Source organism: Sminthopsis crassicaudata, chromosome 2, assembly GCF_048593235.1.
Source record: "Sminthopsis crassicaudata isolate SCR6 chromosome 2, ASM4859323v1, whole genome shotgun sequence".
Classification (NCBI taxonomy): domain Eukaryota; kingdom Metazoa; phylum Chordata; class Mammalia; order Dasyuromorphia; family Dasyuridae; genus Sminthopsis; species Sminthopsis crassicaudata.
In genome coordinates, this window is record NC_133618.1 from 141,786,726 (window position 1) to 141,858,814 (window position 72,089).

Genomic DNA, 72,089 nt, shown 5'->3' on the forward strand with positions numbered 1-72,089 from the left:
GAGCCACATCAAACATTTAGAAGATTGTGGAAAATGAGGAAGGTATCGTAAGAGTCAAGAAAGATCCCAAGTAGGAAGAGAACAGACTCTGCCAATAAGAGGCCAATCAACTTGACTTCAATTCCTAAGAAATTTTGGGAACAGATCAATAAAGAGTAAAAATTCAGGAGATAACAATTACAAAGAGCAACATGGCTTCATGAAAAATAGGCTATGAGAAGCTAACCTTATTTCTTTTCTATTCTAGAGAGATTCTACTGAACTTACAGGGTGGGGGGCACTTGTTCTACTCTCTGTCTGTGTCTAGCCAATGCAATTTGTACCAGATTCAGTTTTAAGGAAATCTAGACTTCGCTTATAAGAATTATATTTCTCATGCTCATAAGCTGGTTTACAAATCACCACCACAAGATGATGCTAATTATAATAATAGTGTTGGCTTGTCGATCTAAGAGGTTCTCAAAATAAATAGGAAAAAAAAAGTACCCAATGCAAAAATGTGAAATATGTATAGGATAGGTAATTTATTATTACAAGGAAATAACTGATAAGCAAAAAAATAAAGAAAGAAATTACATGATACATCAACAGAGTAGTCTTTGATAATATAATTTATAATTACAATTGATTGATGACATTTAAACTTCATCAGAGTATAAAGTATTTTTATATTATTGCTAAGTAGAACATTTACATTTCATCTCAGTAAGTACTGTCTAATCAAACAGTTAAAAGTTGGTCTTCTTTATGGTTCTGGATCTCTCAAATGTGAACATTCTCCCTGCCAGGATATTGCAGCACTTAACTTTCACGATCCTCAGGACTGTCAGATCTTTTGGAATTCTTTTGGAATTGGCTACCAGTACTAGACACTTTCACCATGGTATACCTAATAGAAGGAAAGAACAAACACAAAAAGTTAAAGGCAGATCAGAGCACCCACACAAGTTTGCCTATTGAGTTCACACATCATGTGTAGGAATATTGGAGTAGAGGAGTATTCATTCTCCAGCCCTGATTAGAATCACATAAATACCTTGTATAAAGAGCTAAATTAGCTCTCTCTGTCTCTCTGTCTTTTTTTCTCTCCCTCCCCTCTCCCTATTATTCTCTCTTACACACACACACACACACACACACACACACACACACACACACACACCTTTTAATTTTATTTTTGCAAGCATTTGTTTGTCTGACTGTCCTACTATCTCCCACTCATATCACCTGAACAATAAAAAAGAAAAGGAAAAAAATCCCTCAAACAAAAAAGCATATGCAGTGCAACATTGCCTCACTGGCCCTTAGCACCATAATTCATTTTCAATTCTCTAAATGCACACTTTGACATTGTATTAAACAGAGTTCTAAAGTCTTTCAAAGTTATTTTCCTTTCTTTTTAATGTTTTCCTACTTTTGCTCTCTTCTCTCTACATCAGTTCAAAGAAAACTTCCCAGTTTCCTATGAAACTCTCCATTTCATTATTCCTTAGGGTATGATAATATTCCATTACATTCATCTATCCTAGGCAACTACATGGCACAGTGGATAGAGTCCTTGGAGTGTATTTTGCATATGTGTCCATTCCTCAATCTGTGAAAGTTCTTTGGAGTCCATGGAAGCCCAAATATTGTCCCTTTGAGTGCTTTCCCTAGTGCCCTATAGTGAACAACCTCAAAACAGGTGTAATTCTTTATTTTTAAGCTTTTAAATGGCATTTTAATGTTTGTGAAACACTTTACAATGCTATCTTATTTTGATGTTCACAACAATCCTAAGAGATAAATGCTATTATGATCCTATTTTCCGGTTAGGGAAATGGAAATAGACAGGTTAAGGAGGATCACACAATTGGCTTTAAATTTGTCTTCCTTGTTCAAGGTCTAGTGCTCTATCCACTGAACCATCTAGCAGTTCTAGTGTTGTAGTTTTCATTATGATTGTTTTTTTAAATAGTATTTCATTTCCTCCAATTACATACCAACCCAATTTTAGTATTCATTTTAAAAAGATTTTGCATTCCAAATTTTTCTCCCTCCATTTTTTCCTAAAATGGAAGATAATCTGATATAGGTTTTATACATGCTATCATGTAAAACATTTCCATAGTTGTGAATGAAAAAAGCAGATCAAAATAAAAAAAACAAAAAAAGAATAAAGTAAGTTTAAAAAGTATGCTTTGATCCTCATTCAGAATCTGTGAATTCTTTATCTGGATGTGGATAGCATTTTCCTTCCTGAGTGCTTTGTACTTTTTTTGGATCATTATGTTGCTGAGAAGATCTGAGTCATTCATAGTTGATCATTATACAATGTTGCTGATATTATGTATACTGTTTTCCAGGTTTTGATCATTTTACTTTGCTTCAGTTCTTACAAGTCCTTACAAATCTTTTCAAGTTTTTGTTTTGTTTTTATGAAATCTGCCTGTTCATCATTTCTTATTGCACAATAGTATTCCATTACATTCTTATATCACAACGTTTAATCAATTCTCCAATTGATTGGCATCCTCTTAATTTATAATATTTTACCACAATGGAAAAAGCTGCTATAATTTTTTGCACAAATGAGTCTTTTTCCCTTCTCTAATGAACTCTTTGGGATACAGCCCTAGTAGTGGTATTGCTGGATCAAAGAATATGATAGTTTGGTAGTTCTTTGGGTATAGCTCGGAATTGTTGTCCAGAAATTTGGATCATTTCACAATTCTATTGAATAGTGTATTAGTCCCCCAATTTTCCCATATTCTCTCCAACATTTATCATTTTCCATTTTGTCATATTAGCTGCTCTGCTAGGTATGAAATGAGGCTTCAGAGTTGTTTTAGTTTACATTTCTCTAACCAAAGTGATATAAAGCACTTCTTCACATACCTATAGATAGCTTTAATTTCCTCATCTGAAAACTGCTTGTTCATATCCCTTGACCATTTATCAATTGTAGAATGACTTGTATTCCTATAAATTTCACTTCATATATTTGAATTTAAATATATAGAGTTTTCTATTTGAGAAATGAGACCTTTAACAGAGACACTTTATGTCAAGATTGTTTTCCATCTTTATGTTTTCTTTCTAATATTAGTTGCTTTGTTTTTTTTTTCTGTTTTTTTCTTTTTTTGCAAAAGCTTTTGTTTTTTTAATTACTACAATCAAAATTCTCCATTTGACATTTCCTAATGCTATCTATTTCTTGTTTGGCAATGAATCTGTAACTTACTTGACTTTAACTTTAAAAATTTGGATGCTATTCAGAAAGAGAATTATGGGGAATGAATATGGATCACAACGTAGTATTTTCACCTTTTTGTTGTTTGCTTTTGCATTTTTTTCATTTTTGATCTGATTTTTCTTTTATAGCATGATTAATGTGGAAATATGTTTAGAAGAATTGCACATGTTTAACCTATATTGGATTAATTGCTATCTAGGAAAGGAAGAAAAAATTGAAACATAAAATTTTATAAAGATGAATGTTGAAAACTATCTCTGCACAATTTTGAAAATAAAAACTATTATTATAATTGGATGGATGACAATACTCCCTAAACTAACCTATTTATTTAGTGCTATGTCAATCAAACTCCCAAGGAACTATTTTACTGACCTAGAAAAAATATCACAAAATTCATCTAAAAGAACAAAAGGTCAAGAATTTCAAAGGAATTAATGGAGAGAAAAGCAAATAAAGGTGCCTAGCTATACTAGATCTAAAACTATATTATAAAGCAATGGTCACCAAAACCATTTAGTATTGACTAAGAAATAGAGAAGTTAATCAGTGGAATAGGTTAGGTTCACAGAACAAAACAGCCAATTACTTGTTAGTATTTGATAAACCCAAAGGCCCCACCTTTCAGGATAAGAATTCACTATTTGACAAAAATGCTGGGAAAATTGGATACAGAAAGTAGGCATAACCTACTAACACCATATACCATGATAAGATTGAGATGGGTTCATGATCTAGACATAAAGAATGGTACTACAAACAAATTGAAAGAACATATGATATTTTACCTCTCAGATTTGTGAAGGAGGAAGGAATTTGTGATCAAAGAAGAACTGAGATTATTATTGATCATAAAAAAGATAATTTCGATTACATTAAGTTTAAAAGTTTTTGTACAAAAAAAAATAATGCAGACAAGATTAGAAGGGAAGCAATAAACTGGGAAATCAATTTTACATCTAAAGGATCTGATAAAGGCCTCATTTCTAAAATATATAAAGAATTGACTCAAATTTATAATAGTTCAAGCCATTCTCCAAGTGCTAAATGGTCAAAGGATATGGACGGATAATTTTCAGATAAAGAAATTGAAACTATTTGTAGCCACATAAAAAGGTGCTCTAAATCACTATTAATCAGAGAAATACAAATTAAGACAACTCTGAGATACCACTACACACCTGTGTGATTGGCTAAGATGACAGAAAAAAGATAATGATGAATGTTGGAGGAGATGTGGGAAAACTGGGACACTGATACCATTGTTGGTGGAACTGTGAATACATCCAGCCATTCTGGAGAGCAATTTCGAACTATGCTCAAAAAGTTATGGGGGGGGGGGGGGGGCCGAGCCAAGATGGCGGAGAAGAAACACACGACTCAGTGAACGTCCTCACTCCCTCACAACCAATTAGATAAATTAAGTCTCAAAATTAGCTCAGGACTGATAGATACCACAAGGACTGGAAGCACGACTTACCAGCTGAAGAGAATCTGGAGTTTCAACAGGAAAGGTCAGTTCTCAGGGGAGGAATAAGAAAGACCAGCACAGACGGTGGGGTAGGGGCACACTGCGCCCATTGCGCTGGGAGGGGCTCTGGGATCAGAGAAGCCACTGAGGTAAAGGAATCTGGCACAGGCTGTTAGCTCTTCTCTGCTAATTATTTAGCAGTTCAGAAGAGAAAGCCAAAATATTTTAAAACTCAGATTAGATTTTCCCCGGACCCTGGGGGTGACTCAGGCACAGATCTCGGCACCAGGGGGTGTGGCCTCAGCTCCCTCCTGAGAATAGTTAAGAGACTGACAAGTGGGTGGATACGGCCCAAGGCAACACACACTGCCTAGCTTAGCTGGAGGGAGTGGAACTCAGCTCCAGGAAGTCCCAGAGAAGCGGAACCTTTGAACTAGGGACCGCGGTTTCTGGCAGACACTTCCAGTTTGAGCGCAGGGGCTTCTTACGTCACCTGCTGCAGACACCCACTCCCCACCCGGACACATAGGCTGGGCTTCTTGCTGTCTTCACTATTCTACGCCCTCGAAGCACAGTAGTGCTAATCACCTCTGAGGCACTCCCAGGGAGAGGGTGGGGAACTCTCTCCCAGAGCTCTCTCTTAGCTCAGGCTCAGGAGCCGCTGCATCCATCCAGTCTGGGAGGAAGCTGGTAAAGAAGTAAATAATTTCCTACCCCAGAGACAGACCCCAAAAGATTTTTTTTAAGTATGAGCAAAAAAGCTAGAAAAACCATAGATTCCTTCTATACAGAGAAAGAGCGGGTGTCCAACCCCGAGGAAGTTGACAGCAGAGAATCAGATAACAACCTAAAGGGGAACGATTCCTGCCCCCCATCACATAACTCTCTCCTAGAAGAAGCTCTTAAAAAATTGAGGGAGATCGAAGAAAAATGGGGAAAAGAAAGGGAAGTTATGATAGAGAATAACAATGTCCTGAAATTGGAGTTGGAAAAAATAAAGAATTCACAGGAGATGCAGGGAAACAAAATTAGTGAATTAGAAAAGGTTAAAAAAACACAGGAAAGTAGGATTTCTGAATTGGAAAAGATAAAAAAGTCTCAAGAAAATAGAATTTCTGAATTGGAAAAAGAAAATAATTCTCAAAAAAAAAATTAGGGAAATGGAAAAAAACTCAATAGAGCAAAATAATTCATTTAAAAACGAAATTGGGCATTTACAAAAAGAACTAAAAACTGTGAAAGAAGAAAATAACTCCTTAAAAGTCAGGATGGAACAAATAGAAATGAATGATTCACAGAGAACCCAAGAATCAGTCAAACAAAACAAAAAAAATGAGAAGCTGGAGAACAACGTCAAATACTTACTGGGAAAATCTATAGACCTGGAAAATAGATCTAGGAGAGATAATCTGTGGATTATTGGACTTCCAGAAAACTATGACCAAAAAAAGAGCCTAGATTCTATTTTACAGGAAATTATCAAAGAGAACTGTCCAGAGATAATAGAAACAGAAGGGAAAGTAGATGTGGAAAGAATTCATCGAACTCCTTCTGAAATAGACCCTAAAAAAAGAACACCACGGAATATTGTGGCTAAGCTGCAGAATTACCACACAAAGGAGAAAATCCTGCAAGCAGCTAGAAAAAAACAATTTAAATACCAAGGTGCCACAATAAGGGTCACCCAAGATCTGGCTGCCTCCACATTAAAAGATAGAAGGGCCTGGAACCCGATATTCCGAAAGGCAAAAGATCAAGGACTGCAACCAAGAATGAACTACCCAGCTAAGTTTAGCATCTTTTTCCATGGAAGAAGATGGTCATTCAATGAAACAGAGGAATTCTATATGTTTCTAAGAAAAAAACCAGACTTAAACAAAAAATTTGAAGTACATCCACAAGACTGAAGAGAAACAGAAAAAGGTACACAGAACCCTTGAGAACTGTAACTCTGTTGTGGGTATATAAAAAATACTCAAGGATAATTTGATTTTACTGATATAAAAGAAAAAAAGGGGGGTGTGGTAAAGGGAAGGAGGTCGGTTCAGAAAAAGGGGAAGGAGTGATAAAAAGAGGGAAACTACATCCCAGGAAGAGACATAGAAAATACACCATATCTGAGGGAACTTAGTGAGGGGGAGAATCATTGTGTGAATCTTACTCTCATCAGAAGAGGCTCAAAGAGTAAATAATTAACATATTTGTTTTTCAGAGAATTTTCTCTCACCTCATTAAAAGGGGGGAGAGGAAAAGGGGAAAGGAAAAGGAGAATAAGTGAAGGGACTTGGAGGGAGGGGGGAGGGATCCTAAAAAAAAAAAAAAAAAAAAGAGGGAGGGTTGCGCGTCACAAGGGGGGTCTGTAAATTAAATATCGGGGAGGGGGATCAGGGGGGTCAAGGGAAAAAAGTATAATCTGGGGATAATACGATGGCAGGAAATACAGAATTAGTAATTTTAACTGTAAATGTAAATGGGATGAACGATCCCATCAAACGGAGACGGATAGCAGATTGGATCAAAAAGCAGAACCCTACAATATGTTGTCTACAGGAAACACACTTAAAGCAGGGAGATACATACAGAGTAAAGGTAAAAGGTTGGAACAGAGCTTATTATGCTTCAGGTAAAGCCAAAAAAGCAGGGGTAGCTATCCTTATCTCAGATCAAGCAAAAGCAGAAGTAGATCTCGTTAAAAAAGATAAGGAAGGAAACTATATCCTGCTGAAAGGTAGCATAAATAATGAAGCCATATCAATACTAAACATATATGCACCAAGTGGTATAGCATCTAACTTTCTAAAGGAAAAGTTAAGAGAACTGCAAGAAGAAATAGACAGTAAAACTATAATAGTGGGAGATCTCAACCTTGCACTCTCAGATTTAGACAAATCAAACCACAAAACAAACAAGAAAGAAATTAAAAAAGTAAATAGAACATTAGAAAAACTAGGTATGATAGACCTTTGGAGAAAACTGAATGGCAATAGGAAGGAATATACTTTCTTCTCAGCAGTTCATGGATCCTATACAAAAATTGACCATATATTAGGACATAAAGATCTCAAAATTAAATGTAGGAAGGCAGAAATAATAAATGCCTTCTTCTCAGATCACAATGCAATAAAAGCTACATTCAGTAAAAAGTTAGGGGTAAATAGACCAAAAAGTAATTGGAAACTGAATAATCTCATCTTAAAGAATGACTGGGTGAAAGAGCAAATTATAGAAACAATTAACAATTTCACCCAAGATAATGATAATGATGAGACATCATATCAAAATCTTTGGGATGCAGCTAAAGCAGTAATAAGGGGAAATTTTATATCTTTAGAGGCTTATTTGAAGAAAATTGAGAAAGAGAAGATTAACGAATTGGGCTTACAACTTAAAAGGCTAGAAAAAGACCAAATTATAAACCCCCAACCAAAAATTAAACTCGAAATACAAAAATTAAAAGGAGAAATCAATAAAATTGAAAGTAAAAAAACTATTGAATTAATAAATAAAACCAAGAGTTGGTTTTATGAAAAAGCCAATAAAATAGATAAACCTTTGGTAAATTTGATCAAAAAAAAAGAAAGAGGAAAATCAAATTGATAGTCTTACAAATGAAAAGGGGGATCTTTCCACCAATGAAGAGGAAATTAGAGAAATAATAAGGAGTTACTTTGCCCAACTTTATGCCAATAAATTTGATAACTTAAGTGAAATGGATGACTTTCTCCAAAAATATAGGCTCCCTAGATTAACAGAGGAGGAGATAAATTGCTTAAATAGTCCCATTTCAGAAAAAGAAATAGAACAAGCTATTAATCAACTCCCCAGGAAAAAATCCCCAGGGCCAGATGGATTCACATGTGAATTCTACCAAACATTTAAAGAACAATTAGCCCCAATGTTATATAAATTATTTGAAAAAATAGGGGATGAAGGAGTCCTACCAAACTCCTTTTATGACACAGACATGGTACTGATACCTAAACCTGGTAGATCGAAAACTGAGAAAGAAAATTATAGACCAATCTCCTTAATGAATATTGATGCTAAAATCTTAAATAAGATATTAGCAAAAAGACTTCAGAAAATCATCTCCAAGATAATACACTATGATCAAGTAGGATTTATTCCAGGAATGCAGGGCTGGTTTAATATTAGGAAAACTATTAATATAATTGACCATATTAATAATCAAATTAATAAGAACCATATGATCATCTCAATAGATGCAGAAAAAGCATTTGACAAAATCCAACATCCATTCCTACTAAAAACTCTTGAGAGTATAGGAATAAATGGATTATTCCTTAGAATAATCAGGAGTATATATTTAAGACCGTCAGTAAGCATAATATGCAATAGAAATAAACTGCAACCTTTCCCAGTAAGATCAGGAGTGAAACAAGGTTGCCCACTATCACCATTACTATTCAATATAGTACTAGAAACGCTAGCCTCGGCAATAAGAGCCGAGAAAGAGATTCAAGGAATTAGAGTAGGAAATGAGGAAATCAAACTATCACTTTTTGCAGATGACATGATGGTATACTTAGAGAACCCCAAAGACTCTGCTAAAAAGCTACTAGAAATAATTCACAATTTCAGCAAAGTGGCAGGATACAAAATAAATCCACATAAATCCTCGGCATTTTTATATATCACTAACAAAATGCAACAGCAAGAGATACAAAGAGAAATTCCATTCCAAACAAATGTTGAGAGTATAAAATATTTGGGAATCCATCTACCAAAGAAAAGTCAGGAATTATATGAGAAAAATTACAAAACACTTGCCACAAAAATAAAATCAGATTTAAATAATTGGAAAGACATTCAGTGCTCTTGGATAGGCCGAGCGAATATAATAAAGATGACAATACTCCCCAAACTAATCTATTTATTTAGTGCTATACCAATCAGACTCCCAAGAAACTATTTTAATGACCTAGAAAAAATAACAACAAAATTCATATGGAAGAATAAAAGGTCAAGAATTGCAAGGGAACTAATGAAAAAAAACTCAGAGGAAGGTGGTCTAAGTGTACCTGATCTAAAGCTATATTATATAGCAGCAGTCACCAAAACCATTTGGTATTGGCTACGAAATAGACTGGTAGATCAGTGGAACAGATTAGATACAAAGGACAAAAAAGGGTACATCTATAGCAATCTAATCTTTGACAAACCCAAAGATTCCAACATTAGGGATAAAAATTCATTATTCGGAAAAAACTGTTGGGAAAACTGGAAATTAGTATGGCAGAAATTAGATATGGATCCACACTTAACACCATATACCAAGATAAGATCAAAATGGGTCCATGATTTAGGCATAAAGAGGGAGATAATAAATAGATTAGAGGAACAGAGGATAATCTACCTCTCAGACTTGTGGAGGAGGAAGGAATTTATGACCAGAGGAGAACTAGAGATCATTATTGATCACAAAATAGAAGATTTTGATTACATCAAACTAAAAAGTTTCTGTACAAATAATACTAATGCAAACAAGATTAGAAGGGAAGTAACAAATTGGGAAAATATTTTTAAAAACAAAGGTTATGACAAAGGTCTCATTTCCAAAATATATAGAGAACTGACCCTAATTTATAAGAAACCGAACCATTCTCCAATTGATAAATGGTCAAAGGATATGAACAGACAATTCTCAGAGGAAGAAATTGAAACTATATCCACTCACATGAAAGAGTGTTCCAAATCACTACTGATCAGAGAAATGCAAATTAAGACCACTCTGAGATACCACTACACACCTGTCAGATTGGCTAAGATGACAGGAACAAATAATGACAAATGTTGGAGGGGATGTGGGGAAACTGGGACACTAATACATTGCTGGTGGAGTTGTGAAAGAATCCAGCCATTCTGGAGAGCAATCTGGAATTATGCCCAAAAAGTTATCAAACTGTGCATACCCTTTGACCCAGCAGCGCTACTACTGGGATTATATCCCAAAGAAATACTAAAGAGCGGAAAGAGACATATATGTGCCAAAATGTTTGTGGCAGCTCTTTTTGTTGTAGCTAGAAACTGGAGGATGAATGGATGTCCATCAGTTGGAGAATGGTTGGGTAAATTGTGGTATATGAAGGTTATGGAATATTATTGCTCGGTAAGAAATGACCAGCAGGACGAATATAGAGAGGCCTGGAGAGACTTAAATCAACTGATGCTGAGTGAAATGAGCAGAACCAGAAGATCACTGTACACTTCAACAACAATACTGTATGAGGATGTATTCTGATGGAAGTGGAAATCTTCAACATAAAGAAGATCCAACTCACTTCCAGTTGATCAATGATGGACAGAGGTAGCTGCACCCAGAGAAGAAACACTGGGAGGGGAATGAAAATTGTTAGCACTAATATCTGTCTGCCCAGGTTGCATGTACCTTCGGATTCTAATGTTTATTGTGCAACAAGAAAATGATATTCGCACACATGTATTGTACCTAGACTATATTGTAACACATGTAAAATGTATGGTATTGCCTGTCGTCGGGGGGAGGGAATAGAGGGAGGGGGGGTAAATTGGAAAAATGAATACAAGGGATAATATTATAAAATATATATATATATAATAAAAAAAAAAAGTTATCGGGGGCAGCTAGGTGGTGCAGTGGATAGAGCACCAGCCTTGAATTCTGGAGAACCCGAGTTCAAATCTGATCTCAGACACTTAACACTTTCTAGCTGTGTGACCCTGGGCAAGTCACTTAACCCCAGCCTCAAAAAAAAAAAAAAAAAAAAAAAAAAAAAGTTATCAAACTGTGCATATCCTTTGATCCAGCAGTGTTTCTATTGGGATTATATCCCAAAGAGATCCTAAAGGAGGGATAGGGATCTGTATATGCATAAGTGTTTGTGGCAGCCCTCTTTATAGTGGCAAGAAACTGGAAACTGAGTGGATGGCCATCAGTTGGAGAATAGCTGAATAAATTATAGTATATGAATGCTATGGAATACTATTGTTCTATAATAAATGACCAACAGGATGATTTCAGAGAGGCTTGGAGAAACCTACATGAACTGATGCTAAGTGAAATGAGTAGAACCAGATCATTATACATGGCAACAACAAGAGTATACAATGATCAATTCTGATGGATGTGGCTCTCTTCAGTAATGATATGATCTAAGACAGTTCTACTCGTGCAATGAGAACCATCTATACCCAAAGAGAGAACCATGGGAACAGAGTGTGGTATATAACATAGCATTCTCATTCTCTCTGTTATTTGCTTGCATTATGTTTTCTTTCTCAGTTTTCCTTTTTCTTCCTTCTTGATCTGATTTCTTTTGTGCACCAAGATAATTGTATAAATATGTATACATATATTGGATCTAACATATATTTCAATATATTTAACATGTATTGGACTACCTGTCAGCTAGGGGAGGGAGTGAGGGGAAGGAGGGGAAATTTTGCAATAAAAGATTATGTAAGGGTCATTGTTGGAAAAATTATCCACGCATATGCTTTGTAAATAAAAAGCTTTAATAAAAAAAATTGGATGCTATATCACTTGATGCATATATGTTTAGTACTAATAATACTTCTTTGTCTCATATCTTTTGAGAAAGATGTAGTTTAACTTCCTTAACCCTTTTAATTAGGTATATTTTTTGCTTTTACTTTGTCTAAGATCTGCATTGTTACCGCTGCATTTTTTACTTCAGCTGAAGTATAATAGATTTTGCCATAGCCCCTTACCTTTACTCTATGTATATGCCTCTCTGCTTCAAATGTGTTTTCTTTTCTTATTATAGCTTTTTCTTTTCAAAAAGTTTGCATGGGTAATTTTTCAACATTGACCCTTGTAAAACCTTCTGTTTTTCCCCTCCTTCCCCCCACCCCCTCCCCTAGATGGTGGGTAGTCCAATACATCTTAAATGTGTTAAAGTATATCTTAAGAAAGAAAACATAATGCAAGCATTATTCATTGACCACTTTTCCATCTTTTCCATAATAGATTTTTCATGTCTCTCCATGTGAAATAATTTTCATCATTGTGCCTCTCTTTTCCTTCTGCACCCAGTGTACTCCTTATTCCTTAATTACTTTGTTTTTGTCATTCCCTCAAATTCACCTTATATCCCTACCCTCTGTCTATGTATATTCCTTCTAGCTATACTATTAGTGGTACAATTTTTTAAAATTATGAATATTATCTTCCTATGTAGGTATGTAAACAATTCAACTTTCATTTAATCCTTTGTTTTCTTTTCCTTTTTTACCTTTTTGGGCTTCCCCTAGTTCTTGATATTAAAGATCAAAGTTTTTGTTCAATTCTGGTTTTGTGATCAAAATTATAGTCTTGCGGTCTCCTTGTGAAAGCTTGAAATTCTTCTATCATCTCATTTAATGACCAATTTTCCCTTGAAGTATTAAGCTTAATTTTGCTGGGTTTCAGTTGTAGGTCCTTTGCCTTTCAGAATATCACATTTCATGACCTCTGGTCTTTTAATATTACAGCTGCTAAATTCTGTATAATCCTGATTGTGGCTCACTGATATTTGTATTGTTTCTTTCTTACTGCTTCTAGTATTTTTTCCTTGACTAGATAACTCTGAAATTTAGTTCTAATGTTCCTTGGAGTTTTTATTTTGGGGTTTCTTGTCTGAGATGATTGTTCAATTTTTAATGCCTATTTTGCTTTCTGATTCCAAGATATCAACAGAATTCCTTCATTCTACTTTTGATTATGGTTTTTGGGAGTCCAATTTCTGAGACTGTCTTTCCTGAATTTATTTTCCAGGGAAGTTATTTTTCCAATGAATTATTTCAAAATTTCTTCTATTTTTTTCATTCTTTTGATTTTCTTTGATTAATTCTCAGTATTTCATAGAGTCATTAGCTTTCACTTGTCTAATTCTAACTTTCAAAGAATGTTTTTTCCTTAATTAGTATTTGTGCTTCTTTTTCCATTTGTCAATTCTACTTATTAAGAAGTTTTTTTTTTCTTTCCCTAAGTTTTTTTTTCATAATCTTCTTGCATCACCCTATTTCTTTTCCTGATTTTTCACTTAATGTGATCCTTGGTGCCTCTGTAACTCAAAGATCTAAATAGTTCCGAAAATTCACTTTTGTAAGACTGTTTTGTAAGGTTGTATGTTCCAAATTTTTCTCCCTCTCTCCCTTGCCTCCCTCCTCCCCAAGGCAGCAAGCAATCTGATATAAATTAAATATGTGCAATCCTTTTAAATATATTTCCATATTTGCCATATTGCAAAAGAAAAATCAGACCAAAAGGGAAAGAATGAAAAAATAAAAAAATAAACAAAAACAGTTGAAAATACCATGCTTCGGATTGGCTAAGATGACAGGAAAAGATAATGATAAATATTGAAAGGAATGTGGGGAACCTGAAACTCTAACACATAGGTGGTGGAGTTGTGAACTGATTCATCCATTCTGAAAAGCAATTTGGATATGCCCAAAGGGTATCAAACTGTGTTTTAGAACCTTTGATTTAGCAGTGTCTCCGCTGGTTCTGTACCTAAAAGAGATCATAAAAAAGGGGAAAAGACCCAGAGGTGCAAAAATGTTTGTAATAACTTTTTTTGTAGTGGCAAGGAACTGGAAATTGAGCAGACCCCCCACTAGTTGGGGAATGACTGAATAAGTTATGGTATATGAATGTTATGGAATATTATTGTTCTATAAGAAATGATGAGTAGTCTGACTTCAGAAAAGCCTGGAAAGACTTACATGAACTGATGATAAGTCAAATGAGTAGAATCAAGAAAACGTCATATACAGCAACAACGTGGTGATCAATTTGATGGACTTGGCTATTTTCAACAATGAGGTGATTCAAGGCAATTCCAATAGACTTGTGATGGAAAGGGCCATTAGCATCCAGAGAGAGGATTGTGGAGACTGAATGTGGATCACAGCATAGTATTTTCATCTTTGTTTTTATTGTAATTGTTGTTTGTTTGCTTGCTTGTTTGTTTTTTCTTTCTCATTTTTCCCTTTTGATCTGATTTTTTTTGCACAGTATGATAAATATGAAACTGCATTTAAAAGAAGTGCACATGCTTAACTTATATTGAATTACTTGCTGTGTAGGGGAGGTGAAGGGGAGAAGGAAGGAAGAAGAAAAAAATTTAGAACACAAAATTTTGCAAGCGTGAATTTTGAAAACTATCTTCACATGTATTTTGAAAAATAAAAGTTGTTGTTATTTTTTAAAAAGAATTTTTAAAATGCTCTGATCCAAATTCAGTCTCCATATTTCTCTCTCTGGATGCGAATGGCATTTTCCATCTCAAGTCTGTAAGAACTGGCTTGAAACACCACATTTTAGAGAAGAGCCAAGTCCATCATAATTGAACATCGTGAAAGATAGTGATTGTTAGCTCAATACGGCTTTGTATGAGGTCTCCAGTGGTATACCTCGGGGATCTGTGTTTAGTCTTGTGCTACGTACCATTCTTATTGTTGACTTGGCTAAAGTCAGAGTTGTCATGCTCATCAAATTTTCAAAGGACAAAAATCTAGAGGTGGTAATTAAATCAATGGACACCACATTCAGGATCCAAGTGAATCCTTTTGAATTAGAATATTGGATTGAATTTAATAAGATTTTGTGAAATTGTATGATGACTTTAAGAATTTCTGTAAAAGATGCATTAGATCATAACTTTCAATGACCTTTGAGATTCAATGAGTTTTGAAGTAGAAATCTCTCCAGGTACTGCCATGTCATGGCAACTATCACAGATTTTCTATGGCCAAGTCTGGAAACCTTGGTGGGGAGGGAGGGGAAGCCTGCTTGAATCACCAAGCCTCAGCGGTAATCAGTGAGGAGAAGCCTAAGGTAATGGAATAACCCTGATGCAATTATATATTGATTGGGAGCATTATAGCCACTTATGATTGCTTCTTATTGATACAAATCCATTGGGCAGCCTGCTCAGATACAGCTGTGCAAGAACAAGGAAAGGGAAAGAGAAAGAAACAGAAAGAACAAAATAGAGCAAGAAGCAATCAGAGAGTTCAGTCACTTCAGTGGTCTGGCATTTAAAACTCTTCATAATCCAGCCCCTTGCTATTTTTTTCAATCTTCTAATGTTGTACTTTATTCCCCTTTTGTAAATTCTGTGATCCAGCTAAACTGGCCTATTTGCTCTTCTTTACACATGACATTCCAACTTCCATTTTTATAGCATTTCTTTTATTTTCTTTTATTTTTAATTTATGGAATAAAAGTCATCCTGGGGAAGATGGTAAAGCAGGTTGGAAATTTCTAGGTTTTCCAGATTTCTTCTTTAAACAGACAGAAAATCATGATAAAATGAATATAGAAAAGAAAAAATAAAGTGGTTAAGCAGTTGTGCTCTTAAGACAACTTGAGAGGACCTCAGAAAAGACCTCAGAACTCCATGTCTTTTCACTGGCTATCACCTCATGCTTGGAATGCTTGCCTTCCTTGCCACTGTCTCTTGACTTTTATACTTTCTACAAAATTCAGCCCAAATCCTACCCATGGCAGAACTTTTTTTTCTGATTTCCCCCTGACTGCGAGTTCATTTCTGAAATCACCATCTTTACTCTCTGTGTCTCTGTCTTTTCCTCTTTCTCTTTATCTTTCTGTCTCTCTCTTCCTCCTTACATATGTGTGTGTATGTAGAGAAGTAAATGTGTGTGTGTATGTGCATATACGTATACATATGCATATATATCAAAGGTCACTTAGTAGGTAAAGAGTACTAGACCTGGCATCAGGAAGATTCATATTTGAAATCTCAGTCACTCACTAGCTATGTGACTATGGCCAAGTCATTTCATCTGGTTTGCCTCAGGTTCCTCATTTGTAAAATGAGCCAGAGAAGGAAACCACTCCAGTATCTTTGCCCAAAAAAAGAAACAAACAAAAGGAGAAAAAAAATGGAATTACAAAGAGTTGAACACAACTGAAATATATATATATATGTATGTATACACGTATATATATGCATGTATATATATATATATGTGTGTATATACATATAGAGAGTTGCTAATGATTTGTGTGTTGAAAGTATCCCCCATGAAAGTATCACTCAGTCAATAAATATTTATTAAATGTTTACTATGTGCCAGACACTGTACTAAGCACTAAAGATACAATGAAAGGCAGAAGATAGTCCCTGCTCTCAAGGAGCTCACAATCTAATAGGGGAGACAGAGTGTTGTTGTTTGTCCCTCATTCTAGAAGATATCAGAGCTATGACCAGCAAGTAATTGGATCTAAGTGAGAGTGGACTGTGCAAAATCACCTGTCTCACTTTTTCCTCCAGAGACATCTGGGTCCAGTGGCCAGATATAGATCAGGATGATTGTAGATGCAATGGGAAACTTTGACCTTTTTCAACTTAGCTCTTTAAGTTTGTCTGAAGAAATACCTATTTAGTGATTTAAGGCTAGGTTTAGAAAAATGAGGCAAAAGAATGACCTCTTTAACCTACTAAAAAAGAAAAAAAATTCATTCTGGGAGGAGAAAACTCTCATGATCTTTGGCCAGAATAGAAACAACTGCTATTTATACTCATCCAGCCATCAAAACCCAAAGAGTGACCAACAGAGGATTGGACTGGGACTTATTATTGGCCAATCAGTGAGACCTAGCATGATTTGGGTTCAAGACATACTCAATTACCTTCATTTGAATCTCAGTAGAAATGACCAAAGCTTGTTTTTTCCAGAGTTCTATTCAAGAAATCTGCTTTCTTTTGGGCAGAACAACCACATAGAAGAGCATGATTTTCCATGTGGACAGAGAGAGAAAGAGAAAAAAGCAATAGCAATATTGTTTTAAGAATGATTGACTGAATAAGTTATTTGAAGGATATATGAAGATGTTATCTGCATAAAGGGAAATGACTTATAAATAGATGTATAGAATAATTTTACAGATACATCTAGATACACACACATATATATATATATGTGTATATATATATATATAACATATATATATTATATATATATATATACACATATGAAATATATGCCTAAATATAAAATATGTGCCTAAGACAACTTAACTCAGAAAAGACCTCTGGTTTTCCAGATTTTATACACACAACATATACATACATATAGATACAAATAAAGACTCATATAATGGTAGCCATCTCTAGGATGGGGTGGTGAGAGGGTAAAAAAAAAAAAAAGGAAATTTACATGATAATTTTGTTGTATACTTTTTTTTACAATTACTATAGCTAACTGTATTTCCTCCATTTCTATCTCTCCTTTCATCCTTCGCTCCTCAAAAGTGTTTTGCTACTGAATACTCCCTCCACCAATATGACCTCTTTTTTTAATCACCTTCCCATATCCCATTCCCCTCCTATTTTCCTGTAGAAATATATAGATTTCTATGCATCTATTGAGTATGTATTTTATTTTCTCTTTAAGCCAATTCTAATGAGAGTAAGGTTCATTCAGTACTTTCTCTTACTTTCTTCCTTTCCACTGCAAAAGCTTTTTCTTGCCTCTTTTTTAATGGCACTATTCCATTTCTCCCTTTCCCTTCCTCCCAGTACATTCTTCTCTCATCCTTTAATTTCATCATTTAAAAAAAAGATATTTTATTCCTTCATATTAAACTCACATACCCATGCCCTCTGTCTATATCTACTCCTAAATGCCATAATAATGAGAACATTCTAAGGAGTTATAAGTGTCATCCTCTCATGAAGGAATGTAAACAGATAAATTTTATTAAGTCCCTTATGATATCACTTTCCTGATTACATCCTTATGCTTCTCCAGAGTCCTGAATTTGAAAATCAAATTTTTCATTCAGCCCTGATCTTTTCATCACAAATGATTGAAAATCCTATTTCATTAAATGATCACCTTTTCTTATGAAGGATTATATCAGTTTTTCTGGGTAAGTGATTCTTGGTTACAATTCTACCTCCATTGTTCTCTGGAATATCATATTCCAAGTCCTTCAGTCCTTTAATATAGAAATTGATAAATCTTGTGTTATACTGACTGTGGCACTACTATACTTGAATTATTTCATTCTGGATGTTTGCAATATTTTCTTCTTGACCTGGGAGTTCTAGAATATGTCTATAATATTTCTAGGAGTTTATATTTTGGGATCTCTTTCAGGAGATGATTGGTACATTCTTTTAATTTCTATTTTACCTTCTGGTTCTAAAATATCAGGACAGTTGTCCTTCATAATTTCTTGAAAGATAATGTCTAGAGTCTTTTTTTGATCATGCCTTTCAGGTAGACGAATAACTTTTAAATTCTCTCTCTTGGATCTATTTTCCAGGTCAGTTGTTTTTCCAATGAGATATTTCACATCATTTTTCAATTATTTTCTTTTCCTTTTTTTTTGGTTTTGCTTTATTGTATCTTGATTTTTCATGAAGTCATTAGCTTGCATTTGCTCAATTCTATTTTTTAAGGAATTATTTTCCTCTTAACTGAGTGAATACCTATCAGTTGAAGAATGGCTGAATAAGTTATGGTATATGAATGTTACAGAATATTATTGTTCTGTAAGAAATGATTAGCAGGATAATTTCAGAGAAACCTGGATAGATTTATATGAACTGATGCTAAGTGAAATGAGCAGAACCAGGAGATCATTGTACAAGGCAACAACAAAATTATATGATGATCAATCCTGATGGACTTGGCTCTTTTCAACAATAAGCCAATTCAGGCCACGAACTTGTAATGAAGAGAGGCATCTATACCCAAAGAGAGGACTGTGCGAACTGAGTGTGGATCACAGCAAAGAATTTTCATTCTTTTTGTTGTTGTTTGCTTGCATTTTATTTTTTCTCATTTTTTTCCTTTTTGATTTGATTTTTCTTGTGCAGCAAGATAATTGCATAAATATGTGTGCATATATTGGATTTAACATATATATTTGACATATATATGTTTAACATATTTTGCATTACTTGTCATCTAAGGGAGGGGGTGGGAGGAAGGGGGGAAAGTTGGAACACAAGGTTTTGCAAGGCTTAATGTTGAAAAATTATCCACGAACATGTTTTGAAAACAAACAAAAAAAAAAACTTTAATAAAAAATATAAAGAAAAAAAAAAAAGAAAAAACAAAGGAATTATTTTCCTCAGTAAACTTTTATACCTCCTTTCCTAATTGGCCAATTTTGCTTTTTAAGGCACTCTTCTCCTCATTAACTTTTTGTATTTCCTTTTGTACCTCTCTCAATTTCTTTCCCTAATTTTTCTTCTCTCTCTCTCTCTTAATTGATTTTCAAAGGCCCTTTTGAAGTCTTCCACGGCCTAAGCCCAATTCTTATTTTTCTTGGAGGCTTTGGATCTAGGAACTTTGACTTTGTTATCATCTTCGGAGTACATGTTTTGTCACCATAATACCTTTCAAAGGTCAGAAACATTTTGTTGTTTTCTGCTCATTTACCTAGCTTATTTATTACTGGGCTTTCAACTGTTTGTTAAGGTAAGACTTGTTTCTGGGGTTCCAGAGCTTCAGGTGTTTTATATAGAAATCCTTCTAGGAATCTGACCACAAGCACTCATTTCTGCTCTGGAGCATTTAGGTGTGAACCTACCCCACAGTAGCTGTAAGATCTAGTCTGCTGGCCTCTGTGGCTCTGCTGACTGGGACTTTGCTGGGACTACACAACAGACTCCCACCCTGTTGCCACAGACTCTCTCCATTGGCTTTCTGAGTCCCCCTGGTGATCTGGGCTGAGAAGTCCAGAAGCCTCCAGCACTGATCTAGAGTTCCTGCCTTGGTAATCCTGGGGTCTAGGCCTGTGCTGGGATTGTGCATTAAGTTCTCACTCTGGTTCCACAAACCTTTCCTGCTGACCCTCCAGCTCCTATTTGGTTTCTCTGGGCTAAGTCCAGAAGCCTCCAGTACTGCCACTGACTCAGAGGTTGATCCCAGGCTGGGACTGGGACTGGGGCTGGGGCTGAATCCAGGCCTGCACACTGGACTCCCACTTTTTCTGCTGAGCTTCCAGGCAGCCTTCAGCTATAATATGTTCCATTCCATTTTCTAGGGTGTTCTGATGCTCTAAAATTCGCCTAGAGTCATTATTTAAAGGAATTTGGAGTAGTTTGGGGAAGAGGTTGGGCAAGTTCCTTTACTCTGCCATCTCAGTTATGCTTTCTGTTGTATAATTGAAAGGATTACTAGCAAATATTACATAGAGAGATAACATGAAAAAAGAACTATGTACAAACAAGATACCAGCAAGATAAATTAAAAATAATTTAACTTTTACTCTCACCAGAGAGAAAGGACTAACATTAATAAGGATCAGAAAGGTCTCTCATAGAAAAAGCTACTTTAGCTGGGACTTGGAGAAAGCCAGAGAAGGCTCTCTCCCTGAAAGCACACACTATTTTCCCCTTTTTTTATATCTTCAGCACTCAGCACGGTGCATGGCACCTGGTAAATGTATAATAAGCACTTGGTGATTGATTGCTTGAGATGTGTGAGAACAGGACCCATCTCTTGTATGCTTTGTTCTGGCCCCTCCATCAGTACAACAGCCAACACATGTCACAGCTGCTCTATCAGCAAGCAAATGTAATAGAAAGTCCATTGGTCTTGAAATCTGCATAATTGAGTTCAAGTCCCAATTCTGACAAGAGCTTTATGACTCTAGAAAGCTCACTTACCTTCTCTGAACTCTTGTTTATCTGTAAAATGGGGCTAATAGTATTTAAACTGTTCTCTTCATAGAGTTATTAAGAGTAATGTTAAGAGGAAATGAGAATTATTGTTTCAATTTTGCATCATTGCCTGTATGGTCAATACTCACTAGCTGGGAAAAGCCCAATCCAAGTTAATTAAAACATTGGATTATAGAATTCTCTATTTTTCCTTCTCGAAGGCTTGACTCCAGTTTCTCCATGAAGCCTCTGTAAGCATTTGTTACGTTGCTACTATGAGCCAGGAACTGTGCTAGGTACAAGGGATACAATGACAAAGTGAAACATCCCCTATCTTCAGAGTTTATAATCTACTTGAAGGTTCCTCTCTTCTGCATCTCTCACAGCACTAACTGAATGCCCCACTCAATTCAGCTGTTAATTAATTATATTCTGTCTTATATTTTGCATTGTGGTTTCCATGCATGTATGTTGCAGTCTCCTAACTGGCCTACAATTCTGTACATTCTAGGACTGTTGCCTGTATATTTTCCAATGTGTCTCCTGCAGGGACACACACAGAGTAGGGACTCTGCAAAGACCTGGAGATTTGGTATTAACTTTTAAAGTATCCCTAGAGCCAAATTACAAAACTGTTATTAGAGGAAGAGCCTGGGATTCAAGCCAACACAATTCAACAAACACATTAAGTTCCTCAAGTTAGCCAGTCAAGGACGGGGCTAGGCTCTGCAGATACAAGGACCAAAAAGTCACTGCCTCTAACAGCTTGCATTTTACTAGAAGCAATAGTTTCACCAATAAGTAAATATCAAACACCTATGCCTGAGGAAGGAAAAGAAGGAAAAAACAAGCATTTATTAAATTCCTACTATATGCTAGTCACTGCGCTAAGTGTTATACAAAATATCATCTCATTTGATCTTTACAATATTGGGAAGTGAGTATTGTTATTATTCCCATTTTACAGTTGAGAAAACTAATGAAGAAAGAGGTTAAGTGACTTGTCTACAGTGGTACAGCTAATATGCATCTGAAGTGAAATTTGAACTCAGGTCTTCCTAGCTCTAAGCCAATATCTCTATTCACTGTTTCACTTAGCAGCCCCATAACAATTCCACTCATCTGTTCTAGACTTTCATTTGTTCTAGAGTCCAGAGGAAGATTATTGCTATGACAGTAGATCAATCCTGATAACTATTATCTTTTTTTTCTTAATGCAAAGTTCAACCCCTTCCTTTCTCTTTCTCCCTTCCCTCCAACTCTAGGTCTCATAAGATTCAGACACTAGAACAGGAAATCTCAAAAGAAGGAAAAAACATAGGAGGTTTTATACAGAACAGCATCACACATCCATTTCCCCATCTCCCCCAAATCTCTTCTTTTTACTTTTTTTTTCTTTTTCTTAGGAGACTCTCAGGAAGGACACTCCTTGGTTTTGCCATATAAAGAGCAAAGAGAAAGGCCACATGGGACTCAGAAGCTTTTCTAAGTGGACAATAACAACTTTTGGAAGTCAGGTTCCTGTGTTGCCAAGAACCATAGCTATACATTTGTCCACTGTCTGCAAGATTGGCAATAGAAAAATGGGGGTCAGATGGTGGTCTATATCAGGGACCTATTCCAGATCTAACTTTGAGGAAGACAAGAGCAATAACTGGACTGAGAATCTAGGTGATCAGAGGTTGTCAGCAGTGATAGAGATGTGAATCCTAGTCTGGAACGCTGGATGCTCTTTCCTCATACTGGCCTTGCTTTCTTGGAAAAGCGCTAAGGTCCAGAGTTGGATACCTGGACATACACTCTCTCAGTCTTTCAGTTTCTCTCTCTGTCTCGCCTCTGTCTCTGTTTTTCTGTCTCTCTGTCTCTGTTTCTCTCTGTCTCTCTATTTCTGGCTCTCTGTCTGTGTCTGTCTTTGTTTCTGTCTCTGTTTTTCTCTGTCTCTCTCTGTCTCTCTGTCTCTCTGTCTCTCTCTGTCTCTCTCTCTCTCTCTCTCTCTCTCTCTCTCTCTCTCTCTCTCTCTCTCTCTCTCTCTCTCTCTCACACACACACACACACACACACACACACACACACACACACACACACTCCTATTTTTACATGAAAAAGTAGAATCCACAGGCCTGTTCTCCAGAAAGCCCAAAGAAATAAAAGGGTAAGAGGTTTTGAGATAACTGGACAAACCACTCCGTAGCAGTGGAGCACTTGACACTTCCTTTGCAATTTTGCCTAATTATATCCAATAAGCCACATAGTCCTAGAATGTCAGACTGTGCTAAGAAGAGCCTCAGATGCAAAGTGGGAGTAGAACTAGTCAGTTTCCTCTAATTCTCTCATAATTTAGAGCCTTATCTCATATTACCCTTAGATCAAAATTGAACCTGAGTTTGTGAAGCTTTTCTTCTGGCATAGCCATCTGGTGTGTAGTAGGTGGATGAATGGCATAACTACACTATAAAAGATCTGTGGAGGTATTGGAGGCCCCAGAAGGAGAAGGCTCTATGATGAACCTTTCCCCAAAACTTTCCTCAGAGACCCTTTTTCCTCTTCCCCATTTGGGTTGAATATCAATTCCCTCCCCCATTCCTACTCCTATGGAAGGAATTCAAAGTCTTTAATACTTTCTAATTTTCAGATATACACCCCACCTTTTTTAAATGTAAGCCCCAAGGGGCAGCCACATATATTTCTCAGTTGAGCAAAGAGTTACCAAATATAATCTTTCTGGTAAAATGAAGGACCACAAAGATTTATCATTAATGACTCAGTTTTCCTGCCTCAGTTTCCCTGAATTGTAATGCCTCAGTTTCCCTGAATTATTATGCTATATCTTGAATAAAATTATTATGGCCATCCCCATTCCTTACCCCATTAAGCTCTGGCCACTCTCATATTCAAAAAAGTCATAAAACTCCAAATGGCTTATCTCAAAACGTCTGGGTATTACTCACTATCTTTTGCCCTAGACTTGCGGTCTCCTGCTCCCGACCTTCTTGACCCACAACCTGTCAGAACTAAGTTATGACCCTTTCCTGAAATTATGGTTCATCCACTCACCCAATGTCCTGCTCCCTATTGCCTTTATTTTCCTGATGGCTGGAGCCCTATAAAAGTCTCTGGAATTAATTGCTGCTAGATGCTTTGAGACAAGTCCTATTCAGCTGGCTAGGGACATGAGTCCTGTTCAATTACTAGCCCAAATTCTCCACTATTGAAATATTAAAAACTAATCTCTGTCTTGTCTCAGTTTCTACGGCATTACAGCTTTAGATCCTCAACAATGCCACCAAACCTTCTGATATGCACCCTAAAAGGATATGCTTAGCTATCCACTCTGCTGCATTATCCTTAATACTAAAAGTTGAAACTTCAAGTTCAAATTGGGCCTCAGACATTTGCTAATTTATGATCCTGAGCAAGTCAATTTACTCTGGTTGCCTCAGTTCCTCACTATGCAATGAGCTGGAGAAGTAAATGGCAAACTACTCCAATATCTTTGCCAAGAAAACTCCAAAAATGGGGCCAGGAAGAGTTGTATACAACTGAACAACAATAAAATTTGTATTCCCAGAGATTAATAGAGTGCAAAGCACACAATAAGTGCTCAATAAATGCTTTGTATTCATTGAGATTGTTTCCCATACTGATTAATAACCTGATAGCTTTATTTGTTTTGTTTTGTTTTGCTTTTCTATAGGTTTACAGGAAAGAACATGAAGCAGGGATTGGCTTTACTACTAATACAGTACCTCAAAAGTTACACGGGGTGCCCATCCAGTATACACCCAGTCCATACAAAACATGTCCCGTTGCATTTGCAAATTAATGTCAAGGCAAAGTGAAAACTAGCAACTGGTGGAATTAGGAAATGTTTCATTTAGAAAGTGGAATTTTGGTTAATACTTGAAGGTATTTTAAGAAACAAAACTGAGGAGGGAGACTATTCCTAGCTTAAGGGATAAAAAGAAAAGCATAAAGGCATTAAGTTGGTAGATCTGATGCTATATACAGGAAACAGCAAGTCAGCTGTTTAGATGGAGAATGAGTTCATGAAGATAAGTAATGTGAATTCAGTCTAGAAAGATAGATTGGAACTTCATTGAGATAGGCTTTAGACGCTTGTATTTCGTTCTAGAGGCGACAGAAAACTATTGATCGCTTCAGGAGCAAGGGTGTACTATTTCTGCCTTCCTAATGACTCAAGAGGTTGATTATTCAATGAAGACTAAATGAGAATGTATTGTCATTCAGACTGAATAATATTAGACAGAGAAAAAAAATCTGTTCAGAATTCAATAATCACAGACTTCACCTCTAACATTGATTGATCATTTTGAAAATTCCAGCCAGGTTATGAGAGAATAACTCTATGAAACTTCTGACATGGAAGAGGAAGAGAGGACACAAAGCTTACAACCCAAAGACAACAGATCAGTAACATCATGACTGAAAGGCAGCACTTTAAAAAGGAAAAAAAAAAAAAAAAGGCCCTAGCATAATAATACCTCAATTAGCAAACCACCTAAAAACAAGGTCCTCCAAAGCTGTATTAAGTAAACAAATCAATGACTTTTCAGAAAACATTTGAATCAGAGCTCCTTAGATTGGCAGTTACATGAAGAACAATTCCACTCACAGCTGTGATTTCTTTCTTACCAAATAAAACTAAATTGATCTCACATTCTGTGAAACCTGTCTCCTGTCCCCAGACACCTTCCTCTCTATCCTACCCTACTCCCTTGACTTCAAGTGTCTTCTTGGCTTCTTCAGTCTCCTCTTCCTTAGCCAAACAAAGAAGAATTTGGTATCAATTCATTTATATTTGAGGATCAATTTACACCTTCATTAAATCATTCACACTTATATATATATGACTTCAAACAACCAATATATTTCAAGTTTTTTATTGAAAATACATTATGAAGGTACTAACTCTTATTAAAGGTAGTTCCTGTATCAATAAGAAGCCAAGAAGATTTGGGGGGATTATCAGGGATTTTAAAAACCACTCTATACCAGAAGTTGTTGACTTTTTTTGTATTATTGGCCCCTTTAGCATTCTGGTGAAGCCTATCAACCTTTCTGAGAAAACATGTTTTTAAATGCATAGGACTGCAAAGGAGACCAATTATATTGCAATAAAGTTTATATATATATATATATATATATATATATATATATATATATATATATATATATATATATATATATATATATATATATATATTTAAGTTCATTGACCCTGGGCTTAAGAATTTCTGCTCTAAATAGTCTGTCTCTCAGACCTGTGGAGGAGGAAGGAATTTATGACCAGAGGAGAACTAGAGATCATTATTGATCACAAAATAGAAGATTTTGATTACATCAAACTAAAAAGTTTCTGTACAAATAATACTAATGCAAACAAGATTAGAAGGGAAGTAACAAATTGGGAAAATATTTTTACAGTTAAAGGTTCTGATAAAGGTCTCATTTCCAAAATATATAGAGAATTGATCCTAATTTATAAAAAATCAAACCATTCTCCAATTGATAAATGGTCAAAGGATATAAACAGACAATTCTCAGAGGAAGAAATTGAAACTATTTCCACTCATATGAAAGAGTGTTCCAAATCACTACTGATCAGAGAAATGCAAATTAAGACAACTCTGAGATACCACTACACACCTGTCAGATTGGCTAAGATGACAGGAACAAATAATGATTAATGTTGGAGGGGATGTGGGAAAACTGGGACACTGATACATTGTTGGTGGAGTTGTGATAGAATCCAGCCATTCTGGAGAGCAATTTGGAACTATGCCCAAAAAGTTATCAAACTGTGCATACCTTTTGATCTAGCATTGCTGCTATTGGGCTTATATCCCAAAGAAATACTGAGGCGGGGAAAGGGACCTGAATGTGCCAAAATGTTTGTGGCAGCTCTTTTTGTTGTAGCTAGAAACTGGAAGATGAGTGGATGTCCATCAGTTGGAGAATGGTTGGGTAAATTATGGTATATGAAGGTTATGGAATATTATTGCTCTGTAAGAAATGACCAGCAGGAGGAATACAGAGAGGCTTGGAGAGACTTACATCAACTGATGCTGAGTAAAATGAATAGAACCAGAAGATTGCTGTACACTTCAATGCTGTATGAGGATGTGTTCTGATGGAAGTGGAAATCTTCAACATAAAGAAGATCCAACTTACTTCCAGTTGATCAATGATGGACAGAAATAGCTACACCCAGAGAAGAAACACTGGGAAGTGAATGTAAATTGTTAGCACTACTGTCTATCTACCCAGGTTACTTATACCTTCGGAATCTAATACTTAATGTGCAACAATAAAATGGTATTTGCACACATATATTGTATCTAGGTTATATTGTAACATATGTAAAATGTATGTATGTGATTGCCTGTCATCAAGGGGAGGGAGTAGAGGGAGGGAGGGGATAATTTGGAAAAATGAATACAAGGGATAATGTTATAAAAAAATTACTCATGCATATATACTGTGAAAAAAAATTATAAATAAAAAAAATAATAATAATAAAAGAATTTCTGCTCTAGAACTATTTGCCTTGTTCTGCAGAATACTGAAAGTGACTAAAAAGATATCTACTTGTAGAATTTCAATTGAAAAGCAATTCAGAAGCCATCAAATAAACCTATACTTGAACAAGACTCCTCTCTACCATAATTCCAACAAGACTGGTCATATAGTCTTTCCTGAAGATTTCTAATAAGGAGGAAAGCACTAATTGTCCTCTGGGGCCAAGCAGATTGACAGCTCTTCACATACCTGCAGATCACTATCATGTCTCTCTTAAGGCCAATTTTCCAGGCCATAATAGCCCCCTTGTGTTTTTTTTCCTGATTTTTGTTCTAAGCACTTCTCCAAATGCCTGACTTACTATGAAGTCTAAGAGTGTGTTGGCTTTATTGCTTATCAGACTACATGTTGACTCATACTCAGTTTTCAATCCAGTAAAATCTCAAATCTTTTTCAGTTCAACTGTTAGCTGTGCATCCCCTATCCCAGACTTCACGCCTGTGAGAGAATTAATTTCTGAAACCAGGTATAGAGTTTTTCATTTACTTCTCAAATTTCAATATAAATAGAGTTGACCGTGCACCAAATTGTCAATATCTCACTGGATTCTGTCATTCAAAATATTAGTTAGCTACCTTAGATGCACATGATTCACAAATACAGTTTATACTATAAGCTTATATAACATAAGAAATGTAGTTTGTTATATGCTATCTACACCTTCATCTAAGTCTAAATGAAAGTGTTCACTAGTACATGACCAAGGATAGGTACCTGTGAGACTCCTTAAGAGAGATCCTTCCCAAGTGATATAGACTAGATATAGATTAAAGACTACTCTTTAGGTTCAGTTTTGAATTCAGCTAACTGGATTCTTATCTAGCTCTCATTTCTACTTTTTCACAAGGAAATCCGTTTTTACTACCCAGAGTTAATTCAATTTAATAAGCATTTATTATATTCTTGCTATTAAATAATAAATCCAAGGGGTTTAATAAACTACAGGGAATGTTGGGATTTTTAAGTACTTACTTAAAAATAAGTTTACTTAAAAACTATAGGGCATTTTACTTATCCCCTGGTTGTCTTAGTAATAAATGCTTCCAAACCTTCCCTAACTGACAAAGCATAGTTTCTCACATAGCACATTGTCTTCCTATTTTAAGGATCTGATAAATGTTGAATTGGTCACTGGAGGAAACCAGTGATCAAAGCATGGATGGAAGTATGACTATAGTAAATTAGGCATCTATCAAAGTAATGTACTGAATGGAGATTTTGTAGCCTGAAAGGATTAATATACCTCATACCCTACTCAGGAGAATAGGAAACAGTGGGGAAGATTTGACTCTTTGAGAGATGGACTATCACTTCCCTACTTTTGTCCCCCTACCTGTAAAATGGAGAGGAAGAGGGGGAGCAGAATATATATTCTTCCTCATCCATTTTGAGAATGATTAAGTTTATTTAATTATTTGTCACTTATTTCTTTTAAATTCTCTTACTATAGCCTAAGGCCTAACAGCAAGTGGAGCATGAATGAAATAAAGCAAATAAATACATAAATAAACATATGAAGTATTTTGAGTAACCAGGAAAGAAAGGCCATATAAAATCCCAGTGTTGCTTTTGGTATCACACATTTGGCCATCACTTCCTTTAGTCATTCACCTCTATGAGAATAAAGATGACTTCCCTCTGGAAAAAGGATAGTGTACACTTCAAAAATACAGTCTTGGGCAAAAATCTAGTCATCTTAACATGGAGCCAGTCTCTTCAAGTGGTGTCCTTCTGGAAGTAACTAAGACAATTCCCTCAGTACATGCTGCTTCCCATACAGACATAGGCAAGCAAGATCTTCAGAGCCCAGCTTTTTAAACTGTGGGTCAAGATCCCATGTAGCCATAGGAAATTATGATTTATTATCAGTAAGTGTTTGATTTATATAGCTATTTTATATACCTATATACCTAAGGTCATGTAAAAATTTCTTGAGTAAAAATGGGTCATAAGTGGAAAAAGTTTAAGAAGCCCTGGTCTAGAGAGGGGCCTCTGCTTTCCTAGGAATACAAGAATAGGAACACATTTGTCTTGTGTCAGTTCTAAAAGGACTAACACAGTGGATCCAGACTCATGTCAGATTAACTGTAGTTGGAGTATATGGATTCTAGAAACAGTAAGAGAAGGAATTCACTGGCTCAGGTTTTGTCATTTTGAAATTGCCAAACTTTCTTTTTTGTAATATTCTTTTCTCTCAACCTATCAACTTATACATCTCTTCTCTTTCACAGCCAACTTCCTAAAAAAAATTCTTTATACTCAATAAGTCTCTAATTCCTTTCCTGAATCAAATAAATCTGCTCCCTCTAAAAAGTTGCGAACAATGTCATAACTGGCAGATCCAATGATCTTTTTGTTTTGCCCTGTCCTTATCATTCCTTGACTCCTCTACAGCATTTGACACTGCTAATCTATTTCCCTTACCCCTAAAATATGCTTTTCTTTTGGGGGATTTATGACACTGATCTCTAAAAGATCAGTGGTTTTCCTCCTTGTTGTCTTCTTCCTTAGTCTTATGTCCCACTTATTAAATTCTTGTCTTTTTAAACATTACTCTCTTTTTAAATCTTTTTTTATTAATTTTTATAATTATAACATTTTCTTTGACAGTACATATGCATAGGTATTTTTTTAAACATTATCCCTTGTACTCCCTTCTGTTCCGAATTTTTCCCCTCCTTCCCTCCACCCCCTCCCCTAGATGGCAGGCATTCCTATACATATTAAATATCTGATAGTATATCCTAGGTACAATATATATGTGCAGAACCGAATTTTGTTGTTGTTGTTGCAGAGGAAGGATTGTATTCGGAAGGTAAAAATAATCTGGGAAGAAAAACAAAACAAAACAAAACAAAAAAACAATGCTCACAGCTTACACTCATTTCCCAGTGTTCCTTTTCTGGATGTAGCTGATTCTGTCCATCATTGATCAATTGGAATTGGATTAGCTCTTCTCTATGTTGAAGATATTCATTTCCATCAGAATACATCCTCATACAGTATCATTGTTGAAGTGTATAATGATCTTTTGGTTCTGCTCATTTCACGTAGCATCAGTTGATGTAAGTCTCTCCAAGCCTCTCTGTATTTCTCCTACTGGTCATTTCTTACAGAACAATAATGTTCCATAACATTCATATACCATAATTTACCCAATCATTCTCCAATTGATGGACATCCATTCATTTTCCAGTTTCTAACCACTATGAAAAGGGCTGCCACAAACATTTTGGCACATACAGGTCCCTTTCCCTTCTTTAATATTTCCTTGGGATATAAGCCCAGTAGTAGCACTGCTGGATCAAAGGGTATGCACAGTTTGATAACTTTTTGGGCATAATTCCAGATTGCTCTCCAGAATGGCTGGATTCTTTCACAACTCCACCAACAATGCATCAGTGTCCCAGTTTTCCCACAGCCCCTCCAACATTCATAGTTATTTGTTCCTGTCATCTTAGCCAATCTGACAGGTGTGTAATGATATCTCAGAGTTGTCTTAATTTGCATTTCTCTGATCAATAGTGATTTGGAACACTCTTTCATATGAGTGAAAATAGTTTCAATTTCATCATCTGAAAATTGTTCATATCCTTTGACCATTTATCAATTAGAGAATGGCTTGATTTCTTATAAAGTCAATTCTCTGTATATTTTGGAGACGAGGACTTTATCAGAACCCTTAACTGCAAAAATGTTTTCCCAATTTGTTACTTCCCTTCTAATCTTGTTTGCATTAGTTTTGTTTGTGCAGAAACTTTTAATTTGGTGTAATTAAAATTTTCTATTTTGTGATCAATAATGGTCTTTAGTTCTCCCTTGATCACAAACTCCTTCCTTCTCCACAAGTCTGAGAGGTAAACTATCCTATGTTCCTCTAATTTATTTATGATTTCGTTCTTTATGCCTAAATCTTGGACCCATTTTGATCTTATATTAGTATGTGGTATTAAATGTATTAAACTAGGGTCCATGCCTAGTTTCTGCCATTAAACATTACTCTCTAATAGTGATCTCATCAGCTACCCGGTATGTCACGTTTTTGGAGGGTGGAAGAAGATGGTTGTTAAATCTCACTTGTTCAGATCATTATTATTCACCCAGTCTCTTAATTGTTCAGCCTGTCTGGCCTCTCTTCTCTCTAAGCCCTCCTCTATACAGTTGACTGAGTGATATTTTCTGGGATAGCTAGATGGCACAATGGGTAGAGTGTTTGTCAGGAAGACTTAAATTCAAATCCAGCCTCAGACATTCACTAGTTTGTGACCTTGGGTAAGTTACTTCACCTTGCTTGTCTCAGTTTCCTTGTCTGTAAAATGAGCCGGAGAAGGAAATAGCAAACCACTCCAGTATCTTTGCCAAGACAACCCACATCCAATCCTGTCCCTACCCTGCTCAAAAAACTTCAGTGCTTCCCTCTTATCTCTAGGATAAGATACCAATCTTCTACTGCTCTTTACAATTTGGCTCTAAACCATCTCAGCAAACTTATTTCTTAGTAATCCCTTCTTCTATTATCCAGTCCACACTTGTCTACTTACTATACCTCTAACACAAATCCCATCTCCCTTCTCAGTACTTCTGTACAAGTTCTCCAGTCCTGGAATGCGCTTTCTCTTCACCTCCTCTTTCTAGAATCCATTCCTTCTTTCAAAACTCAACTGCATCTTATACATGAGGTCTTTCCTGTTCCCTTATTACCATAAGTGCTTCCTCCAACTTGAAATTTCCTTCTATTTAATCTGTCTTTATATATATATATATATATATATATATGTGTGTGTGTGTGTGTGTGTGTGTGTATGCATATATATATACACATACACATACATACATATATACATACACATAAATACACACATATATGTATACATATATGCAAGAATATGCTAGAGCCAACTTAAAAGTCAGAGTCAATTGTTAAATTTTCAGTGTGAGCACTTAAAATTCAGAAATCTACAAATACTACAAATCAGGAATTGATTTTATTGGATTGTGAGTTATCTAGACTTAAGAAAGTGATGGAAAAATGTTAATAATATATACTTACAAGTATGATGTGGGGTATATTTTCCCCAAAGAGTCAGTTGTTAAATATTTATCAGCACCCCTCAGCTTACATATGTGTCCACGTTTTATTCCATTCCTCATAGAACATAAATTCCTTGAAGGCAGAAACTATTTCAAGTTTTCTTGTTATTCCTAGTATGCAGGATAGTACCTGGTGCATAGTTTGCCTATAATAATGCTTGTTGAATGACTGATTGATTTCTTTCCTATCCTGAGAAAGGTAGCCAGAATCTATCTGATCCCCATCACCAGAGGCACTTCTGATGCTAATGTTTATTGGCACTAGCTAATTGCCTCCTATTGGTTTAGCAGATGATAAGATGTTTTAGTTTACAGCAGATGAATTGACTCAGAGGGAAACACATAAACTCACACAACAGGACAGCTGGAGAGGGATCCCAAAAGCTGCAAGAAGGAAAGTATATACCTCAGTTTTGCAAGAACATCCTAGATGTGCAATCCCCCAAACCTCTGGCTCTGTGAAAAGCTTTCTTAGAAAGTCTGAGAAAAGCAGCCAATGAGAAAACCAGTATAGGGAACCCCCCCATTGCTGATATGAGCTACAAGAAGGCAGTCAGTGAAGATTATGGAGCTTCTATTGCATTTGCTCTCCTTCTGCATCTGTGTGCGACCTGATTTCCCCTTGTTCCCTCCCTGATAACTATTTTTTCTATGACCTGTGATTATGTGGTAGGTAGGCATGGATTTATTTGCTTCCTGTCAAGCATTAATCCCAGAGCCTCAGGACAACTTCTAGAATCAAAGTTAAAGATGTCCAAGTAATCTTGTAAGATCTCACCTTCTATAGAAAGCCTTCGCCAATCTTTCTTAATTCTAATGCTTCCACTTTGTTAATTATTTCCTATATAACCTGTATATAACATGCTTTGTATATATTTGTTCGCATGTTGTCTCCCCAATTCGGTTGTAATCTATTTGAGGACCGGAGTTAATTACAAAATGTTGAATTTCATTGAATTGGATTGCATATCAGTTGAGAGATCATTAAGTTCAATTTGCTAATTTTAGATGTATCCTTCTTGAGCATCTCCTTATATAAAACTGAGACCTAGAGACATAGTTCTTGGGGTCATACAGCCAGCAAGAGTCAAGATTAACAAATTTCTGCACTGCCACTCCAAAGTTCGTTCCCTCCCTCCCTCCCTCCCTCCCCCCTCCCTCCCTCCCTTCCTCTCTCCCTGTCTCCCTCTCCCCCTTCCCTCCCTCCCTCCCTCCCTCCCTCTCTCTCTCTCTCTCTCTCTCTCTCTCTCTCTCTCTCTCTCTCTCTCTCTCTCTCTCTCTCTCTCTCTCTCTCTCTCTCTCTCTCTCTCTCTCTCTCTCTCTGCCTCCTGGTATAAACTTTGAAGAACTGTTCAACTTCTTGAGCTCTGAAATGGACCCACCTCCTATCTGGTCTAGGAATAAACCTGAATAGATATGTAAAACAGACTAGACAATATTTGTAAGGCACTCCCTCCTCTAAACCCTGGCCTGAAGTTACAAGGATATTTTTCTTCCCTTCAGATGGACAGGAATCCATAGCTGATGTTCAAAATCCTCCTCAATTCTTGTCCCTGAATAAGAGTTCATAAGAATCATAAAGACAGAGGTAGAAAGGTCCTAAATTGCCAGCTAGTCCAACCCCTTATTTTTGGCAGCTAGGTGGCACAGGGACTATAGCACTGGGCCAGGAGTCAGAAAATTCTGGATTTAAATCTGGCCATATACATTTATCAGTTCTGTAGTACTGAGAAAGCCACTTAAACCTTTCAGTTTCCTTATCTGAGGGAATAACAAGAACACCTACTTCCTAGGATTATTGTGAAGATCAAATGAAATAAAGCTTATAAAACACTTAGCTAAGTGCTTGACACATAGTAGGTGCTAAATAAATATTTATTCCCTCCCCTCATCTTTTAATAGATGAGAAAATTGAGGATCAAAGAAATAAAGTGACTTACCAATATAAGCAAGTGACAGAGTAAAGATTTCACACTTTTTTCTGAAAGTTCAAATCACTTTGAGGCTCCAAATTTTTAAGCTGACCTATACCTTAAGATGCAATCAAATTGTGCCCCCAATTCCAAGTCTTAACTTTGTAATCTATTTGGGCCATTTGGAGATAGCCATTGTCAGCAGCTGTCCAGCTCCAAGGAGTTTGAAGAAAAATGATGGGAAAAGATAGTATGATAGGGTTGATCATAAAAGCACACACCTGAGAATTGTGAGTGCAGCAAAGTTGAGGAAACTCTTGGTCAAAGTCATACTCTAATCTAGCACATAGTAGGCACTTTAGAAATACTTATTGACTTAATTGTCTACAATATAACCCAGGATCATATCGTTTTTCTTTTCCTTCAGGACTATTGATATTGGTACTAACCCTGCTTCTTCTTCATAATCTGTTTTCCATTTCAGGTCCCTCAACTCATTTATCTAGGTTATGCTATAGCTAATGTAACTTTACTCCCAGTAGAGAACTACATGGAACTCCCTAATGACAGGCTTTTATTTGCTTTCCAATCATTGAAGCTTCCAACTGTTGGGCTGTACTCAGCCCCACCAATGGCACATAAACAGTATCAGAAATGGGATTTGAATTCAGGTCTTCTGTCTCCAGGGCCGCTGCTCATTCCATGTACCATGCTCCCTGCTTTATTTTACTTCATTTTTACAACTGTATAGGTATGCTAAGACAGAGGTCATTTTCATCTTAGAAATAAAGAAAATGAGCCATAGAAAATCAAAATACATGCAAAGGATATAAAACTATTTGGTGTTTGTTAGTCCTGGAACCAAAATGCAAAATTTCTACGTTTGTTAAGTGAAGCCAATTACCCAGACCACTGAGTCATAGGAAAGGAGTTAAGTGACTTGCCCAACATCATACAACATGTCAGTGAGACCATAAGAATTATACTTTGCAAGTCCCCAACTTGTCAAAACTATACTTTACCTATTAATGTATAGACTTTAGATTTGTCAAATATGCTTCCTAGGAAAGGGAGTGAGCAGCCTTCCATACTATCGAACATGCCTAAATCAGAACAAAATGTAACTGGGAAATATTTAACAAAATAAATAAAAATGCAATTGAACATAATGTTAATATGTGATCTTCTAAGTCAATATGATGTCTACAGGGATCCTTATATGTATGGTTTAGTGGCCCTGTTCCTATTTGAATTTTACAGCCCTGGACAAAATTATCTTTAAGATCCCTTTTAAATCTTAGATCCTTTGGTTCTGTGATTTTAAAGGGGTATTCTCTGAGATAAAACAAAAGGAAGTGCTGAGTAATTCTTGGCCCAACTAGGAGTTAATCTTCCTCAAATCATCCCAACTTTATGAGAACAACCAAATCTGCTGTCTGTAGTATTTCTGAATTTAATAGATATTATGTCATTTACCATTCTATGGCTTTAAAGATATTGTAGCTATTCCTAATGTTCTGCAAAGGAATAATTCCCAACATCACATTAGCCTATGAGGCTTTTTATGGGATTATTCAGAGCTCACTTCATACCAAAACAAAATCAAAAAACAACCAAAAAAATACTAAAAATAGAGAAGGGAAGGTCCCAACCCCTATGAAGTGTGAAGAGTTTAGTTTACCAGGTAGGTCAATCCAGAAAGATACAATCACAAAATCAAAAGTGCAATCACCCTATCAAGTGAATGTTTTCTGGTGTTCTCATTTCCACTAAACATTAAACAAAACCCTCTGGCCAATGATGAACATTAGCTGTGACACAGGTACAAACTTAGTTGGACACTAGCTTGTTGACACATTAGCTTGCTATTGAACATTAATTTTAACATCAGCAAAAGCAAACCGAGATGGAGGGCATTATATTATGAGCTCAGTTACTGAATTAACAATCCAAATAATTCAGGCAAAGGGGGAAAATCCTTTAAGCACCATGTGATTGAGGCTATTGATCTGAAAAAAACGCAGATCATCAAATTCATTGGATAATTGTTCACCTCTCAACTTTCCTTTGACCATTTAAAGAAAGACTAAAAATCTCATCTGCTTCCATCTATATGGAGGAAGGATACTTCATTATCATCTTCAGTATGCATTCCTTTTTTCCTGTTATGGAACTAATATATCCATCAATATTTTCCCACATGAATTAAGTCCATTCCTCCTTTCTTCACAACATGAATTAGCTTTCCATAAAAAGAGACAAAGTTATCCCCAGGACCTGATTGGTCCTGCCTTCCCTGAAACACTTTCTTGATCATCCATGGTCATAAAAAGTCCCAGTCATGTAGAGTCTAAATACCTTCTTGAAGATTTTGTTTCAAATTTTATTTATTTTATTATTAACTTAAAAAATAAAATAAGCATTTCTGTAACAGTAGAATAGAAAGAAAAATAAGATGATTGAATATAAAACTACATATCTATTATGTATTACTTGATATTCCTTTTAAATATGTAATAAAATTATCATGTAACTTTCTTTTTTTTTTCTTTTTCCCCCTTTTTTCTTTCCTCCCCTCCCCTGAAGCATATATGTCACTATGTCCTTCATCATGTACTATCTTGATAACCAGATGCATTTCCACATCCAGAAAAATTAAGTGTCACTGTATCTTTGCAGCATGTCCTTGCTGTGTTAGGACAAAGTAACCTTCCTTTTATTAACTGCTTAATGACTTGATAGTGTCTCATTTGGTCCCATCATTGAATATGAACTAGAGTTCTGGTATTTGAGTCAATTCCAATAATTCTCATTCTTCACTTTTGCAGGTCTTTTAGAAAGATAATTGGAGACCATACTAATGAGCACCAGTTTAAAAAAACAAGTATGTATAGTTAACTTGTAGGAAGCAAGTATTTGAAGGTCTATTGAACAACAATTAGACTCATTGGGCTTGATCCCAAAGAGCTTTTTTGCCTTGTTTGTTTATCCTATCTCTCTTGCATACATCTCCTTCTCTTTACTCACACATGCTCTAATTCAGATTTTCAATTAAACATTACAATAACCTCCTAATTGGCTTCCCTTCTTCCAGACTCTTCTAATCTCCAATTCATCCTCCACATAAATTCCAAAATAATCTTAATAAGTGGCAGGTCTAATCCTGTTACCTTCTCAAAAATATTCAAGAACTATAAATTGTAGTTCTTTCTCTTGGCATGAGAGGCTTTCTACTATCCAGCTCTGCTCTCTCTCTCCTTCAGTCTGATTTTCTTTACTCCTCTTCAGTTTTTTCCTACAAACTATCCTGTTAGTTGTTCCTCAAGCTCAGCATTCCATCTCTTTCTTCCAAGCATTTGGATAAAATGTTCTCAAAGCTGGAATACACTCTCCCTTCTCTTAAGTCCCTCAGAATTTTGGTCTTTGCTTGATCTCAGTTTAGGTGCTCTCTCTTCCAGGAAGGCTTTCCCCTCTTCTCAGGCATTTAGTGTTGACTGTCTCTGAAGTTACATTGTATATGCATGATGCATTTTCCCTTCTACCTGTAGAATGCAGACTCTGTAAGAACAATGACTATTTTGTATCCCCAGGGCCTCAGCATGATGTTCAGCACATAGTATATGTTTAATAAATGTTTGTTGAACTCAATAGAATTGAGTTAAAGAAAATTGAGAGGTACGGGGTAAAGACTGGTGGATTTGGACTTTAGTGTCATGCATAAACATCTTTTTCCCCCTTTCTATTCTACTATTATGGAAAAACAAAGTTTGAAAAAAATAGAAATTCACCAACTAGATAGTCAGGTTCAAATCTTAGCTCTGCTCTAATATATGTATGATCTTGTGAGCATCACTAAATTTCCCTGGGTCTAAGTTTCCTCATCTATAAAGTGAAGGATGAGACTAAATTACTTTTGAGATCCTTTTCAGTTCTAGGTATATGATCCTGTGAACTACTGAGGATATTTTTTAGCAGGTTACTATTTAGGGACATGTTGGATTCGGTGACCTTAGCGTTTTCTTCCAACTCTGAGACTTATGAGGTTTTATGGTTCTTTATCCCTCTTTCCATTCCTTTACCTTTCATGACTACTCAGGACACAATGGTCTCATACGATCTTTTGATATCATTAGTAGGGAAAAAAATCTTTGATGAAATAATTTGATTTGATATCATCAATAGGAAAAAAACTTTTATAAAATAATTTAATTTGATATCATCGATAGGAAAAATTCTTTAATAAAATAATTCAAACTAAAGTTTAATAACTTAAAGTCTTACCTCTCCCATGGATATCTGCAGCTAAGTAACACAGAGGTTTGGACTTAGAATCAGGAAAATCTTGAGTTCAGACTTGCCTTAGATCTTTCCTTAACTGTAAAATGAGAATAAGAATATCTATTTCTGAGGTTTGCAGTGAAGATCAAATAAAATAATCTCTTAAAACACTTAACAGAGTACCCATTGGGCACTTAATAAATGCTCATTCATTTATTTACCCAAAGATGATTGACAGGATAAAGAGTTCAGGAAAAGGAAGGAGCACTGAACCAGGAATCAGAAAAGATCTTGACTTTCACCTCTCTGACCTTTAGCTTTTCCATTTGTAAAAGAAGAATTACATTAGTTGAACAACTAACATTATAAGAATGGGATCAGACTAGAGATTTCTGATTTTTCTTCCAGCTTTAAATTGACAGGGTATGCAGTGCTGTTAACTATGCCCTACATAGAGAGGAGCGGTGGTGGTGATAGCGGTGGCTATTATAATTATCTTGGCATTTTGTTAAGAGAGATATTTGCAGGCAAATGATTCTGAATAGAATGCCTGATATCACCCTACAAAGCCGACCTCTAATCTTCCTATATTCAGACAGTCCAGGGAGCAGACATTTATTGCATAGATATACCTGCTGGTCAGGCCATACACTGAGTAAATCAGTTTCTTCTTTTTTTCACTTACCTCTATTTATTTTGCCAAGGTCTTTGCTGAAAAGATCCCTACAGCATCAGCAATTTCATCTATAAAGGGAAGCTGGGAGCTCCAGCACTCCTCTGACACACTCTGGCTTTCTTGCACACATATATAAAAACACACACACACACACACACACGTACACACACATACACACAGTACCACATTGCTGAGCCCATGTGCACCACAGTGATAAGGAGCCTTTTCAAACACTGCAATTCATCACCCTGGACCAGGCAGAAGGAGGATGCCTCTATGTGTATGTGGGTGTGTGCACTCCATGGCAGGGGCTCTGTGCCTCTGTGGGAATGTGAGGGGCCTATTAGCAACCATTCACAAGCATCAGAAATGAGTTTGTTGTGCTACAGGGACAACACAGAACTATGGCAGAAAGATTACAAGCAAGAACGGAGAGGAAGGAAGGGAAAAAATGGAAGGAAAGGCTTTCTTCCTCTGACTCTCTGCCCCTTTCAGTAGGTCCATGTTCAGCCACCTGTAAGTTAACATTGGCAGAAAGAAGGACAGGGAGGGAGGGAGAGCCTCCTAGCTATACCCTTGAGACAAGAGAAAAATCAAAATGAATCATCAAAGAATCATAGTGTTTCATGGCTAGAAAAGCTATTAGATTAGAGCTATCAAATACTTCTTTTTCTCCCAGTTTCCAAAATGAAACCCAGAAAAGAAGGAGGAGGAAGAAGAGGAGAAGAGTAATGGTTTTGGTGGTTTTGGTGATGGTGGCAGGAGCTAACATTTATATAGTACCTACTATGTGTCAAGCAGGGTAGTTAATTGCACAGTAGCTAGTGCACAGGGGTGGGAATCAAGAAGACTCGTCTTCCTAAGTGCAAATTCTGCTTCAGATACTTATTAGCTATGTGACCTGGGCAAGACACTTAATTGTTTACCTCAGTCCTTCATCTGCAAAATGTGTTAGAGAAAGAAATGGCAAACCACTCAAGTGTCTTTGCCCCCCAAAAAAAATAGGTAACAAAAAGTTGGACACAACTAAATAACAAAATTAGCCAGGCACTGCTTTCTAAATATTGTCTCATTTGATCCTCATGACAAACCTGAGAATAAGTACTCTTATTATTCCCATTTTACAGATGAGGAAACTGAGGCAAACAGAGGTTATATTAGTGATCATATAGTTGAACTGGATCAAAATTCCTTTGGAGACTTGTAAAGTTGGAACCAAATTGACTCTCTGACAAAGATTAGCTTTGGAGATTCACCCAACTTGCAACTGGCTGATAAGCAGTGTTATATAGAAGTCCTAATTCAGGACCCAAAGTCAGGAAGCCCTAGGTTTGAATCCTGTTTCTAATAATTTATAGTTACATTAACATGGGTGAGTCATAGGATCATAGAACTCAAATTGGAAGTAATATCAGAAATCATCTAACCCAAACCCTTCATTTTATAGATGAGAAAACTGAGGATCCCTTTGCACCAAAATAGGTCTAACCTTCCCAATGCTCCGTTTTTTCATCTGTCCAATGGGTTGATAATAATAATAATAATAATAATAATACCTATAGAAGCTGCCTTCTGGGGTTATTGTAAAACTCATATGGAAAAGTTTATGTAAAGTGCTTTGTAAATCTAAAGGTGCAAAAAATGTGCTATTAAGATCTCAGTTATGATTATCCAGGGAACATTCACCTCTCCTAATACACATGAACTATAGTATCCACATCCTTTGAGTGACTTGAGAAGATGTTGGGCAAAAGCTAAACTCCTGTGAGGATGAGAAAGGGCAATAAGCTCAGATTCAATTTCCTCCCTTCTCTTTACCTATGAGCTGAAGAGATGTAGTATAAATAATGAGATATCAGGAGTCAGAGGAAATTGCTGCTTCTTACCTGTGTCACCTGAGAAAAGCTACCTTTCCTGTTTGAGACTTATTTTATTCACTTCCTATATCTACAAGAAGCCTTTTCTGACCACCATCCTCCCCACCCCTTTTAAGATAGTGCCTTCCATTTATTGATTATCTATCATTTATCCTGGACACATCTCATTTGTACATAATTGTTTGCTGTTGCCTTCTCCCTCCCCTTACTAGACTGGAAGCATATTATGGACTCTCTTTTGCCTCTCTTTGTATCCCTTCTACTTAGCACAATGTCTGTCACACAGTGTTCATTCAATGGTTTTTCAGTCATGATTGATTCTTCAGGATCCCACTTGGGGTTTGTTTGTTTTTTTGGCAAAGATACTGGATTGGTTTGCAATTTCCTTCTCCAGTTCATTTTACAAATGAGGAAACTGAGGCAAACAGGGTTAAGTGATTTACTCAGGATCACAGAGCTAGTAAGTGTCTGGGGCTGGATTTGAACTCTGGAAGATTTCTTCTGAACTCCAGGTCCAGAGCTCTGTGCACTATGGCACCACCTAGCTGCCCAAGTAGTAAGGCAATACAAAAATGCTTATTTATTAACTGCCTGCCTGATATTGGTAAAATAAACTCTAAATTATAGAGACAGTCAAGCAGTCTCATAGCCCTCAGGGTCCAAACACCCTTTCCAGATTTCTCTCTTGTTGCCCCACATCAGTCTAAAGCCTGTTCATGCAAATATTCTCTTTTCCCTCGGTTAGATCCAATTCAGAAATGGGTTTCCAAAATAGTTTACTGGGTTTTAGGGGAAAGGGCAAAAACTGTTCAAATATACTTCATAGAAATACATAAAACCTGGTAAAGAGAATGATCAATTAATTGATTTCCCTCGCCATCCTCTATTTGATATAATCAGAGAAGATAAAAGCAATGTAATGGAGGTGACAAAGTGTTAAGGTCTTAAATGAAGTTAAAATAAGGCTTTTCTACTTTATTGTTGTATTATAAAGTATAAAGAAGTTGCAGCAGCCACATATACTATATAGAATACTTTAATTCTCTAATAGGAATACTTTATGAATTTGTCCACTCTTTCTACTAGTATAATGTCTATTTGTAGGATAGTGTGCCTTAAGTTCATGGGAGGAATTTTTTGTTACTATAGTTCTTATGATGTCATCTCATTTTTTCTTTAAATTAACTGTTTCACTGGCAGATTATTAAAGATTCTAAAACCCAATGGTGGGGCATTGTGAGCTATCATTTTAAATGTACAGACCCACAAAGTACCTTGAGTCTGAGATAGTTTACCATGAAGGACCTAACCTGCAAATATTGTTAAGTTCTGGAGAGACAACTCCCATAGGGATCACTATACTGAATTATGGAGAAAATCTTACCCTACAACAACCTGCCATCTATATTTATACCTTGATATAAGCAGAGATCAGATTCTGACACAGCTGGAGTGTTAAGTCCTGGTTCCACGTACATTTTCCCTCTTGGCCTCCCTAATCCTTCTTATTATCAAGAACCTCTTACACAGTAGAGCACTGTCCATATGATATAATCAATAAATAACATTAATTTGGGCAGCTAGGTTGCACAGTGGATTGATAAGCTGTCCTTGAGTCTGGAGAATCTGAGTTCAATTTCAGCCTCAGACACTTCACCGACAAGTATAAGTTAAGCAAGTCACTTAACCCTGATTGCCTCTCAAAACAAACAAACAAATAAAAGTGTTAATAAATTACTTCCTATGTGCTAGGCACTGGGCTTAGCACTAAGGAGATGAAGACAAAAATGAAAATGCCTTTGCCCTCATGCAGACTGTTATTTTATCAGGGAGAAATAATATGCTAAAATAAAGAGATAACTAAAATATGTTCGAAATAAACATAAGGTCAGTATGGAGGGAGAAGACACTAGCACCTTGAGAGTCAGGGAAGCTTTTGAGTGATTGTTGGTGCTTGGGCTAACTGGCAAAGGAACTTAGAGATTTTAGGAGTTTCTCTCGTCTCCCTTTCTTTTTCCTTGTGTATCTCTCTTCATTCTCCTTTTTTCTTTATCATTTCTTTCTTTATTCTTTCTCATCTGTATGTGTATATATACAAATATGTATTTATATGAGATATTCTTAAACAAAACACACACACGCACACACACACAAATCATCTGCATAGAGGAGATAATTAAGCCCATTAGGAGTCAATGAGATCACCAAGTAAGAGAACATGAAGAAAATAAAAGAGGTAAATATACATTCTTGGGACACATTCACAGTTAAGAGATGTGATTCAGGTGATGATCAAGCAAAGAAAACAAGGAGTCATTGAGTAAGAGGAAAACCAAGAGAGAACAATCCCCAAAATCCAGAGTCAGAGAGAGTACCCAGGAAGAAAGCGCAATCAACAGTGTCAAATGCTGCAGAGAGATCATGAAGAATTAAAACAAAGAAAAAACTTTTAGATTTGGCACTAAACAAATTATGTTCCATGACCTCTGATCTTTCAATGTTGCAGCTGCCAAGTCCTGTGTGATCCTGATTTTGAGTCCCTGTTATTTGAATGGTTTCTTTGTGGTCACTTACAGTATTTTTCCCTTGATCTTATAGCTCTGAATTTTGGCTATAATGTTCCTTGGAGTTTGTATTTTGGGATGTCTTTCCTAAGGCCATTAGTAGTCTTTTAGTGCCTATTTTGCCCTCTAATTCCAGGCTTTTCATTTCAATTTTACAAATTCAAAAAAAAATGAAAAAAAAAAAAAAAACAGAAGAAAATGTAACAATCCTCACTGGAAAAACAATTGACCTGGAAAAGAGATCCAGAAAAGAAATATCAGAATCAATTCCATAATCAAAAAGAAGACTCAGATAATGTCTTTCTAGAAATTATCAATCCCAGAGCACCACACAGGCTTCAGCACAGCCAGATATCAGGTAAGCTATCACTAGGGAAGCTGCCAGACTCTTATAGCCTCAAGCATCATCAGTCATTCCCTATTGCACTCCCTCAGAGCAGTACCAGACATGAGGATCCTCAGTAGAGCTCAGGGCCGCATCAATGCAGTACCAGGTTAGCAGCCAGGTCTTGTAAGTACTTGCTCAAGAAGTCTAAGACAGAGTCTCTTCCACCCCCATAGCAGAGCTCAAATTTAAAAGAAAGGTAAAAAAGATAAGCAAAAAAACAACAAAAAGAATCATCATGAGTGAGACAGCCTTTATTTGCCAACTAAAAGTTTGTTTCACCCTATTTTATTACTGGTTCTGCTATTCTAGGATTTGTCTGGGAGCACTCTTTTATGGTAGTTTGAAGGGGAATATGGGAGAATTATAATGATTTGCTACTCACTCCACCATCTTGGCTCTCAGAGGCCTCCATTTATTAGTGGTCTCTCCTTCCTCAAATTATGTTTCATTTCTTTTAAAACATTACACTATGTATTATTAGATATTATATTGTATTATATATTAATTATGTACATATATATTACATATAATATAATACATAATAATACATATAATATATTAAATATAATATAATATAATATATTACATATAATACATATAATATTATAAAATGCAAGATCTTTGAGAGCAGGGACTAAGTGACATAGTAACTGGACATAGCACTGGACTTGGAGTCAGGAAGACCTGAGTTCTAATCTTGTCTCAGACACTTACTTAGCTAGATGATCTTAAACAAGTCATTGAAACTTTCTTAATCCCAGTTTCTTTATCTGGAAAATGAGGATAATAGTAGCACCTACTTCACAAATGTACATAAAGTGTTCTGTAAACCTTAAAACATTTTATAAAAAACTAGCTATTCTTGTTTAAGTTTTGAGTTCCAAATTCTACAACTCCTTCAGGGAAGCCTTCTTGATTGATTGCTTCTTTGGTGAAAAAAGAGTCAATCAGGAATTGCCCATGAGAACTAAATTTGAGAGAGATCATCTAGGACCTTAGGATGAACCTGTTTTTCCCAGATTATAGGTCTTGGATTTCTTGTAATCAATGGAGCATTAAAGTCTTGATTCTACCATTTACTACTTATATGACCTTGGATGGATAACAACTCCTTAAATCTTTTTGTCTCATCTACAAAGTAAGAATAATGCTTGCACTGACTACTTGACAGAGTTTCTGTGCTGATCAAATATGATGATAGAGATAAAATAGTTTAAAACTATATACCACTGTTTACAATTAAGATCATTTCCCCTCTCAATCTTCATCCCTGCTTTCTTTTCCTTTTCCCCTCCACTTTTTCTTCTTTTTCCCCACATCCTCTATCCTTTTTCTCCTTTCTTCCTTTTCTTTCTTTCTACTTATCTATTCTGTCTTTCATATCAGCAATTATCCAGCTTCAGATGTACACAGGTACACATAAACATTGACAGTAATACCTATGTGAGTAGAGAATCATCATGAAACTGTCCCAGACACAGAAATTCTGACTGCTACATGCTTTGTGTGAGTACATATCTTATCTGGGTATGCTTTGTCAGGAATGCTTCCTTGATTTTTAAAAAATAATCTGTATAGTGTGAAGACAGTAACAGGGAAAGACTGGTAGCCCTTCTTCAGAAATGGATTACTCACTTATAGCCTTTATTCATATCTGGGGGCGATTTAGAATTAAACCCATTTTTCAATGCTTCATTTATTACCATGTTTTAAAGAATTCACCCTTTGATCAAGAGTCTGGGGATTCCACACATTTCCCACTAAAAACAAGCCCCCACCTTGGAGATCACAAATGCTGTTTTTGTTTGGTTTGAAAGATCTGTTTACTTGGGAAATATAACAATCACTCCTAAAGTTCCTTTGAAGTCTGGTGAATTTAATATACTTTATTGCATTATGAAAGAACTATTTCTGCTTTCTGTATCAGCATCTTCTTGATGTGCTGAATGTTTGGGGAGATTGCTATTGTTGGGGTGTGTGTGTGTGTGTGTGTGTGTGTGTGTGTGTGTGTGTGTAATTATTGACTTGAGGATGTTGCAGATTGGAGAAGGAGTTCTGGGGACTTTCATATTCTGGTTTTTGATATGTGTGTGTGTGTTTGGTGGGCAGAAGTGTCTAAGAGGAACCATTTCATATAATATGATGATATTGACAGGTTTAGAGATCTCGATTTCCCAATTATTTCAAAGAATGGTACACCTGAGACAATAAAAAGAAAAATTTTCCTCTTCTTTCTTCCCCTCCACCACTCATCACCAACATCATCATATAATCTCCAGTAGTCCACAAAGACTTTTTCTTTGCCAAGGTAGTGGGAGTAAGAGACACAGAAAGCATAATGCTTTCAGTACCTGTTTAGAAGCAAGGGGAGTGAGAAGTTCAGAAAGTTTGAATCCTCTATAAAAGTCAAAGTTTACAGAACTATAACAAATCATTATTTTTAATGGCATTTTTAATGGCAGGTCAGGGGAATACCTGATAGCTCAGACCTTAGGAATAGACATGACTAAAACCAGGTACAAGCCCAGTTAATTAAAGCAAGATTCTTAGAATAAGAACCGAAGTGGACAGGATAGGAAAAAGGAGAAGAATGGAACCCAAAATGTCTGGGTCAGAACTATAGAGAAGCTGGACGAGAGGTACAATGCTTGTTCACTATTGAGATAAGTTATCAAATAATATAGGGGAACATATAGCAAGATTTTAAAAAAATAACATTTGCCAACTTGATAGCTATGCCTCAAATAATATCACTTTTTTTAAAGGTCTCCCTATGTCACCTAAAGTGAAAGTAAAAGTGCCACTCAAAGACTCAATCTTGCTATTGATAGCATAGAAGCTTGGATGTGCCCCATTTCCTACATTTCTACATGTTCTCTTCTTTTTTGTTGTTTTTAGAATATTTTTCTTTCATTTTATTTTTTCTCAATTACATTTACAATTTTAGCATCATTTTTAAAAAATTTAAATTCCAAATTTTCTCCCTTCCCTACCCTCTCCTTGAAAAGAAAAGCAATTATGTAAAACATTCCTATATTAACCATGTTGCAAAAGAAAATAGACCAAGAGAAAAAAAAAAAAAACAAGAAAAACAAAGTTTTAAAAAGCATGCTTTGATATGCATTCAGATTCATTCCATCAGTTCTTTCTCTGGAGGTAGATAGCATTTTTCATCATAAGTCTCATGGAATTGTCTAGGATCATCAAATTAGTGAGAACAGCTAAGTTATTCACAGTTGATCATCATATGGTATTGCTATTACTATACATGATGTTCTGCTTCTCCTCACTCCACTTTGCATCCGTTTGTGTAAGTCTTTTATCATCCTACTTGTCACTTCTAACACAATAGTATTCCATCACGATTTATGCCACATGTTGTTGAGCCACCCCCAATTGATGGGCATTCTTCAATTTCTAATTTTTTGTTATTAAAAAAGAGCTGCTGGGGCAGCTAGTTGGTTCAGTCAATAGAGCACCAGTCCTGAAGTCAGGAAGACCTGAATTCAAATCTGTCCTCAGACATTTAACATTTCCTAGTTGTGTGACCTTGGGCAAGTCACTTAACCCCAAGTGCCTCCGCAAAAAACCAAAAAACCAAAAAAAAAAAAAAATGCTATAAACATTTTGTATAAATAGGACCTTTTCCTTTTTCTTTGGTCTCTCTGTGATAGAGTAGTGGTATAGGTAAATCAAAGATTATTCAGAGTTTTTTTAATTTTGAGAATATAGTTCCAAATTCCTCTTCAAAATGGTTAGATAAGTTCACAACTCTAATAATGCATGAGGGTTCCAACTTTTTCCACATTCTCACTGATATTTGTAATTTTCTTTTCCTGTCATATTTGCCATTCTGACATATGTGAAGTGATACCTGCTTTAATTGGACTTTAGCTAATCAATAGTGATTCAGAGCACTTTTTCACATGACTATAGATAGCTTTTATTTTTTCTTCCAAAAATTCTTATAAATCTGATTCAGTTTTCTATTATTTGAGAAAAGAGGAATTAGAAAAACTTGTTATAATTTTTCCCTATATCCCTGCTTTCTTTCTACTCTTGGCTGCATTTGTTTTGTTTGTGCAAAAAACATTACAAAATATAAAACAGATAATTTTGGTTACATTAAATTAAAACGTAACCAAAATTATCTGTTTTATATCTTGTAATGCTCTTTGATTGTTTTGTATAATTGCACATGTGTAATTTTTAGCAAATTGTTTTCTCAAGGAGAGGGAGTGAGGGGAAGGAGAAAATTTGAAATTAAGAATTAAAAAAGTGCTAAAATTGTATATGTAATTGAGAAAAATATTTTTTTAAATTCTTTAAAAATGCTAAATAAATGCTTTCTTGTTTGGTCATAAATTCTTCTCTTAACCATAGATCTAACATGTAAAATATTACATATTCCCCTAATTCAATTATGATATTACCATTTACATCTAAATCATGTACCCATTTAGACTCTTTTCTTGGCCATATGTTATGAGATATTGTTCTACACCTAGTTTCTGCCAAATAGCTTTCCACTTTTCCCAGCAATTTTTGTCAAAAAGTGAGTTTATCCCCAAAGATTGAATCTTTACATTTATCAAATATTAGATTACTATAATTACAAAGTATTATGTATCAAATGTATGTCCCAGTCTACCACTCTATTTCTTAACCAGTATCAGCTTGTTTTGATTATTATCCCTTTCCAAACAATATGAGATTTGGTTCTGCTAGGCCATTTCCTTCACATTTTTTCATTGATTCCCTTATTTTCTTGACCCTTTGTTCTTCCAGATGAATTGTCCCAGTTTCGTCTTAAGCAGTCTAATCTCTACACACCATCACCACACAACATATTGTTGTCAGATTTAGTGTGGACACCCAATTAACTTTAACTATACTACAACTCAGAATTCAAACAAGCTACCAGTTAATTTCCCTGATATAAGGGTTTACAGACCTTTATCACTAACTTCCCAAACCTAATATTTTAAAGGAGTCACAAAGAACTTTTATGGGAAGGAGATAACCATATGCCATTTTTGACAGGTCATTTCAGCATCTCAGTATTCAATAAACCAACCAAATATTTGTCATGTACCTACTATTATCCAGTGAGATTAATATATGTAGAGAATTTTCTATACTATAAAAAACTAAATAGATGTGAGCCACAGTTGTTATTATTGCTGACAGTATACCAAGTCATGGACCCTGTAGGTTTAGAACTGTATTGGACAGTAGACATTACCTCATCTTACAGGTGGAGAAATGGAGATTCAGAGAGAAGTAAATGCCAAAAAGAAAGTGGATGAAGAAGTAAAAGATTTGGGCCTCTCTACAAAAAAAAAAAAAGATTATAATCCTGAAACACAAAAAACATAGAGACAGGATTACAAAATGTTAAACTATCTAGTTATACAGTAAATGTTTGTCTATAAGTATCATTCCTTTTGCTGCAACTTGTCAATCAGAAAGATAAGAATTTAAATCCACTCTCACTCTTTCTGGTAGTATGACTCCAGGCAAATCACTTGACCATTCTCAAGCTTACTTTTCTCATCTATAAAATGGGGATAATAGCAACTGTCTCTCAGGGTTGTCCTGTGGAATAAACTGGATAATTTATGTCTATGTAAACTTTAATGAGTTATATAGATGACAGTTATTATTATTGTCTTTAAATAATATAAATGCAAATATAAAGTACATCTGATGTTTGCTCCCTTCTCCCCTGGGGAAGAAGTTTTTTATGGTGCCTCCATCTTGTAGAGGGGACACAAACCAGACTTCATTACTCTCTCAACTCTGTTGCAAGAATACCTTCATTTCCCTCTTTTCTTCCTCCTTCCTTTTCAGTTCTTTCTTGTATATTGTCTTCCTCCATTAGAAGGGAAACTCCTTGAAAGTAGGGGCTTTTATTCTTGTTACTTGTATTTGCATCCTCAGTAGTTAGCACAGTGCCTGGAACATGGTCAATGTTCAATAGTGACTTGCTTCCTCCTTTCCATCTTTGAACAAATATGGAGAGATTTATTTTAGGTTACCCAATACATCTTTTTTTTCCTCTCAGACTAATCCATCCCTCCATTTCCAGGAGTTATTTTTATCATGGTATAATAATAGAAGGGCCCTTAGTGATCATCTGGTCCAATGGCCACATTTTACAGATGAAGAAATTAAGATGCAGAGGAGTCATAAGATCATCAATTAAAATTGGTGGAATCCCAAAGGCCATGGAACACAGTCCCTTATTTTTATAGATGAAGAAACTTAAGCACAAAATATTAATTGACTTCTCCAGAGTTATACAGTTAATAAGTATCTAAGAAAGGATTTTAATCCAGGTTTCTCTGACACTAAGTCCAGTATCCTATGCATTATGCCATACTGTCTCGTAGGTGATGTGAAATAGGATTACTCAGGTAATATGTGGGCTCTCTTTTCCAAGCTCTATTTTCATTATGTTTTGCTATTGATAACTTCCCACGTAGGAAATGGGCTCTGTGTCTGTTTTCCTAAATCCTTTGCCCACCAGCTGTTTATCCCTGAGAATGGATCAGTGAATGACCTTATCTTCTTCCTTCTGTCCTATCCCAACCCTCCCATTTAGTATCTTCTCCATCAGGATAAAATCAAGGCATACGTATCCACAGGGTTAAGAAACAAGCAAAGAAGGATTTGAAGAGCCTTCCTTCTCCCATTAAAGATTTGACATTTAGCCCAGAACAGGGAAAAGAGGTGGAGGGGGAAATACAGAGGTTTAAATGAACCTTCTTGCCTGTTTGCAGATTCCACCCCCATCCCTTCTTTAAAACAAGCCATTTTCTACCAACTAAACTATAGTCATCTGTGGCATGTCATTGCTGGAAGCTGCAGAATTATTCTCCAACCCAACCTCCCCTCCTCACATACACAGACACACCAGTCCTCTTTTATTTGTTGCAATTTGGCTGCCAAGCAGTTTTCAAATATACATCATTAATTCTGCAGTGCAGAACAAGTGGGATCAGAGCTTTAAAGAGGAGAGAAAAGATGAAATTCAGGAGCTAGACTGCTACATGCAAAGATGATTTGGAAGGAGAAAACAAGAGACTCCATTTTTGTTTTGTTTTGTTTTGTTTTTCCACAGACATAAGGTCATTGCAAGCAACAGCCATTAGCCTAATTAGACCTTCTGACTAAGAAGTGGGGGAGAAAGCACTCCAGAGTAGGGGAAGAGGGAGAGCAAAGACAGTAATTGAAGCCATAATGAATATTCAACTCTTGTAAGTAAAGTTTAATTAAGTTATCCTATGGAGGAGGCTTTTTGCAAATATTATAGTGGAATTCAAGCAGTGCATTAGGCAGTTGGAAAATAAGTGATCAGAGGACTTAGCTATTTTCTTTCCTCTCTAATTCATGGGGCTGTTTTATCTATATTGAGTTTAGTCTGAAAGGTTCAATCGCCTGATATCTAAACTAAGTTAAATAAATGTATGTCTATATATAATCCCCAAAGCTATATTTCCCAGATTTCAATAGGCTCTCTCCCTCTGGCCCTCTGACTATCTTGGGAAGTCACAATCTGATGAGGAGCTGGTTTCCAATACTCAAAAGATTGTTTTAGGGACCAAAAAGTAAAGATTAGAGTCATGAAAGTCCATTCATAGATACAATCTGCTGCCCACATAAACTGTAGCAGCATGAATCCCATCATCAAACATAATTTTTAACTGGGTTTACAAACCCACACCCAAACAAGCCTATTAAGAGGCCATGAAAATGGGGGAGCATAAAAATGAAAAATTACAACAGAGAGGTGTTATATTTGTTAAATTTGATAATCAGAAAAATTTTGAACCTCCCAAAGTTTTGACAAATTGAAGTAAAAAATTAACATTTTTCTCCATATAAATCTAATAATACTTTTATAAATTCATCTGTAACATCAGCTAACAGGTTACCTTGAAGGTATATAATACCCTTGAGAAGTTTTTGCATTGATAGAAAAGATTAGATAGATATAAAAATAATCAACAGAAATTATACAAGTTAGAGAAAGCAATGAAATAATAATCAGTCATTTATATGACAATTTATAGTTTTCAAAGTTTATTCATACATTTATCTTCATAATAGCTATATAAGGTATGCTGAAGATTATTTCCATTTTACAAATGAAACTGAGGCCCGTACAGGTTAAGTAACTTGCTCAGTAATCAGTGTTGGAAGCAAGATCTGAATTGACTCCAAGTCCAGTATACTGTCTACTATGTCACACACAGCCTCACAAATATTCAAGTATCAACCCTCCTTCAAAACCCATTTCTGAGAGCTCAGAACAGTGTCTTTCACATTATTAGTATTTAATTAACACTGAATATGTGAATAAATGTCCATATCTAATCTCACCTTTCCATCTTCTCTAGTATATATGAATATATAATCTTTCCTTATCAGAATTCCTGTGACATTTTGATTCTGTATTATAAAACTCAACATTTTATTATGTGCTGCCTTATATTGTTCTTTGTTTGATATACATCATTTTTTTTGAGCTAGAATATAAACTCCTCAAGGACAGGCGTCTTGTCTAATGCCTTCTTTGTACCCTTCTCGGTGACTATAGAAAGATGACTATGAGACAACTTGCTTTGCAAAAAGCAAAAAGGAATATGAAGGATAAAATATGGGTCAAAACTTATGGTTATAAATCAAAATGAACGACTTTTTTTTAAATGTTCAAAATAGTTTTACATTTAATTGGAGAAAAAAAACAATTTTTTTTAAAAAGAAATAGACTTTAAAGACCAGATTTAAAGAGATAGGGAATAAAGAGAGATCAATCTGATCTATTTACCTAAGACATGATAGGATAGGATTTAGGGAGCTGTACACTGAAATGGTTAGTTGGAATGGTGGCTATCTTTATCCAGAGTCAGTGATTAAAGCAGAAAGATAAAAATGAGCCAAGTACTCAAAGGCTAAGGTGGACCATAACTCAGAAGAGAGTCTTGGTTGTTCCATGAGGGGAGCAGGAAAATGTTCAAAAGGAATTACAGGAAAATGCATTTAAACAGAAAGTAAAAATTATATAGAATGAATCAAGATTGACAAATCTTGGAGGAAGGAGTGTCCAGTATTCTAAGGTATAATTAGTCTGAAGGGATCTTAGAAGAGATTTTAATGTGGAAGGGAAAGGAATTGTACTTAGCACATGCAAAAATACACTGAGGTAAACAACTAAATTTAGCATAGCCCACTATGTTATGTGAACTGAAAAAAAATATATATTATATTGAGAACCCATTTAAATGAGCATGGCTAGTTGTTGTTTTTTTTTGGGGGGGGGTTGTTTTTTTTTGTTTGTTTGTTTGTTTTTAACCCAAGAGTTCTTAGGTGAGCTTTACTAACACATAAGTTTGGCCTGACTTGTATAGTTTCACAATAACATTTATCTCCTTTGAATCAAGCTCCTGAATGCATGTTTGTTGGGATTGTTTTCCAGTAAATGCATCTCCAAATGGCTCAAGCCTCCAGCCCAGTATGAAACTGGCAACTTCTAAAGACAATACTGGTCTAGACACTCAGTTATTTCTGTTCTAATAGAAACCAGGTCAAAGAACTACATAAAATAAGATAAAGCATTTTATTGGCAAAGAAAAAGATACAGAAAAAAGAGGCATTCTCCAAATTATGAAGTCTGACTATCTAGAGCAGGGGTTCTCAAACTAAGGCCCGTGGGCCACATGCAGCCCTCTGAGGACGTTTATGCCTTCAGCTGGGTTATGGCAAATGGGCTGAGGGGTGGAGACAGAGTGTGAGCTTTTGTTTTTACTATAGTCCAGCCTTCCAACAGCCTGAGGTACAGTGAACTGGCCCCCTATTTAAAAAGTTTGAGGACTACTGATCTAGAGAGTCCTCTGTTCCATATCTGGTTGAAAGTCCTGAAAATCTGTACATTTGTTGAATGTCCATTTTTTTAAAATTCAGTATTATGGATAATTTTACTGGATATGATACTTTTGGCCACAGGCATAGTTCTTTTGATTGCCAGTATATATGATTCCAGGACCAATGGTCTTTTATTGTGGCTACTGCTAAGTCCTGTACAATTCTGACTGTAGCTCCAGCATATTTTAATTTTTTTCTTGTTTCTTGCAAAAAAATTTTTGATCTAGGGGTTTCAAAATTTGGCAATAATATTCCTATGTGTTTTCCACAAAGGATCCCTTTGAGGTAGTGATGGTTGGATTTTTTCTATTTCTGCTTTCACCTCCTGTCATATCACTCCAAAACATTTTTCTTCAATTATTTCTTGCATTGTGTCGAGGTCTTTTTTTTGGTCACAGCTTTCAGGTAGTCCAATTATTCTTATATTTTCTCTTCTTGATCTATTCTCTAGATCTATTGTTTTTTCTTACATTTCACTTTCTGTTCTATTTTTTTCATTCTTTATATTCTGTTTTATTATTTCTTATTTTCTTATAGCTTCACTGGCTTTCACTTGCCCATTTCTAATTTTCAGAATTATTTTTGTCTTTAAGACACTATATCTCCTTTTCTAGTTGGTTAGTTTTTTGAAAAAAATCTTCTTGTTTTTCTTGGATGGTTTTTATTTTTCTTCTTCTTCTTCTTTTTCTTCTTCTTCTTCTTCCTCCTCCTCCTCCTTCTCTTCCTCCTCTTCCTCTTCCTTTTCCTCTTCTTCTTCTCCTCCTTCTCCTTCTTCTTCTCCTCCTCCTCCTCTTCCTTTTTCTTCTTCTTCTTTTGCCAGTTCATTTTTTTTGAAATGAGAAGTATTGTGTAAACACCTCTAATTGTGGAGTAGAAAGAGAGTACTTCTGGTTTCACTTCAGCTCTCCCCTCTTATCTGGAACCTCAAACCAAGAGCTCCATCCTCCTGTAAATGCCTGCAGCCAGAAGCTTCCCTGCCCCACTGCCTCTGCACTCACTGCAGTGTGCTAGTTCCTTCTCCCCCAGGACTTTCTCTCCACAGCACAGTTGGGTCTGGCATTCCTGATCAGCCGAGGTTCCCTGTCTGCCACGACTCAGACCCCACAATTCCTCACAATCCTAGAGGTGAAAATCTCTGTGGTGCCTCCTACAGCTTCAGCCACACTCAGCTCACCCCAGAAACCCCAACTTGGTGTTTTTGCAGAGCCATCCCAAAAGTGTATGCACTTCATAATGGCTAATCCCTGTCTGAGGTCTTTATTCTTTTCTTCTTGGATTGTACAAAAAGACTCTTATTGTGCCCCAAATCTTCTTAATGTTCCACCAGTTTATATTGGCTCTGAGGCACAAATCTTTTCTGTCTATGGGGGAGATCTGGAGAGCTTGGAACTTACTGATCCTCCCCTGAATAAATAATTCTTTTATCATTAATGGAAACAATGTGCTATTATTATTGCCTTTTCTGAATCCAACTTTGTTTCTCCCTTTGTTATTCAGTAAAGTTCTCTTGAGAATGTCCATCCTTATTTCCCTTGAACTGAGGAAAAAAGGGTTTTTCTATCAGTCAAGGGGTATTGATCTTAGAGCAAGACTGTTAGATAGACTATAGCTATCCCTTTCTATCCCAAGAATTCATTCCTGTACCAGTAATCACTCAGTGGGGTCACATATCAGATAGGTTGGGCAGGAGAGCTTCTCTGCCCATGTCAGGGGGAGAAAGGTTTATCAGGGGAGGACAAACCACTATCTTTGTCTTTATGTGTTTAGGTAGTGGTTACTTTCTGTGTAAGGGGAGTAGGCTAGCATCTCTTCCAAATCAACAACAACAAATAATATATTATTCCATGAATTTTAAGTCTAGGTATACAAAAAAATGCTCCTTTCAGGGAGCCAGGAGGTTCAGTAGATAAAACGTTGGGTCTACAGTCTGGAAGACCAAAGTTCAAATTCACCCTTAGACACTAGCTATGTGATACTAGGTAAGTCATTGGACTTTTGTTTGCTTCCATTTCTTTAACTGTAAAAAGGGATTAGTAATAGCATTTACCTCACAGGATGGCCATAAGAATTGAATGAAATAATATTTGTAAAATGCTTAGCAGAGTGTCTGGCATGTAGTAGGTGGCATATAAAGGCTTATTCTCTTCCCTTTTCCTTGCCTTTTTCCCCAAAGAAACTGGTGATGAAGAAGGAACTCTGGACAAAGGGATCAGGGGTTTATATGTTAATGTAGTCATGAGATTGCTATTTAATATTTAAATATATGAAGATAATGATTTATTTTGGGGGCAAGATAGAAATTTATTTTATCATATTATATTTAACATTCTATGGTTTTTCCTGAGGGGGGGGACTTCTGATCTATTCCAAGTGAGCTGATGTCACTAGATCGAGCCAAGTTCCTAGAATGTTGAAAATCTGACTCATCAGCCAGGGTTTTGGAAGGGTCCTAAACTGTTGGCATATTCTGGAAGGAAGTAGGTTGGGAGGAGGACAAAGTAAAAGATATAACTCCCCAAGTTGTTATCAAAATAAATCTTAAGCTTATTTACTTACCGCCAACAACACCACTATCATCTCCAAGAAAAAGGGATAGAACAATCTCACCACCTTCCAACCACCTTCTTCAGGCTACATACTTTCCTTTTGCAATATCTTTCCCCCTCTGCAGTTAACCCTAAAGTTTATTTTCACAAATATAGAAATGCTGAGACTAAGAAAGAAAACATGCAGTGTTATTTATCTTAAGTACTCAGCCCACTAGGGTTAATTTTAATGTAGGAGTGTAGAATTGTGAAAAACTAAGGAAGTTCCAGATGGAAGATTATACAGGAAATCCAAGATCACAAATCTAAAATTTAGGAGTCTGAAAAGTAGCCTTTGAAGAAGGAGGCAGAGACATACCAGTACTCTTAAAAGCAGCACCCAGGAGACATTGGGAAGAAGGAAGAAAGGAAGAAAGAAAGGAAGGAAGGAAGAAAGGAAGGAAGGAAGGAAGGAAGGAAGGAAGGAAGGAAGGAAGGAAGGAAGGAAGGAAGGAAGGAAGGAAGGAAGGAAGGAAGGAAGGAAGGAAGGAAGGAAGGGAGGGAGGGAGGGAGGGAGGGAGGGAGGGAGGGAGGGAGGGAGGGAGGAAGGAAGGAAGGAAGGAAGGAAGGAAGGAAGGAAGGAAGGAAGGAAGGAAGGAAGGAAGGAAGGGAGGGAGGGAGGGAGGGAGGGAGGGAGGGAGGGAGGGAGGGAGGAAGGAAGGAAGGAAGGAAGGAAGGAAGGAAGGAAGGAAGGAAGGAAGGAAGGAAGGAAGGAAGGAAGGAAGGAAGGAAGGAAGGAAGGAAGGAAGGAAGGAAGGAAGGAAGGAAGGAAGGAAGGGAGGGAGGGAGGTCCAAAGACCAGACAGAAGGTGGGCCTTTCTCTTACATAGACCAAAAAAGTTGCTAAAGGTCACAGATCATCTGTGATCTGGAGGAGTTGTAATAGCTGGAGTGTTTAGCTGCTGTAAACTAGTATGAAGAATCCACATCACTTTACCACTTAGATTGATGGTGTGTTAAACTGCAGAGAAGAGAGAGAAAGAGATAGAGACAGACAGAGACAAAGAGAGACAGAGACAGATAAAGAGAGACAGAGACAGAGACACAGAGAGATAAAGAGAGACAGAGACAGAGAGAAACAGAGACAGAGACAGAGAGAGAGACAGAGACAGAGAGAGAGAGACAGAGCAAGAGACGGAGAGAGATGGGGAAAAGAAATTAAAAAGATAATGGGACCTATGGGCCTTGAAAGAAAAATCTTCCCTTCCTGCCCATCTCCCATGTCTTTTTTACCCATGGTGTAGTGGCCAGAAAGAATATCATCATAGTCCATCTAGCAAGAGAAGGGCTTTAAACATGGATTATGAGGGTGGAGGAAGACCAATTATTATCTAGAACTGACACCTACATAAGTAAGAAAGATTACCCTACCAAGCCTTAACATCTTTTTTACTGAAAAGATAATTGAATTTGCAATTAGAGAGGATTTGGATTCAAGTCCAGTTCAGAAACTTATTTGCTCTATAATACCAGGCAAGTCATTTAACATCTCTTGGCCTTTTCCTCATCTATAAAAAGAGGGTGGTGCAGTTATATAACCTCCAAAGGGTCTTGCAGCTCCAGATCCCATGATTCTTTCTGATCTGGCCCCTATTTCTGCATTAATGAGCTGATTCATTCACTTTGTTTGAGCTTAGGCTAGAAGGCCACTCTTCTTTTTCTGTTTTACCTCCTGCCCTTTCTCCAAAGAGCTAGAAATTAGCTGCTGGAAATTAGCTTAATTGGATATTAGTGTAACTTCTTCAGCCAAATCTCCCTTAAAGAAATTGGTAGCAAATTGCTCCAGCAGACCCATTTAACCTAACCCTTCAATTGATTCCCCATTAAAATGGTTTCTCTAACTTATTTATTTGTGGCTGTCAGGGCTTAAGTGGAATGCAAAGACTTTCTCTCATATTTTTGAATATTTGTATGTATGTATGTACATGAATTTATATGTTTATGTGTATATGCACGAATATTTGTGTATGTATGTTGTCTATGATATATGTCTACATGTACATGTGTAAGATATGTGTATCTGTGTATCTGCTTACATGTGTGCATATTATTGTATGTATATGCATGTATGTAAAAGTATGTGTATGTAGGTATAGTTCCTTCCATTTTCCTAATGCTTATTCTGACAGACTTCACTATCCGGAGAATAAAACAAGACTGACTGTTTACCTAAGGTTTCTCATTTGAGCCTCACCAAGTTTTACAAACACTGAGCTAGGTTGGATAAACTGAGATACCTGCTTCTAAGCTCACCATCTTAGAACTATTTAACAAACTATTCTCTAATTGATATGGTCAAAGGAAATGAACAAATAATTTTTCAGATAAAGAAATTAAACTATTTCTCATCATATGAAAAAAATACTCTGAATCACTATTGGTCAGAAATGCAAATAAGACAACTCTGAGTTACTACTACATGCCTTTCAGTCATGACAAGATGACAGGAAAAAATAATGATCAAAGTTGGAGGGGATGTGGGAAAATTAGAACATTGATACATTGTTGGTGGAGTTGTGAACGGATCCACCATTCTGGAACACAATTTGGAACTATGCCTAGAGGGCTATAAAACTGTGCATACCCTTTGACCCAGCAGTGTTAATATTGGGTTTATATCCCAGAGAGATCTTAAAGGAGGGGAAGGGTCCACATGTGCAAAAATGTTTGTGGCAGCCCCCTTTGTAGAGGCAAGAAACTGGAAACTGAGTGAATGCCCATCTGTTGGGGAATGGCTGAATAAGTTGTGGTACATGAATGTTATGGAATATTATTGTTCTGTAAGAAATGATCAGCAGGATGAATACGGAGAGGCCTGGAGAGGCTTACATGAACTGAAGCTAAGTGAAGTGAGTAGAACCAAGAGAACATTGTAACAGTACAATGATCAATTCTGATGGACTTGCCTTTTTTCAATAATGAGGTGATTCAGGCTAGTTCCAATGGACTTGTGATGAAGAGAGCCATCTACACTCAGAGAGAGGACTGTGGGAACTGAGTATGGATCACAACATAACATTTTCACTTTTTTGTTGTTGTTTGCTTGCTGGTTTTCTTTCTCATTTTTTTTCTCTTTTTGATCTGATAAATGTGTAAATACGTCTAGAAGAATTGCATGTTTAACATTTCTAGGGGAAGGAGTGGGAGAAAAGGAGGGAGAAAAAAAAATTGGAACACAAGGTTTTGCAAGGGTGAATGTTGAAAACTACCTAGGCAAATGTTTTGAAAATAAAAGGCTTTTTAAAAAAAAAGTAGTTAGAGATTAGAAACTCTAATCAAATTTGGGCACTTTAGCAAACCAATTTATCTCTTTGGAACTCAGTTTCTTCAATTATAAAATGATTTTTTTCTTTTTTTCTTTTAAACATTCTTTTCTTTTTAATATTTGATCTCCAAATTCTTTTTCCCACTCCTATTTCATCCACTGAGAAGACAAACAATATATAAAACATGTAGTATATACTTTTATATGAGCCATGAGGAAGGAAAGAAGGAAGGAAGAAAGGAAGAAAGGAAGGAAGGAAGGAAGGAAGGAAGGAAGGAAGGAAGGAAGGAAGGAAGGAAGGAAGGAAGGAAGGAAGGAAGGAAGGAAGGAAGGAAGGAAGGAAGGAAGGAAAAGAAAATTGTATTTCAATTTTCAGAGTTCACCATTTCTCTTTCTGGAGGTGAAAACCATTATTCTATTAAGTCCTTTTACTTATTTTGGATCACTGTATTTGTCAGAGTAGCCTATGCACAATGATCTCCCAGTTCTTCTCACTTTACTTTTTATCAGTTCATATTATTCTTCCCAAGTTTTTCTGAAAGCATCCTGCTTGTCATTTCTTTTAGTACAATTATTCTCATCTCAATCATATACCATAACTTGTTAGCCATTCCCCAAATGACCATCCCCTCAATTTCCAATTCTTTGCTAATATAAAAAGAGCTGCTGTGCTTTAGTACACATAGATCCTTTTTCTTTTTCTTTGATCCCTTTCATGTACAGACCTAATAGTGATATTTCTGAATCAAAAAGTATGCACAGGTTTATAGTCTTTGGGGTACAGTTCTAGATTATTCTCCATAATGGCTGCACCAGTCACTACTTCACCATTCATTAGTATGCCCATTTTTCCTCATTCCTTCTGGCATTTTTCATTTTAGATAGATGTGATATGGCACTTCAAGAGTTATTTTCAGTTGGCTTTTCCTAATTAATAATGATTTATAACATTTTTTCATAGTTTTGATTTCTTCTTCTGAAAACTGCATGTTTATATCCTTTGATCCTTTATCAGTTAAGGAATAAATTTGACCCATTTCTCTTGATATACAAAAATGGGGCTATAAAATTTTTTATGTTACTTCATTACCTATGGTATATTTTAGCAATATAGTTTTCCTGATTATTTCTTTCAATTAAGTCTGATTTTGTTTTTACTTTGTCTGAGGTCATGATTGTCATCCCTGCTCTTTTTACTCCAGCTAAAACATAATAGATTGCTCTAGCCCTTCAGTTCATCTGTCTGTGTTTTTTCTTTCCCAAGTGTGTTTTTTGTACACAGAATATTGTTGAATTCTGACTTCCAGAATTCTGCTTCTGCTTCTATTTTATGTATTAGTCCATCCCATTGACACAAATATAATCACAAATTTTGCATTTCCTTTCATTCCACTTTCCCCTGTTTATCCTTCTCAATGTCTTTATCCTGTCCCTTCTCAAAAGTTTGCCTCAGTCAATTTACTTTCCTCCATGCCATTCCATCTCCCACCCCGATACCTCTTATTCTCTTCCCCTTCTTCTTCTCTAATGGGTAAAATAGATTTCTATGCTCAGTAGAGTATGAGTGTACATGAGTGTGTGTGTGTGTGTATGTATGTGTGTGTGTGTGCTTCCTTCTTTGAATCAAATCTGCTGAGAGTGAGGTTCAAATGTTTCTCACACTCACCTCATTTTCCCTCCAATTGTAAAAGCTCCTCTTTTCATGCTTCCTTTATGTGAGAAAATGTTCCTCATCCTCCCTCTCCCTTCTCCTTTCTCTTAATGCATTCCTCTTCCTATCCCCTTAATTTCATTTTTTTAAGTATCATCTCATCATATTCAACTCACATGTGTGCTCTATGTACATTCCTTCTAAATGACCTAATCACAATAAAGTTCTTAGGAGGCATAAATATTATCTTCCCATATAGAAATGCAAACAGTTTAACTTTATTGAATCCCTTATGATTTTTCTTTCCTATTTGTCTTTTTATGCTTTTCTTGAGTCTTATATTTAAAAGTCAAAATTTTCTATTCAGCTCTGGTCTTTTCATCAGAAATGCTTGGAAGTTCTCTCATTAAATATCCATTTTCCCCTGAAGAATTTATACTCTTGCTGGGTAAGTTATTCTTGTTTATAATTCTAGCTCCTTAGCCCCTCAGAATATGATATTCCAAGCCCTCTACTCCTTTAATGCAGAAGCTTTTACATTTTGGGCTGTGACTCCATGCTACTTGAATTGTTTCTTTCTGATTGCTTATATTATTGTCTCCATGACCTGGGAGCAGTTTTCATTTGGAGATTTCTTTCAGAAGGTGATTCATAGATTCTTTGCATTTTTATTTTACCCTTTTACTCTAGAAATTCATGGCTGTTTTGCTTGACAATTCCTTAAAGATGATGTCTAAGCTTTTTTTTGTCATGACTTATAGGTAGTCCAATAATTCTTAAATTATCTCTTCTTAATCTGTTTTCTATATCAGTTGTTTTTCCAATAAGATATTTTATACTTTTTTCTATTTTTTCATTCCATTGACTTTGTTATATTATTTTTCAAGGATATTTGTGGAAAATCATGGCAAAATGTGATCATTCAGAGAAGTTCATTAGTACTGCACATTTTTAAATGCTAAACAGATGTTTGTCTAAAAGAGTGTTCCAAAGAGAGTTCATGCAACACAAAGATATTTTTAAGGTCTCCCTGGAGAAGTTTGGAATAAATTTTGAGACATGGGAGTCACTGGCATAGGACTACCCAGCATGGTATGCTTTCATGAAAGAAGGTACAGTAGTCTAGGAACAAAATAAAATCACAATAGCTCAAAAGAACCATGAGATGCACAAATTTAGAAACATCTCCATTCCAAATGTTCATAGAAACTATTTGTGCTCAATCTGTGGTAGAATCTTCTGAGTACATATTGGTGTGATCAAGCAGAGTTAGACACATTGCATCTTGACCCCAACATAGTGATGCCATTTTGTTCTTTTTCAAGGACAAATGACAACCACCATCATTGTTTCTTGAAGTCTTATGTAATATCTAATTTCTATTTGCCTGATTTTTATTTTTATTTTCTTCAGAGAACTTTTGTACCTCTCTCCATTTGACAAATTCTGCTTTTTAAAAAGTTCTTTTCTCCAATTAATTTTTGTGTCTCTTTTACCAGTAGAATAATTCTAGTTTTTAAGTTGATATTTTCTTCACTCTGCTTTTTGGGTCTCTTTTACTATTACTAATTTTCTTTACATAATTTTCTTGCATCACCTTCATTTCTTTTCCTAATTTTTCTTTTACCACTCTTAGAACTTTTTTTAACACTTCCAGAATTTCTGTTGGCCTTTGGTCCAGTTAGCAGTTTTCTTCGTGGCTTTGCTTGTGGTTATTTTTATATTGTTGCCTCTCTTAAGTGTGTGTCTTAGTCTTCTTTCTCTGCTATCATATTAACTTCCTGTGGTCAAGTTCTTTCTTGTTGTTTAATTATTTTTCAAGCCTATTTCTTCATTTTTGAACTTTAAGTTAAAGTTGAGATGGCTTTTATTCCTTTTTATTTTTCTCTTCTATTATAAATTCATGATTTTAAAAAATTATCTAGAATATTTGAGGAATGGCTGAACAAATTGTAGTATATGAATATAAGGGAATACTATTGTGCTATAAGAAATGATGAACAAGCAGATTTCAGAAAAACTTAGAAAGATTTACATGAATTGATGCAAAGTAAAGGGAGTAGAACTAAGAAAACATTATGCAATAACAGCAACATTGTATGATGATCAACTATGAATGACTTTCCTTTTCTCAGAAATACAATAATCTGATTCCAAAGGACTTATGGTAGAAAATGCTATCCACATCCAGAGAAAGAACTGATGGAGTCTGAATGCAGATCAAAGAATATTATTTTTACTTTATCTTTTTCATGGTTTTTTTTTTCTTTTGGACTGTTCCTTCTTTCACATCATGACTAATATGGAAATATCTTTTACATGGTTGCACATATATAACCTATTTTAAATTCTCACCTTTTTAGGGAGGGGAAGAGGAAGGAAGGAGACAATTTAGAACTCAAAACTTTATGCATATTAAAAATTGGATATTAAAAATTGTCTTTACATGTAATTGGGAAAAAGTGCTATTAAAAAAAAGATGGGTTCTCTCATGTAGAGGTAGAAGGCATTTTGGCAAGTTTTAGGCTTTTTAGATGCTGCTTTCAGAACTAGTTCTGGGGATCTGCAAATTCTCACTGATTCCAAGGTGGTGTGACCCTGGGATAAATGTGGTCCATGCTCTCTTGGTCTGTACTCTGATCTTTACCAAGGAAGAGCCCCTACTTCTCTGCAGTCATAAGTACTAGAGCTCCTGTTGGCTCTGCAAGTAGGATCAATGCCTTTGATCCTTCGTGACTGAAGTCAATTATTTTCTCTCCATTCTGAAACTATGGCTCAGAATTACTTGCAGACAGTAGAGTTGCTAATCATCACTGATTACAAAAGGTTCTTGATCTCTTTCTTATCCCCTTCCAATTTCTTGTCTAAGAACTTCCAAAGCTGCTGCTACTGCTACCTTTGCTAGACCACAGCCCTCTGAGGGTGACTTCCAAGACCCACAGTTGGTGCTCCTGTCCACTCTGGGCCTGTGCCCACCCTAGTGTTATAGACCTATCCCATGCACCTGCTAAGTTTTCTTAGGCGGGGAAAAATATTTCCTTCTCACCTTTTGTAGGCTCTGCTGATCCAAAATATGATTTGAGGTGTTATTTTAAAGTTCTTTAGAGGGTAATGTTGGAAGAGTTCAGCTGGGTCCTAGTCTGGACTCCACCATCTTGGATCTACACCCAAAAGGGATTTTTCTAGATGACTTCTATAACCTTCCATGCTTCTTTTCAAGCTTCTCTCCCTGCTTGCTGTCTCAGATCCTTTGCCTGGTTTCCTTTTCATAATTGACAGTCAAACTAAGTTTATTCTTCTATTTAATCAACTCAATACATTCGAAAAAATACCTAGTAATACTTACTAGACACACTACTGTTAAATATATTCATTCTCCCTAGAGTTTCCTTGCCTATATAGGCAGTTCTAAACATCAAATGGTTCCTGCTCATGAATAGCAATAGCTCCCTTCACTGCCAGAGGGGACAGTGGCTTTAGAGCTGACCTCAATTAGCAAAGTTTCTCTATCTTGTGTGGTTCCTAATATGCTATTAAACTCAGAGAGAAACTTTCCTTTGAGAAGAAACAAAATTGAGAAAGAGAAAAGGATGTTTAACTGAGTCTCTGGCTGCAAATTGGAGATCAATTCTCTTATAACTTAGACAATTTGATTTTACATATATTTTTTAAATTCATTCATTTAGTATTTCAAAATGAAATTCTTTGATGGGCCAATAACCATTAAGAGAAGTACCTGCATATGCAGATATACACACACAAATACTTCATTTTTACTATATTTCTCCCAGTAGAATTTCACAAGGATAAGACATGTTTTGTTTTTTCATTTCATTTTCAGGGCCTAGCCCAACACATAGTAAAAGATCATTGAATGGAAAGCAGAAACAACTTTTTGATTTCTGTTCAAGACACCATCCATTCACCTGGTCTTCCATATTTAAAATATTGGTATCATCTTTTACTTTTCATGATCCTTATCTCTCATGATAAACCAGGGTATTGGGTTCTGTTCATCTTTCCTCCATAATATTTCTTGTTCCTTTATGTCTTATAAAATGAGATCATATTTGTAAAGTTCTTAAAATAGTGTCTGACACAAAGACTGGTTTAATAAGTGTTTATTTCCTTCCTTTTCCTATTCCCCCTGCAACAACTCTTTCTCATATCTTTTGTGTATTGTCCACCATATTTAGTACTGAAGGAGATACAAAAAATAACAACTTATATGTATATAAGGCTTTAAAGTTTATAAGGGATTGCAAGCATAAATGCAGGAAACAAGTTGCCCCACTTTCTGACTTGTCTCCTAGACTTCAGTATGGGTCTGTCTCTCAGCAAAGGCTGAAGTAGTAGAAGAATGGGCCTATCATCCACTGGAATGGGGGGAAGAGTACTGCTTATAGTGTATCATTACCCATGAATACTGACTGAATGCTCCTGTTAGCCTCATGATAGAAGAGGTCAAAATTGATGCCCCTGCTGTGGACAGGATATGGAGGATCCCTAATGTTTTTTTTTTTCTTTTTTTTAACACTTTTTATTTTCAAAACATTTGCACTGATAATTTTTCATCATTGACCCTTGCATAGCTTTGTGTTCCAAATTTTCTACTCCTTCCCCCCACCCCCTCCTAGATAATAAGCACTCCAATATATGTTACACATGTTAAAATATATGTTAAATCCAATATATGCAAACATATTTGTACAATTATCTTGCTGCACAAGAAAAATATCAAAAAGGAAAGAAAATGAGAAAGAAAAAAAAATACAAATGTACAACAATAAAAAGATTGGGAATGTTATGTTATGATCCACATTCAGTTCCCACAGTCCTCTCTTTGGGTGTAGATGGCTCTCTTCATCATGAGATCATTGGAACTGGCCTGAATCATCTCATTATTGGAAAGAATCATGTCCATCAGAATTGATCATCACATAATCTTGTTGACGTGTATAATGATCTGCTGGTTCAGATTATTTTACTTATCATCAGTTCATGTAAGTCTCTCCAGGTCTCTCTGAAATCATCCTGCTGATCATTTCTTAAAAAACCAATAATATTCCATAACATTCATATACCATAATTTATTCAGCCGTTCTCCAATTGATGGGCAGCCACTCAGTTTTCAGTTTCCAGCCTCTACAAAAAGGGCTCTCACAAACATTTTTGCACATGTGGTTCCATTTGCCTCCTTTACAATCTCTTTGGGATATAAGCCTAGTAGTAACACTGCTGGTTCAAAGGATATGCACAGTTTGATAGTTATCAAACTTGTTGATCATAGTTCCAGATTGCTCTCTGGAATGGCTGGATCTGTTCACAACTCCACCAACAATGTGTCCCAGTTTTCCCACATCCCTGACAAGATTCATCATTATCATTTCCTGTCATCTTAGTCAATCTGAGAGCCGGGGAGTGATATCTCACTCTTATTTTGCATTTCTCTGATCTGAAAATTGTCTGTTCACATCCTTTGACCATTTATCAATTGGATAATGGCTTGAATTCTTATAAATTTGAGTCAGTTCTCTTTATATTTTAGAAATGAGGCCTTTAGAGGATCCCTGATGTATAAGTTTGTGGATGCAATTGTTCCAGAGTGACTTTCTGGTTGCAGCTTACCATGCCAAAATTCTGGCCTCTCATCTGGCAAAAAATGTTCTTGGTATCTGCCTGAATAAAAATGTCCATATATAAAGGCCCCACTTGAGTCCAGAAAGAAGTTGACAGCAAGAAGACAATTAAATACCTTTCTCCTATCCCTAATCTCAATTACCTAAAAAGTCATAACATGTTTAAATATCCAAAAGACCACTAGCCACCATCACAGTTTCTCCTTTACCTTTTTGGGAGGTAACATGATATAATGAAAAGAGAATAGGAGTTGGAGAACCAAGACTCAAAATCTGACTCTGCCATTTTAATATATGTGTGACCTGGGCAAGTCCTTTAACTTTTCCCAGACTCAGAAACAGTCTCACAATTGTTGTCCATCATTAAATCTATGATCCTATGAGCTGAATGTATTATGCAAACTATTTATATTATCTTGATATTTTATTTTTATTTAATATTTGTTTATATCAGAAAATTGTAATAAATTCTTAATTATTTCTGAATAAATGAGCTAATAAAATTTTAATTAAATTGTTTTATGGAAAGTAGTGGAGAAATTTTTTAAAAGAATGAGGGAGTTTTTATAAAGTTTGGAAACTTTTAAAACATAATTTGCCCTACTAACAAAAAAATAAATTTCTTTTTGTGCCATTTAGGTCACTATTTTTTCAAAGCTTCACAGATCTTACTCATTTCCATGTTCAGGATACCTTAAGTCAAACTAGACTTATTCTGGCCTCTAAATATGCCTTACATTTACCTGTCTCTGTGTCTTTACCCATGTCCCATGCCCTAAGAATCCTCCCTCTTCTTAAATTTATACCCACATTTGTAAAGCCCAATGGGAATATTGCTTCTTTCATAAAACCCTCTTTGACCCCCACTGTTGGCAGGATCTTCCCTCTTAGAATTCACACAGAACTTGCTAATATACTTATCATGTAATATTGCATATTATAGTTCTCTGAGTGGCTCCTTAGCTTCCTACTAAAAGGTAGGCTCTATAAAGATTATAACTTGTAGAAACTTCCACAGCCTTTATCAAAATTCAGCACACACAGAAGGCACTTAATAAATGCCTTCATTTTATGTTATATAAATGCTATATAAATGTTCATTAAATGGGTAAACACCAATAATGCTAATCCTTGTCATAAATGCTAGATTTCCATTCCAAGTGCTGATGGAATGATAAATGAGAGCATGAAGATAAAGAGACAGAATTGAACAGAAGTTAGGATTAGAAGTCCAGTTAAATGTCCAGTTAAAAGTCAAGAAGGTCAAAGTTCAAGAAACCATGTGAGGTAGGAAAGAATAGGTAGGTGTCATGGGTTCAAGCAGAGGAGCATAGAGATCTCAAAAATCAAGAAACCAGAATTCATATCTGGTCCTAGTTTACTTACATCTGTCCTATTTTATACTGTATATTGGGTAGCCCTAGATATCACATGTGATGATTATAGCCAGAAATAGATTGAAAGTCTGAAGACAAAAAGGAAGGTGGTGGAGGAAGAAGCAGCAACCCTAGGAATGGTATGATATATAGCAGTGGTTCTCAAAGTGTGATTTAGAAAATTCCAGGGGTCTTAGATACCCTTTCAAAGAGTATCTACAAATTCAAGATTAGTTTTTATTTCTAATATGGTAAATATCTATAAATGTAACTTCCATAAACAAAAGCTCTATAGACAGAACCTCTATAATTTTTAGAGTATAAACAGTACAAAGATACTGAGAACAAAAGTTTGAAAACCACTGATATATATATATATATATAATATATATATACATATATAATATATATGTATATATATGTTATATATATGTATATATATAATATATATGTATATATATGTAAATATATATAAGCTATATTCCTTTAAAACTGATAGGTTAAAAAGTCTGAAACTCATTATACCTACTGATCATTAAGCCTACGTCCATATGTCAGTCCCTTCCTTATTTTCTCTGTCAGCTTTCTCCTTGACAAGAAAATAATGAAGGGGACAGAATAAATATTTACTTTGTTTTTCATACCAGCCCTGAGCCACACTGTAAAGTGGAGGTAAAGTTTATTTCTGGTGGATTCCTCACTATGGATGCTCCCTGTCCATTCTGTGATTTCCCCTTGCCACCTGTAACGCCTACAAGATCTGGGTTTGCACCATGCTGCCAAAGTTTAGAAGACCCTGATGACATTACGGTCCTTCAGGAATGTAGAAGCCAAGTGATCTTAGCACCCAGTTAAATAAGAATCATTCACTAAAATTGGAATCCATCAGCTCTGTACTAATAGTTATACTCTAAGTGAGCTCCCATATCCCTTTCCTGGCCTCTGAGGCTTCCCCAAATAGCTTCACAACATTTTTTCACATTTCAAGACAGGTGCCCCAGGCACACAGGAGCTAGTTATAGCCCTGCCTGTCATGAGTTCATTGCCAACTAATTTCAACCTGAGCAAATTAATGGCTTAAAGTAGAATCCCTCTTGAGGGTGTTTGTATTTTAATGTGGGACTCTGGAAAATGGAAAAGGTCTTTAAGAGCAAAAACAAGGAAGCTCTTTTGGAGAAATTTCAGGAACTATGGCAGCAGAGGTATTTCTTTGCCAGAGATCTTTTAAGTCACACTTCTGCTTTCTCTGCTTGTGTTTTAGGCTTCCTTCCTTATGTGATCAAATGAAATTCCATCTGAAAACAAAAGACTAAGAGTACTCCTAAAAGGAGAGTGTTCACTGTGCCATTTTCTTGGCCAGATAAGTTAAATCAGGTCCTTCGATTGGGAGAAAGTGAGAAGAATGTCCCTAAGGAGAGGATTCTTCTCTACAAATAAAGCCCTGCAAAAGGATTACAACAAGGAAAAAGGGATGTTAGTGGTACCCAAGCCTTCATCTGCTCACTTGCTCTAAACAGAAATCACTTACCCTAAATGGAAATCAGTCCCCAATGGCCTCCTTTCCAAACGCCTTGTATGACAATGAGTGATTTGCAACAACATCCAATCAGGCGCACCTAACCTCCCTGTAATTGCCTGTCCTTTTCAGTGGTTTTAAAAGCTTTCCAGTGGAAAGAAAAGAGTGAAAAGGAGAAAGAGGCTCCTTGTCAGAAGCATACTATTATATAGGGAGAAGCACCGACCTGCCCCCACATCCTTGCTTCCCTTCTGATGCATCGTCCATCCCTTCAGCCCCTATGATTTGGAGAGAATAGCCAATGTTGATTCCAGGCCTCGCTACAACATGACAGTTTAAGCATCTGGATGATACTAATCCAAAAGCAGGAACCACCTGGTTCTTTGGATTCCCCAGGTGTTTCTTTAAATTCCCATCTCTCTTTCTTTTCTGCTTTCCTCAAGCAAGATGGAGCCTGGCAAGAGCATCTCTAACAGACCTCTGTTAAAATGCAAATACGCCTGGAAAGAACGGAGTCTCAAGTGTTATCTAAAAAACTGAGTGGGCCAGAAGTAGTTGGAGGTCACATAGCAAAATCACTAGAAGAGAGAGGAAGCTCTTTTTACCATGTAAGTTCATGAACCTCTGCATTGGCATTCAGAATTTCATCTCCCAAATCCAGCTATGTGATTAGGACAAAAGAGGTATCACAATTTTGACTATAGATTGAGACAACAAGCCTTCCCCTACTTCACTGAAACTGTATAGGGGGAAAAATAGACAGACAGATAGATAGATAGATAGATAGATAGATAGATAGATAGATAGACAGATAGAAATATATGTGTATGGATATATTTGCATGAACACATATATATACGTTTATATGCAAATATACATATATTTGTATTTCATATATTCATATACATATATAAAACAAAAATAAAAATAAATATTTTGAAGGTTTCTTTGAAATTCATTGAACAAGCTGCCTCAGTTCTAAACATGCTCCCCTTCCCCCTGACCTTTCTGTAGAGTTTTCTTTAACTAGAAATATCTATGCTGGAATCTTCTATGCCCCACAATGGGTAGCAGGAGTCACCATTTTCTGGCCACTCATCAGCATCTCCTTGTCCATGATATCAGAGATAGGAAACCAATCAGATGTACCTTAATAAGATCCTATCCATCCTCATAAGACCCATACCTTATCCATGTTGTAGAGCTGACAAAGGACCCAGTTGTCCCACCAACTAAATTAGGAGGACCTATAAGAGTTTGACTTCATATACACGTGCCTGGTCCAAAGAGAGGCTCCTTGCAGAACCACAAAAAGCTTCTTTCTTTTCTTGATATGGCTTTACATAGATAGTATCTGTGATACATTACAACATCTCTGG

The 72,089-nt window shown here is 36.0% G+C and overlaps 1 long non-coding RNA gene across 1 annotated transcript; it reads right to left on the minus strand.

Moving 5' to 3' along the window:
• Nucleotides 1-655: 655 nt before the first annotated feature.
• LOC141553283 (uncharacterized) lies at nt 656-40,011 on the minus strand. Its single transcript, XR_012485371.1, has 3 exons — nt 39,929-40,011; nt 39,247-39,340; nt 656-889 (listed from the first exon to the last, which is right to left on the minus strand). It is a non-coding gene; the product is annotated as an uncharacterized LOC141553283 (long non-coding RNA).
• Nucleotides 40,012-72,089: the final 32,078 nt, after the last annotated feature.